The sequence below is a fragment of the Nesoenas mayeri genome (assembly GCF_963082525.1).
Source record: "Nesoenas mayeri genome assembly, chromosome: 3".
NCBI classification, from domain to species: domain Eukaryota; kingdom Metazoa; phylum Chordata; class Aves; order Columbiformes; family Columbidae; genus Nesoenas; species Nesoenas mayeri.
The window spans coordinates 46760913-46832641 of record NC_137544.1 but is presented as its reverse complement, the minus strand read 5'-3'; the positions used below and the strand labels follow the sequence as shown (position 1 = coordinate 46832641).

The following is a 71729-nucleotide window of genomic DNA, read 5'->3' as shown; positions in this document are numbered from 1 at the left end:
ACTTTTTTTATTCTTTGTAGTCTTCAAAGTACTTTTACATGTACAGTGTCTTATGAAAAACAAAGAGCTAAAGCTTTTCAGTCTCTCAAAGCAGTTCAAAGGGAAGAATATTTCCAGTTCCGAAAGTCATCTTTCTGACGGTCTTTGCATTAAATTATCTTTTTTTCTTTCAGAAACCAATCCCTAAGATGTATTAATTATTTACATAATTTGCATTCATGTGTTTCTTCTCTTTAAGGATAAACCTGTTTTTCTAAAGCTAAGAGAACGTAGCCATGGAGCTAAAATTCTGTCAGCAAGTTGGCAAATGCCTTTAAAACCACCAGAAAGATAAAGCACAATGCTTGCTGTAAGTTGTGGAGGGGAGAAGAAAATGACAAACAAACTCACAATCATAGAATCATAATCAATACACCAAAGCTTCATACAGTCACCTTTGTCCACATCTTCAGGCATTCACACTTGTGGGTGACTCTGCTTGCAGCTCCCGGCATTGCTGCCAGATCCAGAGCCACCGCCGCCAGCAAGGAATGCTCTGGCTCCCTCCTGTGTAGCAAATCCCTTCTCTGCAACACTTGGAGCTGACTTGTATTGCTTCCTATTTCCAAAATGCTTTTGTCAGGTTACCTCTCTCAAGGACAGGAAGCCTTTTTCTCCAAAACAGAAACAGCAACTAGACAACTTATTTACTAAATTGGAAAGCAGTATGCTACAGTGTTCTACCAACTTTACATGATGAACTTGAAAGTCTATCTGCAGTAGAAAGGAGGGATCATATCATATGAGAATGTTAATTTTTGCTAATGGTGACAAACAGGCATCCCAGTGATAGGTAAACCAGCGTTTCTAAGATTTATCTGGGGTTTACAAAATTTATTTATAAAACTCAATTTGAGGGCTATTTTATTATGATTGTGTAGGACAATTGCAACTTCACAGCAAGATTATAAAAAATCCGGCTTTAAAATGTTCTTATTCACTCTATTCCACTTTGTCTTCCTCCTTTCACCCCTTCCCCCGAATATCAAGGTCTGAAATTACTCTGCTTTATTATTAGAACAGTGGTCAGCATTTGTAGTTTTCAAACTGTACGCAAAAGTATTTTACTTGCACCAAAAACTGTATCTTAAAACTAGACCTTTTTTATACCTTTAACATTTACAGCAGATGACTTTCATCAACTGCAACATTCAAAGTTTAGTGGTTAATAAACATCAAATTATAAAAATGAAATGTGATGTAGAAGTAATTAGAAAAATTTGAAACAAGTACTGATAGTTTACTTTTTTCCTCCAGAAAAGCATAAACACTAATTTTAAAAAGCTTTGCTCTCTGCAGATGAGTGTGATGCTCTCTGTATGTGAGCAGCTTCTCTGAAACAGAGCACGATTAGGAAATGGAGCATTTTCCCCTCTTGGCTAGCTTTGATGAGAGCTCTCCAACTTGCACATTGTGTCTGAACATTTCTTCATTCATAGCATGTGCCCATCGAAAACAGTTTTCTGTTTCCAGCATTTCAGCTGTACTATTTATAAGCTAGTTGAACAATGCTAACTAGAGGCAGTAAAAGGTGTGTATTTCATATGCAAATCACTACCAATAATTTTCGACAATTACACTTAGTTGCTTGCATCATTATTTTCAGCACTAACATAAAAAACAGGCTTGGCAGGAGAACATTACAGAAAAACGTCTGCATTTGTAAGACATTTTTATTCAAACAATTCTGTTGCTTTTGTCAACCTATGGAAGTTAATACGTTAATATTTTATATCAATGTACAAAAACTATGGCTATCCCCATCTCTGCTCAGATGCTGTATGCCCACAAGCTATAGATGGCTATTATAATAGATGTACCTGTGCTATGATAAGATATCTTTGCAGGAAAATAGGATTTAAACATCAAGTATTTATTAAAGACTGCTGCTGCTAAAAAGGGTCACATTACTAATAACTGGAAGTATTTCTGATATAAACTTGTATGAAAATCACATTATATGGTAGTAAGAACCACTAAGCAGGTGGGAGTTTTCTTTTCTCATAAACCCACGTCTCCACATCTAACTTTTTTATTAAAAAAATCAGTCCAGATTAAATTTTCCAATTTCACAGGCAAATTTCTGTTAGATAAAATGCATTCACTTTTTAAATACCTCATTGTTCTCAAAGTCATTACTGTAGTTTGGGTTAAAGCACCTAGAAGCCATGAACCAGAGATCCATGTTAATGCAAATCTAGAAGGAAAGGCTCCTATCCACCCAAAGAAGGTGGTTCAGGAGGACCTTTCCAGTAGTAGTGAGGGTGGACACCCAAAAGGGAAGATAACTAGCTGCTTCTGAGACAGCGACTTGTTTGTGAAAGGGATTCCATGACGTGATGGCCCTGATAGAAGCAGCTAGGACTCAAAAAACCTAGAAAGGCTGTTTCAGTTTCAGGTTCTGAAACAAAGAGGATTCCTTCCATAAGGATTCCTACACTCTAAATACTGCTACTTCCATAAAGAGAGAGAATTGTTTACATAGAAAAGCAAAAAAAATAGCAAATCAACCAGCTGAGTTCTCAAAGAAATCTAGCTTTCTACATTGCTTACCAAAATATTTTTTATATTGTTGCAAATATTTGGACTTACATATCTTAATGAGGTATGAGACTATGCAAAAGGAACAAAATATTATTTCGCTATAAAATGAGCAGGATATGGAACTGAGTGTTGCATGCACAAAGAGGAGCATGCTGTTTGCACTTTATTGGGAGATATGGATGTCTTTGAGAGAAAGGACTTTTCAGGCTGTATCTACCTCTTTTGGACGTAACACAGAATTTTGACAAGCAGACCTTTATGGGATAAATGTTTGATCATTCAGAGTTAGTTATGGTATAGATAATACAATGACTGTACATTAAGTGAGCATTACTTCTTTTTAAATGCAAATCTGTGAGATGGCATACAATGGCGTAGTTCTTGGCTGAACTAACATAGAGTAAAGAGAACTGCAATTGCATTGCCAATAGATTAAAAGAAGCTTATGTTTCCAAGAATGAAATTGCTCAGATTTGTCAGTTTTTAAAGAGTTATGGATGCAAGTGATGTATAAGTAAACTGCTGCAGCACAGAAGGAGATTTTAGGTTGCTCACTGGGTTAGTTACTCTGTTCTTGAAGCTCCTTTAGATTTCGGTTCCACTCCATCTTCCACTGCAGCTTTGATCTGATTTTTATTTTAAGCTTTTATATCAAATTCCCCTTCCTTTGGTGCTCAACTGTTACATATCTGCTGTCTTGCCAGTACGCCCTGGTGCTACTTCAGGCTAGAAAAGGGAGGGGTTTTTTTATAACGAATGTTCATTTCATCAAAACTTTTTTCTGTGAGCTAAACTGTAAGATTTCCAACTCATGTGCACTTGTTTTTCAAATCCAGAGATGCCATGTGGATTCTCTATTTTGATGTCCTTGATTCAGCAAGCAATACAGTTACAATTATTTCTTGCCCATCTTCATGAAGTCTAGCTAAATAGCAATTTTGAGAAGTTTCCAAGAGCAGCTGGCATTGTACCTAAGAACAAGGTGCAGTGTTGTTATAATTTTTTTTTTTTTTTAAAGTATCAACAGTTTTGTTTCTGAGGAAAAAAACCAAACAATTATATTAACTGGCATTCTAAACTAGTGTTTCCCAACCAGTATAATACGTTGCTGGCAGAACCCTCCAACACTGCTTGCAGCCATAGGAAGTTTAAAAATATAAACGAAGTTCAGGTGTCTGCCACTGTTCTCTTCTGCCTGGGTTACAGCAATGTATGGATATTGCCTGCAGCATCTTACTTGTTCAGTATTGTTGCCTGTGGGCCAACAGAGTTCTAAATATTACTGTGCAATGTGTCCATACATGTCCTTTCAGTCTGCCTGGCAGTGAAAAGCATTAAGGTATGCGAAGCTGGTTATCATGTTACTTTATTTACCATTAAATATTTCAGTTTTTATAAATTTTGAATTGCAGATCACATGAGTTATTTGGACTGATTTTTTTTAATGATGCCTTTCAGATTCTCCAAAAGTCCTTACAATCACTTTGGTTTTTAACTTTAATCCAAGGCAAAAGATTTCAAAACCTGTGTGCTTTCTTGTTTTGGCAAACCAATTCAGTCTCTTTGAAGTTTATTTATATCAAGTGCGTGCCTAAATAATTTAAGGTGAATTCCAGGCTGCCTAATTTAAGTACCTGCCCAATTCTGGTGAGTCAGTGCCTAACTCCCAACATGGCACACACAGCAGTGTAAGAAGTTCAGCCGGACACCTGCCACAGGGGCAGGGGTCCAGCCTACCTCCGCAGGGCAACCCAACCCCTTTGATCCCATTCATTTGAACCCCAGCCAGTGCGGAGGAGGAACCCACAGTAAATGTAGCCTCCACCCTCTAGGCAATCCCAAAGGTGAAGCACCCTTCCAGTGGCAGCTTTCAAACTATGCTCAGGTGAGGAAATGGTGTCCAACCCCCCTGCCATGGGCAGGGACACCTTCCACTGGACCAGGTTGCTCAAAGCCCCATCCAACCCAGCCTTGAACACTTCCAGGGATCGGGCATCCACAGCTTCTCTGGGCAGCCTGTTCCAGTGCCTCACCACCCTCATGGGGAAGAATTCCATATATCTAATCTGAATCTACCCTCTTTCAGTTTAAAGCCATTACCTGTTGTCCTGTCACTCCATGCCCTTGTAAAAAGTCCCTCTCCAGTTCTTGTAGGCCCCCTTTAGGTCCTGCGAGGCTGCTATTATATAAAGTCTTCCCAGAACCTTCTCTTCTCCAGGCTGAGCAACACCAATTCTCTCAGCCTGTCCTCATAGGAGAGGTGCTCCAGCCCTCTGATCATCTTCATGGCCTTCCTCTGGATTTGCTCCAATAGGACCATGTCCCTCTTATGTTGGGAGCTCCAGAGCTAGACACAGGACTCCAGGTGAGGTCTCATCAGCACAGAGCAGAGGGGCAGAATCACCTCCCTCAGCCTGCTGGTCACACTTCTTATGATGCAGCCCAGGATACAGTTGGCCTTCTGGGCTACAAGTGCACATTGCCAGCTCAAGTTGAGATCCTCATCAACCCCCTTGTGCAAGGGGCTTGTTTTCCCACTGGGGTTTTAATGTAAAACACATATAAGTTGAAAAATACTGGCTCCACACAGCAGAGTGCTCCCACCACTCTTTATCATCTGACTTCCTTCGGACTCCTTGACTCTTGTGTCTGGCTGCAAGGTGGCCTAGTTTAAAGATGTGTGGCGGAGAAAAGTGATAGACTATGTACTAGTACCACAGCAATAGTTTTTACAGAATCAAACTGAGAAAATTAATTGGTGCCAAAAGTGTTTCCGCCATATCATGCCACAACTCTGCCTACTGAGTGCTGTAGGCTATTGCAAGGATCTACAAGAAAGAAGCCTTGCTGAAAGTTTCAGGTTGGGTTCTTGCTTATGCCAAATACATGTGGCACAGGAAGCAAAAAGGCCTCTAAATTTAGAATCGTTCTTCTGCTCCCTGTTGTTGTACCAGCCTTCAGCATACTGAACTGTTCTGATTCCCAGCTCAGGGGCTGCTGCAGCACGAAGCACTGCCAGCTCAGCTGCCTCCCTGCCAGCCACCATGGTTCCTCAAGGCCATCCGGGGAGATCTTTAGCTGGCCAGATCCTTTGCACTATACAGAGAGGACATTCTTCAGGGGGAGGGTCTGGCACCTCACAGTTTCTAACACTAAATGTCTAAGGAACCTCCACAGTCCACCCTTACAGAACACCATACAACTGCAAATAGCTCTTGGAGCTTTCAGGGAGTTCTGAACACATTTTTTGTTGGTGGCAATGGCTGGAGTCTAGTTGCAGTTTGATCGAGAGAGAAATGGCCTGTTGTACTCAAGAGCAATGGTGATTATTTTGGAAGAGCTCTCTTGCTGGAGCACTACAACTCCCCTCTCTGGTGACCCGGAACTTTCCAGAGATTGCCGCAGAGTCACAGAGTGGTTTTTGAGCCAAAGGCATGAAGAGGAAAAAAAATGAACATTTGAATAAATGACTTGCGTAGCAGAAGTTCAAATGGTGAAAAAAAATGGGACTTGTCTGGCTGGGAAGCCAATCTAAGCTTGCTACCTGCATTGCCTGGAGACAACTTGGCTCACTCCCCTTTTCAGTGCGTGCTGTTATTGCAACAATATGCTCCTACTTTTTTATGCTTAGCTGAGGCCCTTCAGGTCTCCTCCTGGGCTTGGGTCCCTAGTAGCTACAATGCCTCGGGCCAGCACTATAAAGCAGCAATGAGGTGGAGTTCAAACTGGCAAGTATTTTCTCAAGGGCTCTGAAATTGAGTTTGAGATTCCACTAGCTTGCTCCTGCCTTATGGTTGCCCTTCCTTAATCCCACTAAGTAAAGCATCCCAGTAAAATCCAGCAGATCTAGCACTACTTAGCAGCTGGGCCAGGTGTTAAAACATGGTACCCTTTGAGTAAACCTTCAATTAGTCTTACAATAACAGGAGAGGGCAAACCATACTATAAACTTCAGTCTTCACAGTGCTAACAGACTCAGAAAAGTTATTGGGAAGTGCTCTTTATCTCTAAAGAGCAAATGAACTACTAACAGCAGAACACTTGTCTTGTTAAAAAATGTATCCTTCATTCAAGTGCTTCATCAGAGGAGTTACAATGCTGGGAGTTCCTGCTTTTAAGGGCTCCTTTTCACAGCTGTCTATTAATAACAATAATAAAAAGAGAAGTCAAATTTAAAAGCAACAAACTATTATCTGTTAGGATTATGCATGGAATATTACACTAGAAACATGCCAAAAGGACTAAATTTGAAATTTAGAACAGCGACATAAGTGAGAGAATGAAATTTTAGAGAACTGCTTCTAAAGGAAGCACCAAAAACCTGAAGCGGTGACGATTTTTTATTTTAAGAGCCACTCTTCGTATTTTTTCAGTTCTAAGGAAATAGGAAGTATCTAGGAAAGTGATGAGTTATTTATGGGGCAGAAGATTTATCTGAGATTTTTTTTCCAGACAGTTATTTCTTATTTGACTTGCATGTTGCTATATTCACTTTCCAAATAAATAAATAAATAAAATCAAAATAGATATCTGTTAAATTCACAGCAGTGCTCAGAGTTAATGTGTTCTACTCGCACATTTACTTGTCACTTGCCTGGTGTGTACTTGCCTTGCTACTTCTAGTTGATAATGTCCATGCTGGAATCCATCACCTTTCATGGCAGAATCCATCCTAATCTGTTTATTTTATAGTAAACACCTTTTATGAACACCTTTAGACTTAACTCTTCTCACTCTGGAAAATGTGAAACAATTACAATATAATTAGAGCACTTGGCTGTATGCTTTTATTAAAAGGCAAAATTAATCCATTCAACAGGAATGGCAGCATCAGCTGAATTGTGTAAGAAAAATATTTCAGGAAAAGCCGTCAAGTTTGATATGTTGCTAATTTCAGAGTCGTTATACACAGCCAAAAAATATTACTGCCATAACTGGTCATAGGTTACAAAACTGGACTTCCCTCTCCCACATTTACTTTTTTTTTTTTCATCTTTGGGAAACAGTTTGTTCTCCTGCAAGCTGTTAGTAGAAAGGGCACGTATGATTTGCCAGACTAATGTAATGTCTTATGTGCTCGTGTCAAATTCAAGAAAGATAAAATCTACAAGGATACTAAATTAAAAAAGAATGCGATCTCTGTTTTATAAATCATTGCTGCCATCCGCCCCCCGAACGTGAAGGACGGAAGCTGTCTTGTTAAAACGGTGCCGAAAAAAGAGCATAAAGTCTCGAAGCTTGGATGTGAATTAAACTAACTCAATGATTTATCTTCTTATTTTTTTTTTTTTTTACACTATAGGCTTAAGCCTAAAAATGGCACCAAACACCAGCCCTTCCTACTTGGTGAGAAAATCCACGCTAACCTTGCAGAAAGGCAGGCGCCACTTGCACGGGTGCCGCTAGCCCGCCGCGGCGCCGCTGGCAGTGCCACAGCTCCGAGGGCAGCCTCTCGGCCCGCGCTGGCGGCCGCGCAGGGGCCGCTCGGCGTTCTCACAACCCATCGGTGTGCGGCTGCCCTCGCTTTCCCTCACGGGCATTACGCCGCGGGGATTTACTTACAGGCTCCACAGCCAGCGCCGGCCGCGGGCGTGGGAGCTGCCGAGCAGCCCCTCCGCCCGCCGTTTGCTTGGGATGACTCGGCTCACCCCCACCCCGCCACGGGGCGGTGGGGCGGCCCGAGGGGCGGCGAAACGCGAGTGGGTCTGTGGGCGGCAGCCGTTTCCCTCAGGCCGCGGGGGCGGGAGCGTAACGGCCAGCGCGCGCGGCCACATGCCCAGCCGCCACCCGCCGTGGCCACGCGCGGGCACCGACCCCCCCCCCCCCCCCGCGCCCCCTGCCCGGCTCCCAGGGCAGGCAGCGCACGCGCACATGCGCCCCCACCGGCTCCCCGCGTGCACGTGCGCGGCCCGCTGCGGACTCCTCTCGGCGCGGCGCCTGGGTGCGGGTGCCGCGGCCACGCGAGACCGCGTCACGCGGAGCCACCCAGCCCCGCAAGGCCAGGGGCGCGCTTCCACGCGGCGGTCGCCCCCGCCGCGCGCGCCCCATCGCGGTGCCCGTCCCGGTCCCCGTCCCGCCCGGTCGTGTCCCCGAGCTGTGGCCCACGTGCGCCGTGCCCGCCGCGCCGCCCGCGGGCGCTGGGGGACGGGGAGGGCGCCCGGCGCGGGTGACGGCGTGTCGGCCGGCCCCCGGTGGCGGGGCTGCCCGCGCGGCGCCGAGTGGGCGGCGGGGCGCGCGCGGCGGGGGCGGGGGATCGCGGGGTCTCCAGTGGGAACCGCGCGTTCCCTGTGGCAGCGCCGGGGAGGGCGGGGGGTGGGGAGGAGGGGGAGGGGGGAGAGCGGCCTGCTCCTCCCCCCTCCCCTCCTGCCTCTGCCCCTGGCCCGGGGCGGCGGGTGGCGCTGGCCGCGGCGGCTCGGGGCTCAGTGTCCTTGTGCGGAAATGACACACGGTCCCGTCACGTCACGCGAGAGCGCAGCGCGCGGACCCTCGCACACAAAGAGCCGGGGGGAAACGCGGGCACCAGCGGCGGCCGCTGCAGCCGCCCGCGCCGTCCCGGGGCTCTCGTGCCCCACGCGTGGAGCTGAGGTAAGTCCCGCTGCCGCCGCTCGCCGGCCGGGCGACAGGAGGGGCGCCGCTCCGCGCAGCCCTCGGCGGGGAGCGCCGCCCCGGCGGGTAGGGGAGGAACGGGGAGGGGGCCGCGCCGAGGAGCGAGCGAGCGGGGGAGCGGGAGGCGCGGGGCCGGCCCCTCCCCCCAGCGGCGGCGCGGGGCCCCGCCGCCGCGCTCTCCCTCCGCGGCGCGCGAGCTGCCGGGGGCGGGGGGCTCTTTGTTCGTTGCTCGGAACGTTGCTATAGCGCTGCGGCGCGGAGTGCGCCAGGGCGCGCGCGCCCGGCCCGGGTTGCCTCCATCTGCGGGGCGGGGGGAGGAGGAGGCGAGGGGAGAGTGGAACGGTCACGCCGCCGTCACCTCCAGCCTCCCCGCGTCCCCTCCCCCTTCCCTCCTCCCCGCGCGCCGGCCACATAGATCCGCCCGGGCAGGGTTCGGACCGGAAGCACCAACCGCCGCCGCCGCCGCCTCGGGCTCGTGGGTCCGACCGCGGAAGCGGCCCCAGCCGCCGCGTGCGGGGCGCGCGGGGCGTCCTCACCGCAGCCCCCGCCTCCAGGCGGGGCCTCGCCGCTCCCACGTGGCGGCCGCCACCGCCTCTCGGCGGGGAGCCCCGGCGGTGCCGGGGGGCTGGCGGGAGAGCCCGGCGGTGCCGGGGGGCGAGCGGCGTGCCCGGCAGCTGCTCCCTCCCGCTATCGGCCGCTCGCCCGTGCCCTCCGGGGCGCGGCGCGCCGGCCGCGCGGGAGCCCGCGGAGCAGCGCGGGGCCGCGCACCCCGTGAGGGCGAGCGCTGGGGTCAGGGCCCCGCTCGGCGAAACTGGGGGCGGGGGCATCGGGCGGGTGGCTCCGCGGTGATTCACGTCGGTTCTCGGCGGGTCACGAGCCGAGGGCACCGGAGAAGGCCATGGCGGGGGAACCGTGCCCCGGCCGCCCGCTGCCTCTACCCTACTTTCCCCTGCGGTATGTCCACACAGGCTTTTGTAAATAGAAGGGAACAAACTCTGAACCAGCAGAATGCGAGCCGGCGGCAGGCCAGCGGCCATGTGACGGCTTCCACATAGCGTTGACGCAGTCCCGGAGCTTTTTGGATTGAGGTGCGGGTAGAGTTTGTTGCTGGCACCTTTAAAAAACAGCGTATGCCCGACCCCTGGGGCAGAGGCGTTTAAACAGGGAAGGAAAAAAAAACCTTTCCCTGCTTCTGGCTGATGCCTAATCATCAGTTTATGAATTTATGTGAATTATTATAGCTAATAAAACAAATAGTTGCCGATGTGTGTTCCTACATTTTGCTTTCATCTTCTGTTAAACTCAACACTGGATCAATGGCACTTTTTATCTTTGCTAAATATTTTCCTAGCTTAGCTAAGTCCACTGGATAAAAAAGAAGAGTTGATTGCAGTTTGGAGGAGATTTTAAATCGTACGAAGTTCAGGTGGAACAGTATTTTTAAATAAAAGCAAAGAGTGAGGGGAGAACTAAGCACTGAGGAAAACAAAATGTTTCTAGTAGATGCCTAATTGAAGCAAAACCAAATTGATGTGTTAATGCTGGAAATAAACTAGATTAGTATTTTGCTGACCAGTGCAAGATTGAATTGGTGTTTGATAAAGTATGGGGGACAGATGGAGGAAACTTGTGAGTAAACAGAAAACGGTGATTTTTGGATTTTGTTTTAGTTTAAGCTGCAAATGTAAGTGAAATGAAATAAAAACCCAAATTGAGAAATGCCCTGTATGTCCTATTGGCAAAATGCCCTCATTGCAGACTGGCTTCAGTGGAGACTTGAGGCTTCCTGTCCTCCTCCACAGGGCAGCAGAGGAGGTTTTCAAACTATGTTAAGTATAGGGATTTTATTGTCCATAAGGGTAGTGCTTCCAACAACATCTACTGGTTCTTGTAAAAATATTTTTTCTTAGTTCTAGAACTTGTTACATATGTATTTATAGTCAGAGCGTGATTGTAATATTAGAATGCTGTTTTCTGAGGTATTGAATATTTCAGGTGTCAGTACGGGATATCAAGAATAAATTTTAGTCAAAAACTCCACTCCTGGGTCACTAGCAGCACCCTACTATCTCAAAATTATTAGAATATAAAGCATCTATTTTAGTATTCTTTATGTTGTCTGTTTGCATTGTGCTCGTTGTTCAGTTAACTGAGGCAACATTCTCATTTCACAGTTTCTTTAATATGGGTAGTCAATTTGAAATCAGTTATCTGGGTTTTTTTGTTTTTTGGGTGATTTTTTTAAGTTAAGGTGGTTTCAAGTGCCAGACTTCTTCAACCTACTACCTTCTCTAAGAAACATCTCAAGCCTTTTCAAAAGTTTTGCTCAGAAAAGTCACAAGTTATAAGGAAACCTGACTAAATATATACACAGCACAGTCAGGTGTATAAACCAAACAATACAGGTTTCCCTCTGCCTCCCCAATTTCTATATGTTGTGTCTTGGGTGTCATCCATAACATTAGTACTGACAGTGACCCTTTCTAGTTACTTGCTTTTTCTGAACATCATACCAATGAGTGTGCTGATGAGATTTTCAGCAATAGAATAAATAAGAAATAGAAATAGAAAATTAATAGAAGAATTAATGAAAATGCAGAAAGTCCAGAAAAATGCATTATTTGTGGTTTTTTTTTTTGAGAAGGCCTCGTCAAAAATCTGTAATATTTACAGTCAATCACTGACCTCCAGAACTGAACAGAAGGCAAACGTTGCCTCTAAGAGATAGATTTTACAGCTCAGTTTTGGCAATTTGGTTGAACTGAATTTGAGTTGCATTGTTTTTTACAAGTCAGTGGAATCAAATGTACCCTGAGGATAATTGCAATATTGAAATTATTGAACCCAGTGCTACAGCCAGGAAGTAAAAGATGCAGGTTACTTGGGTCCCGAAGCAGAGCCCAGAACTCCAGTTGTGTGGGTTTGCTTCTGCACCCAGCAGGACGAAGGACAGCCTGGAAGGCCACACGCACCCCAAGCTGCTCTGGGCAGCCTGGGCAGAGGCACATGCCTTTGGTCCTGTCTCCTCCTGGGGTTGCAGGGCTGCGTGTTGAGAACAGGTGCTTGCTCACATTATGACTTTATGCAGGAATTGTTCTTCTAAAACATAACAAGGGACAGTATTTCATGCTGTCAGAGCGGCTCCTCTGCTCACCTGTTGCACGGGACGGGGTTGCTTCCACCTGCCCACAGGAGCTTCCCAGACTGTGGGCTTCCCTGGGGAACCGTCGGTCACGTTCTGTGTTTTATCTGGTGTCTGTTTCGTATGAAATACAGGCAGAGACCCAGAGACAAGGAACAGGACCTCAGACGCTTGGCTGCCCGGTGAGCGTCTGACTACTATATTGATTAATCACTGTCCCTTGCTGAGGATGAATATATTTACAATAGTTTTGGTTGGCTCTGGGTAAACCACACTCTAATTACATAGCGTAATACCGTTGCAGTTTTGTGATAAAGTCCTGTTACAGGAAGGCATGTGTAAGAGCAGATGCTACTTTCGGCTGGTAAACAGCCGTTCAGTGTATAGATCTTGTAAAATTTAGCCAATGTTACCTCCTTAGAATATCAGCTTTTTTGGTATTCCCATCATTAATTTAACTTTACTAAGTTCCTTGTGCCTTAAGAAGAGTGTTATGTCTTTCACTGCATGCTGAAAGCAAGGAAATTGAGCAGCTTATTCCACATAGGCTACTAAACACATACTCAATGTCACTAGCAGACATGTGTATCTAAACTTTTGACCAAAATGTAAAGAACAATCCACCTCTTCAGAAAAAAATTACACTTAAGTAGAATAATTTTCTTTGAAGCTTCTGAGTTTTATATATGAAGCAATATACCACCATGAGGCTTTAAAATGACTAAGCATCTGATAGTACACAATGTCTAAACCCCTGTATTTTTAATAACGTTCTTATAGTCAATAATGGGGAATTAGAGACATTCCTTCCAACCTACATGAAGATGCTAAAATATTTAGTGGGATGGTGTGCATTCAAGAAGCAGCATCTACACATTTACCGTGCATAAATGAACTGAACAGGACAGTGTTATGCAAGCATTTAAATTATAAATAGCAAATTTTATGAAACCAGCAACAGGCATTCTTATTATATCAGAGTATATTAGTTAAGGTAATGGTTAATTTACATGTGTAGTTATAATTAACATGTATTGTAAAGGCAGAGAACTACCTTGATCTTACATTATCAGCAAGATCTTTTCTCTTTGTGCTGTGTTTTTACAATGGTCACAATCATAAAAAAGGGAAGGTATCCTCCAAGGCCAACACATGAGTAATTGTTATGTGGTAAATATACTAGATGATAAGAGACTGAAATATGTTTAGAGTATGATTTGCAGTTTGCTCCCTTACTCATAAAATCTTCTGTACGTAAGTGCTTTAAGTCCTTAAGGCCTTGGTGAGTGTTTCAGGTAGGCACATTTTTGATAAGCGTATAACATTTTTTGTTCTATTTGCAAAAGCAACATCAGAGTGGCAGTTAGCACCAAATGCACAGAGAAACATTTTGAAGCCTGATTTTTCAGGTATTCTTCCATGCTTTGGAACTCGCGGTGTTGCACTGTGCACTGAACTTCCCTGTTAGCCACTGGTCACACCATTTCCATGTTGACTGTTGTTACCAAAGCAGTGCAATTCAGTATCATATCCTGGTAAGTCTTTTGAATAGAAGCATGTGTCTTAAGTGATAGCAGGAGAAGTGTAGGGAGTGTTAAGTCCTTTCATTGAGCTGTCTTCCTGTCTAATCCGATGAGAAGAGAGAGAAGGATCTGTGGGAAGCGGATTTGGCCAATAGTGACAGCCAAGGTGTACTGGGACCCAACCCCGCCTCTTCTTTCCCTGCCCCCTTGCGCCCTGGCCCACCACTCCTGTGCCATAACTCTTCTAGGACTTGGGGACCTGGGTTCTTGTCTATGCTGCAAAATCAAGAACGGGAAAGTAAAACAAAACCAAAACAAAACAAAAACAACCCACCAGGTTTACTGGCTTCTAAATACCTTTTTAAGCATTGTGCCACCGGTAAGTGAAATACCCTACACTTACTTATGACTGTCCTCTATGAGAGTCCCACAGTACTAAGCATGTTCTGAAAATGGATGTTGAACCTTAGCCAGTAGGTCAGATTCAGAGGAGTTCCTAGTATAGTACTCCCAGCAGGGCTCAAAAGGTTTTGTGTGTGTGGTCCACCAGAAACTTGGTATCTAGAATCTGTAACCACCTACAAATTTTACTGGTGGCTGAGTGGGATTTCTGGGTCTTGCTGCAAATCACAAGGTCACTAACAAAACACACTTAGTTTGGTGAGTAGAGTTAGACTATAATGCATATTTGGTTAATTAGAAGTAGCTTAAGTTGAAACAGGAGGATGCAATGGATCCATTCTCTGCAAAGAGGCTCATCATACATTAGTTTCAAAAGAGTAGTATTGTTGTTCGCATGATTGCAAATCTAGGTATTTTCATTTACTTATCTTGGAAGAAAAAAGCTTTCATCACTTGAAGAAAACCGCACTTTTTGACTTTAATTTTTTAACTGTTTCAAGTGTTAGGATGTCTGAAGGACTGAGCCAAAAAGAATGTTTGTGTCTTCCCAGGTGAGTGCTGGCATCCCCAGGGTCCGCTGCGTGGCACCCAGCAGTGGCTGAGCACAGGTACCTGTACAGTACCAGCACTAGTAGCTATCAAGGCAGTTTAGATGGGAAGGTGAGTATATACTGATACACCAGCAAGGTGTTTATTTTGAGACATGGATTACATAGAAATTATAAACTACGTGCTATTTTGAGGAAGACCATTCTCAATAGATGAAATGTAGGCACTAAAACCTAATGATTTATTGTTTGCTTTGTGAGGATGGGGTCTACTTACCTCTTATTCCTTGATAGTGGAATTTGTACAAGTGCTGCACATCTTCCTGACTATCCTACGTTAGACAGGTTTAGCTAATAACTATACTAGCAGCACGCTGCCATTAATCAAAAGCACTCTCTTATGTAGAAAAAGTGAGAGTATTAGCTTAATTTCTTATGTTCAGGGGTGTAGAATCTATAATCAGGGTTATAAGAGTTATGTGTTCTGACTTTTTTACCCCTGCTTTAGCATAAGCATAGAGAAACAATGTTACTTTGCCTGTTGTATGCCTGTTAGATGTTTCTGCAATGTTCACACATATAAGATAGAAACCAAAGAAAGAGAAAATGCTTCTAAAATAACTTGGTTTACAAATTAAAATATTTACAGGAAAAGTCCTAAAACATGAAGTTTAAGGTTGATGTTCGTATTTTGTAGAGCAAGATTTTTTTTTGCCAGTTCAGATGGAAATACAAGATGTTTCAGATAAAATTTAGAGATATGGGTGTTTAGACTACAGTGTGAATCAATCTCATTAGGATCAGGATCTGTCTGTTGGTGTAGCTGCTGTTATAGGTGTTTGGTATGTTTTGGAATCCTCCTTCTGGATCCTCTTTTCACCAGAAAGTAAGATGTGATGTAGCATCTGTATGTATCTCAGCAAGGTAAAGCTGCCAAGGCTGGTTCCTCTCCCAGTCATGGCTACGTACCTGGTCTTCCAGCTTCAGCACAGGGTGTTCACCTCTTCCTACCTCTTCTGCTGTCCTGTAGATAGCAATGCGTCAGTATTAGTCAGTATTCTCTTTAAAAAAAAGACATATAAGGTAAGAAAGAAATATGTTTGTATACTCGACAAGGAACAACTGTCAGGTGTTTGCTTCACTGGATTGCTTTTTGCACTGTTTTGTCCCAAGTTTTTTGGGGTCTTTTTTTTTTTTTTCTGCAGCTTTGTCTATTCTCACAGTCTGGGGCAGAATGCTACCTCAAAACAGGTTTTGACATTGCTGCCTCTTCTACAGGCAATAATTATTAAGTACTGATTCACTGAAAGCAGTACTTTAGATAATCTGAAATGTTTTATCTTTAACAGACTTTAAACAATCAACAAAATTGTTGTTAACCTTACACATACAGGCGTGCATGCATGGACATGCACATGCTTGTATGCTGGCCTCCCCCCTTCCCATAGGACCTCAGTTTTTATGGATGCGATGATACAATTGCTCTGTTGATATCTCTGTGTCCGTTCACTACTCACTTGTGAGTCCATTGCAACACAAATTTGAAGCAAGATGGTGGTATAAATAGATAAGTGAAGTTTTGTGAAATGGCTGAATCAAGCCAGTGGCTTGCTGGTATAAGAAACATTTTAATTCCTCCTTTCCGTCCCAAATCTTGTGCATGCTCTGGAGCTGGGCCTGATTACTTGCCTTACCATTTACCTCTGTGAGTTAGAAGAAAAGTAACCCAGCAAAGGAACAAGTGAACTGTTTTCTGTCAGTTCATTAAGCTGGACCAACTCACTGAAGGTTAAGATAGACACCCATGCTTGGCTGAGGGAACAGCTGGGACTATGGGGCTTGAAATCCTCCCTTCTAACTGTTGACAATCTTTTAGTGTTTTGCTCTAATAGAGCAGTCTGGGATTATCTGGAAAACCATTTTGATTTCCACTGAAGAATATTCTGTAGTGCTATTGGCTAATTTGCTTACTGTCACCTCAGGCCCTCACAAAAAGACTCTGCCACACTTCTTGAGCACTGACACATGTTGGTCTTGTCGTGCATCCCTCAGAGCTAAGCCTGGTGCAGTATGGAAAAGTATAAGAAAGATCTAGAAATGGAATGTCAATGTATCTGGGATATAAGGGTAAAATACAAACCTTCAGTCCTATTTTCTTTTCTTGAGGTCCAACGTAGCTTTTTATGGTGCTGTACGAAGCACACTGTCTTAGGATTTTTCATAAAGAGCTATAGTGGCTGTGTCTAAATTAATGTATAATGTTGGGTTAGAAGACTGGGTATTAACCCTCACCAGTGCCTATCAGGTGGTTTAGAAGCTGATGTGGGCCACTGACGTTTCATGCTATTATGCCTCTACAGAGTTTGCAGAAGTTGAAGTTCAGTGGCTATAGGCTGGCATCATTTATACGTGAATATGGGGGATTGGACTAGATGATCTTTTGAGGTCCCTTCCAATCCCAAACATACTGTGATACTGTGATCAGTTAATAAATACAAGTCCTGAAATTGAGGCTTATGGTGGGTAGAAGGAGTACATATCTAAGGGGTTTGTAGTCACTCTGCATCCAATTGAGAGAGACTTTTTCTGATAACGTGATGATGAAGACAATCTCATGTAATCATCTTAAGGATGTCCTTTATAAGGCTGTATATAGGGGTCATGTTGAAGATCAGCACATCAGAGGATATTTTGGCTTCTAGAGTGACCCAGTATGAGCTGATATAAATTATAACCCCATGTATCTTTGGTGTGGGTGTGTGTGCTGCCTGTTGCAGTGCAGTCATACTAAATCTTGCCCTTGATGGGACCTCATACTTACCGTTAACCACTGTCACTTACTGACAAAGAAAAATTTGTAACTACACAGTATTTGAGTATTTGCAGAGATTTTTAACAATATTTTGGGATTAAAGAAAAAAAAATATTGAACAGTATTCGAAAGTAAAGTGGAGACATTTTTTTTCACTCCAAACCAGATTTATCTCTCTCTTTCTCTCCTTGTCTCTCTTTTAAATTTCATTATAATTCCCACTCCTGGGCTGTGTGTACACTTTTGGTTGACTGGTAGCTTTATTGAGTTGCTCCAGCCAGAGAGAAGCCTGCCTTGTTTTCAGACCTTGGCTAAAGGGTAGGCAGGAACAGTTTAAAAAAAAAAACCTATTTGGAAGGAGAATGTAACTGTGAAAAATGTGAAGTAATAATATTCTGGAGCCAAGGAAACATGGTGCTGTGTGTGGATGAACACGAGTGGTATGTGACAGTTTACCGATCACTAGTTGAGAGTGTCGATTTGCAGCTGTGTGCCCTGTAATGGTCAGTGAGATCTGATTATGTTGCTTGCTTTCTAGATCTCCAAAAGATTTGGAATGTCTTTTAGGAACATGTCCACAGATTGATGTTTGCCCCCAAGCAACATGCAAAAGTTGTTTTCAAGGAAACAGAAACACAATTGAGTCTTTCACGCGAGAAGTAATGCTAAAATCATGCTGGAATAATACATGTATTTGTTTTTCCTTACAAAAAACATTCTTACAGTATTTAGAGGCTGACAGAAAAAAAATAGTTACTGTAGATCTACAGATTGCTCTGCTTGAATTGATGTGATCCATATCAAAAGATCAAAGATTTTTAGATGAAAACTTATTCCAGCATGTATATTCCAGTTTATAATGAGTTTTCCTTCTGTGATGACTTTGGATCACCCACAATGACAATATAAAAACACTTGACTGCAGTAAGAAATAGTGACTTGCTACAGGATGGAGAGCTTAATGCAGTTAGCTTCCACTTATATATTGCCAAGATGCCTTTTAGACAAGGTTAAAATTACTTCTACTTTTCTCCATCTCAGAAAAAGACACACAGTTTTAAATACATTCCTAGCTGTCGTATGTTGTCTGCAGTATAGTTTCCATGTTGACAGGTCTATAGATGGCCATGAAATTTATTGGAAATAGCTAGGTTCTACAAATGTACAGATTGGAAATTATCCATAGGCTGTTAATGCCCAATGGCTCTAGATTGAAAGTAATTAGGAAAACAGATGTAGGTATTTCCTGATTCCAGAAGATGCTGATACTTATTTTTGTATTTTTATTTTGTTCTCTAGTGAAATAGAAGATGAATTCAGCTGAAATCACTGATGATGATGAAGGTAAAATATTATACTTTGTGTAATTCATGATCAGGCAAAAATACTTGTTGAATGAAAGCCTTTGTAATCTGATAAAGAATGTACTTGGATCAAGACAAATTACATTAATGTTTTTTAAAAAGCTATCTAAAACACACCATTATCTTTGTTACTCATATTTTCTGCTCTACATCCTTCTTCCCCTTTGAAAAAATCTTCCTACTGCAACTTTATTTGTTTATACTTCAGACTTCTTTGGGGAAGAAACTGTCATTTAGTGAATGACTGAATGGTTCCTAGCATAACAGAAGCTTGACTTTGGGGTGGCCTCAGCATACACATATCCTATAAGTCATAAGTAATTACATTCTTCAAGACACGTTCTTCAAGTTTCTTTATTCATAAAAAGAAACAAACAACAAAAGATTATATTAAGGGTGTCATGGTTTTCTGGAGAGAGTGCTTTATCTTTCTAAACCTTCTCTTTTTCCAGTAAAAATTCCTAAAAAAAATGTTGTGAAAGTAGAAACAGAAAATGAAGATGAAGCTCTAGACTGCTCGGTAACATCCAGATCTGCTGAGAAACACTCACTGGATGGCGCAGTTACTTGCCTACAGGATTCCAACAAGCGGAAACAGACCTCACTTGGTTGTGATGGTTCAGGGAGCCAGCAAGATGTCTTACCCGGTGTGAAGAAAAGACGCTTTACACAAGAGGTGACTTCTCTATACGTGACTGTGTGGTTTTTCTGTTTCTTTTTCATAGACTAAATTCATTGCTACTATAGACAAAATGCAAGTCATTTAACTAGACTTGCATTAGTAATGAGTTCAAGGCAAGTATGGCTAATCTTAACCCAGTTTGCACACATTGCTTGTCCGGGTATTTCTTCAGATAATGTGGGAACAATCATATCTATGAAGTACAGTTATAGGTTAATTCATTCACGTGAAGTATATTTTTGGTTTTTTGTCAGGGAATGTAGGAGCAGGTAGTGATTTGGATTAACTGAGCATGACTCTGATTACAGTCCCTCTTGTGTCACACCATCCTTCAGCTGGATTCTCAGTGGTAGAATCAGGGCTGTTATTCTTCCTTCTGTGACACAGATTTTTATGTCAGTGAACAAGTATGAATTTGTTTATTACTTGAAAGATAAAAATGCAGGGATGCAGAAGACTTCAGCATATCAAGAGCAGAATGTATTACGAGTTCTGAACTGGTGCAGCATTCCACTTGTGACAATCCAGGTGTTTGCCCAGCCCGTGAAGGAGATGCCCAGTCTTTTCCATTATCCTGTTTGAGTGTTTCAGCGCTCTAGCAATCAGAGATTTTCAGTAATCTTTGCTGAAACTGAGCAAGTTTCTTTTTGTCCTTGTTCCTTTCAGTATGGAGAGCAGTGATCATCTGTTCCTAGACAAGTCTTCTGCACATGGGGAAATTGTTGTGATGTTGTCCACCTTCAGCCCTTTCCAAGACTAAAATTCTGTTTTTTCAGCTCTTCTTCAGGAGTCACCTTATATTTTTGTTGTTCTCTTTGAGATTCCCGAAAGAGGAATGTCCTGTGTTGGGCAGTCACATCTCTTCTAACAGCCTCTAGAGCAGTGTAATGGCCTTCTCTTTTTCACACTCAGCACTTTATTAAAATAACCTAGATTCAAATTCATCCTCTTTTGAGTAACTTCAAGCCCTGGGTTATATTTAGTTTATGACCTACTCTGATGCACATATCCTTTTCTGCTGTTCTGCTACCTAGCCAGTTATTCCATGTTGTATTTGTGCATTTCATTTCTCCTTTCTAACCGTAGCTCTTCATATTTCTTTTTCTTGACTGTCATCTCTCTGACTTCTCGGGGCTGGTTTTTTTTTCCCTGAATGCCTGCGGTAGGTAGGTTTTAATCTTTTTACATGGTTTCTTTCTTTACCTTTATCTTTTTCTTTTTACAGTTGTTTTACTTATGTTCAGATTCTTGAAAGAGTTTCATAATAGTCTCTGAACTGTGCTTGCATTGAATTTTACTGTTTGCCTTTAATACATTTTAAAATCTATTTGAAGTGAATTATAACTTTGGACTTACAATATCAGAAAGTGACCCAGTAACAATGATGAAAATTCACTCTTGACTGACCCCAATGAATCAGCATGTTTAGTTAAATAACCAACCAGAAATAGTCCTCAATCCTAACAAGATTTTAAAAGTTAATTACTTTTCTAGTACAAATATTTTGGTTTAGTTGATTATTTTGTTAACTATTAATGTTTAAACAGGAGACAAACGTTAATTATATTTGAGAATATTGTGCTTGTAGTATATTTTTACTACACATCACATAGGCATCCATGTATGATATAAGCAGAACTGTACTATTTATGTTATAGAACTGTACTATCGGGCTGGTGATTATATTACTAAATGACTTTCTATCAGAAGACATTTCACTTTTTTAAAACGTTGGTTGTCATTTCATAACCAGAAATTAATTTTCCCTAATTTTCTTTCATTTTCTTTAAAAAAAGTGCAGAAAATTTTAAGATTAAAAAATTTACATGCAAGACATTTCCAAGTTCTCATGTGTTTGATAGAATAGTTTTATATATTTCTTGCTCATATATTTGTTCTTCTTTGTTGATATGGAAGCATATTCTGTTCTGTATTCTTACATATATTTAGACTTTGTTTACTGAACATAATAAAGATAATAAATTAGCTAGACTATGACACTGAACAGAGCAAAAACTAAACAACTTTGAACACTTAGCTTGGGACTCCAAGATGATGTGACTGTTTCACAATTACTTGTATTGGTCGATGTTTACCAAAATACTGCATTTTGCAAATGTTCAAAGGATATATATAATATAAAAACTTGCTGTGCAAATCTAATATAAAAAGCAGCACTATCTTATGTACATTGAGTCTCACGGAATGTTATCTTTGCTTATTTTTTGACCGTACATTAAAACTGATCACCTTAAATGAGTGTAGTATTACCTGAAATATATTGATTTTTAAGGATCAGTGTTACAGAAAGCTAATTAAAAATACTAAATACAACTTTAATTGGAGAATTTACAAAAAGCCATGTATTTATGCTGTGGATAGTGATGCTCCCAGATGGAAACTGTATAAAGACAAGATAACTAAAAACAAAAGGAAAGACAACAAGAATACATCAGAAACGGAAAATCCTTAACTATAGGCCCAAATGTGTTGTCCTCTCTTAGTCAAACATTATGTGTTTCTGAAATGGAGATAACGAAATCTGACCCGCAGCCAGATCCAGACACTGAGCTGCGTTAGTGAAAGGGCAGAAGTTGTGCTGCCATTGCGGCCAGGATCTGCTGCAGCTCTGAGCTCTGAGCCTGAGCGCTTCTCCGGAGCACCGCGGCCACAGCTGGGTGTGCAAACTGGCACAGTGCTCAGACTGCAGTAAGATATTTCAGACAATGCGTTTGTGCTGTTTAATACACATTCTAATACTGCTTTGCCCTGGCTCTGTGTGTGTGGTGTACGCTAAGAGAAGTTACCCCCACATTGCTAAGTTTTATTATGTAATTAATTAGGGAAAAGGTACAGCAGGAGTTCTGATGAGAATTGACAGGCAACTGGTGGCCTGTGGCAAGCTATTCAGTAGAGAAGGAACTGAATTCATACTCTGTATTGTGAAGCAACATTTGGAATATTGTCTGAAAACAGAAGTGCTAATGGAAGAGCTGGCTGCTTAGGTAGCAGGTCTCATTGTACATGTAAGAAATTTATTCTCCAGAATTGCAGTTTTGTTTTGCTCTTTTGATTTAAAACAGTAAAATAAACTTGTAATTCAGTCTGAGTGTCTGACCGGAGAGCAGAACTATATTTATTGTTAGAGGAGATTTTCCTGACCTGCTTTCACGTGGTGTCCATTTGCGAGAGCTCTATTACCATCTGGAAATACCGCTGCATCTCCACTGACAAGTCTTGGTGGGGTGTGATGACTTCAGTCCCAGTATAGGAGCCTGCAGTTAGTTGGGAACAATGTGCATCACAGCCTGCTCACAAGTCAGTCTCTTGTGTTCTGGTAGTTTACAAGTCACGAAGAGGTGAGTTACGTAGGGTATATTGTCCCACTTGCTGGGGTAGGTCACCCTGTAGTGGCTGGTGGCGTTAACAGGACTCTGGTTCCTCATTGTCCTCATAGTAAGTGTGCTTTAATGTGCAGGGGACTGGAGGAACAGTCTTCTAAATGGGACCTGGCAGTCAGGTGTCCTAAGCACCACCATGGCTATGATTCTGCACACTGTGAAATACATTGTCTTTGCATTATGCATTTGTTTTATCATCTGTCCATCCACACAGCTTGGGTTGTGAAAACACAAGGTCTCATATGTAGGGTTGTATGATGTGAATGAGAGCAGAACTTGGAAACACAACTTCAATTTAGTCTGCTGGTTTCTAAACTTGGAATAGAAACCAGCTTGTTCTCTCCGAGCCTCTTTTGAGTATACATTGCATTAGAAATTAAAAAGCAATTAGATTAAATTTGTCACTGCAGTAAGCAGATGCCAAGTGTGAGTAAACATAGGGATCAGATTAATTTCATGAGCGTTACAATTCTGGTTTTTCAAAAAGGAATCTTAATTCAGGTCTCTCTGTAGGACGTAGTGGGGTCTCCACTAGAATTTCAAGTTGCTTGTGGCTTTCAGCTCAGACCTCAGGTCTGTGTTCGATCTGTTTAAGTACTTGAATGCAAATTCTCTGTTTTTTATCTAATTAATGTTCTGTGGAAGAAGCCAAGCAAAATGTTTTAGTACAGTTTTCTCTAAAATCTGTGTTTTCCCATGTTTGAGTTTTGTATATTGGATTTTGATTCTGTTGCATCTACTCAACTTCCTAAGAATTATTTGCAGTATCTCTGTGTTTGCAAAAAAACCCAATCCACCCAAGCCCTGCAGATTTGCTAAGAGCTGATGAAAATGCTGACTTCCAATTTTGAGTGATGAGGAAGAGTTAGTTATTGGGAACATTAATTCCTTAAGAGTTCATGACTTTTTTTTTGTATAAATAATTTAGGAAATTAGAAACCCATGAGTCTAAACTTCCCTGTCTTTTAGAAATGAAGAAATGTTACACTTCCTTTTTTAAAAAGACAATACCAAAGTACTTTTCACTTTGTTTTTAAGTTTTTGTTATTTAAAAAGGATACTTCTTAAAAATTACAGTTATTCTTAGAACTTGTTTAGGAGTTGTACACCGTTATAAAGATTAAAATATGTATATACATAAATCTTTCACATCAGGAAGAAAAGAAGCAGTATGATTTTGGCGTCTTACAGCCTTTGTGGTATTTTCAAAAGCTAACCTAAAGAGAGTGCTGGAAGGTTAAATGTAGTTGTTGGAGGCAGTGGCAAGGTCACAGGACTAGGAGTCAGAAAATCTAGATTCTATTCTTGGCTCTGTTGCTGACTTGTTGCCACCCAAATTCTCCACAGACCAAGATCTCATATGCAAGGTGAAGCATATTGATACTTAATTTGGGAGAGTATTTAGAGCTCCATGGGTAAAGAGTACTGAGGGTTTCTCCATGGAACAGAAATGCAATAATAAGTCAGGAGCAAAACCAAAACAATCTAAATAATACTTTACTGTATTTTTATTTTTTCTAGTGAATTAATTAAATTTGATGTATTTAACACAACTAAGTTTTCTGGAGAAAATTTGACTTTTCATATTTATGTAACAATGCCTGCTTAAGGGGCACATATTTACAGCTAATATTTTTAAGGCAGTCTTACTAATGCCGTATTTATTTATTCAAAGGGCCCCCTTTCAAACATGAAGAACAGAGATGCTGGCTCACCTACTCAGGTAAATGCAGAGCAGCCAAACAAGAACAAGAATCCTAATGTAACGTGGCTCTGTGAAGAAGAATCCTTCAGTGACATAACCACTCTGTCTTATAAAAAACCTCTCTATGGCATCTCACACAAAATCACAGAGAAGAAGAACCCACCAGGAGCAGAGCAGTTCACTTCCTACGAGTTGTTTGAAAAAATCAACCCCAGCAGCCCCTCGCATCTTCGGACTTTGAACGATCAACGCAAAAGGGACTCAGCTGCAGCCATTGCCATAACAGGGGCCACCGCCGATTCTGACCCAAATATATATTCTTTGATACAGAAAATGTTTTACACGCTTAACACCCTCAATACCAACATGACTCAGCTTCACAGCAAAGTTGACCTGTTGTCTCTGGAGGTTAGCAGAATAAAAAAGCAAGTCAGTCCAACAGAGTCGGTCGCAGACTTCAAACCTCCCCCGGAGTACCAGCTGACTTCTGCCGAGCTCAAACAAATCATGGATCAAAGCACGTCAGGCGGAGACTTGGCTTGCCGGCTGCTGGTGCAGCTCTTCCCAGAGCTCTTCAGCGACGATGAGTTCAGCAGAAGCTGCAGCGCGTGCGGCTTTCTCAACAAGAGGAAGCTGGAATCTCTTCATCTGCAGCTTATCCGTAACTATGTGGAAGTTTGTTACCCTTCTGTGAAGAATACGGCTGTGTGGCAGGTGGAGTGTTTGCCTCAAGTCAATGATTTTTTCAATAGATTTTGGGCTCAAAGGGAAATGGAAAACAGTCAGCAGAATGTGCAATCGTCCAGTTTTTATGAGGCGGAGCAGGTTGAATCCTCTCATTTTATGGAGGATAAAGAGCAGGAGGAAGCTTTGTCCTTGGACAGGAGTAATGCCATTGCCTCAGATTACATGCTGGATGCTCAGGATCTCAATGAATTTTTAGATGAAGCTTCTTCGCCAGGAGAATTTTCTGTCTTTTTGTTACATAGATTGTTTCCGGAACTCTTCGACCACAGAAAATTAGCTGAAAGGTATAGCTGCTATGGAGACTCTGGGAAACAACTGCTGGATCCTCATCGGCTTCAAATAATCCGTAGGTACACTGAAATTTATTTTCCAGATGTGCAAGAAGAAGAAGCCTGGTTGCAGCAATGTGTTCAGCGCATAAATGACGAGCTTGAAAATACATATATGGATGGGAGTGAATGTGATCAGATGAGAGATGACTGTTACGATTCTTCTAGTCTACCAGATGATGTATCAATCATAAAAGTGGAAGATAGTTTTGAATATGAAAAACCTGGCAGACGCTCAAAAAAAATTTGGCTTGTACCCATAGACTTTGACAAACTTGACTTTCCCCCTCCCGATTTTGATGTCCCTGTCCCAGATTACCTGTTGAACAAAGAACAGATTAAAAGCATATATGAAAGCAGTCTTTCCATAGGTAACTTTGCCTCTCGATTGCTTGTTCTCTTATTTCCTGAACTGTTTACCCATGAGAACTTACGGAAGCAATACAACTGTAGCGGCTCTTTAGGCAAGAAACAGCTCGACCCCACTAGAATTAAATTAATTCGACATTATGTGCAGATACTGTACCCCAGAGCAAAGAATGACAGAGTGTGGACATTGGAGTTTGTTGGGAAGCTTGACGAGAGGTGTCGGCGAAGGGACACGGAGCAAAGGCGCACATACCAACAGCAGCGGAAAATCCACGTGCCAGGGCCCGACAGGAGGGAGTTTCTCAGCTATGCAATAAACCCCGAGAGGTTTCGAGAAGAATTCGAAGGGCCACCGCTGCCACCGGAAAGAAGCAGCAAGGATTTTTGCAAGATACCACTCGATGAACTTGTTGTTCCTAATCCAGACTTCCCTGTGCCTTCTCTGTATTTGCTGTCTGATAAGGAGGTAAGAGAGATAGTTCAGCAGAGCCTGTCGGTCGGCAACTTTGCTGCCAGGCTTCTCGTAAGACTCTTCCCTGAACTCTTTACTCCAGAAAATCTCAGACTGCAATACAACCATTCAGGTGCTTGTAACAAAAAACAGCTCGATCCTATCAGACTGAGACTGATCCGTCATTACGTGGAGGCGGTTTACCCCGTGGAGAAAATGGAAGAAGTGTGGCATTATGAATGTATACCCAGCATTGACGAAAGATGCCGGCGTCCTAACAGAAAAAAGTGTGATATACTGAAAAAAGCAACGAAAGCAAAAAAAGTGACAGACTCTTTAAATTCCTAAGACTTTGACCACTAAATTATTGTCAGGATTATGCTTTGGTTTGGACTGAGGGGCCTGGTGGGAGCTGAGGGTGCTCAGCATCTAGGACAGTCAGGCACTGAGGTTGTTGCCTTTTAATGCGAGTGTTGTATCTCGTGGGCACCGCAGCAGTGGGAAGTGGCTTTACTACATCTGTACGTGGGCAAAGACCATCAGTCACCCGTGATAGAGCAACCAGTGGCTTGCTAAGAGCATGATTTTCACCGGTGCAAATACATGTGGTTAAACTGTAGTACTCCACTCCCCATTTCTGCATCTTCTTTTTTGATCACTTTCTAATAGTAAAGAATTTTTTTTTTAAGTCATTCTGCTCTTCAGGGGCAATTTTTCATTATACCCTTAGAAACAGCCTTGTTAGTTAATTTGGAGTTTGAAATTTAAAGTTAATTTAAATTCGAAAGTGCCATGTTCATTGGAAATCATTGGAACATTAGACTTTGCTTCTACAGTAACTGCAGCTTCACATTTGTTTTGTTCTTGATGATATTGAGATACTGAAAATAATAATACTGTGTCAAAGAATGGGTCAGAATGGTGTAATTTGCCTTTTTTGACTGTTACCCAGGTTTTATTTCTAAAACCAAGAATTAATTGTTGAATAATTGAGATGTGAGCATAGACACAATGTGATTTTTGTTGGTTTTTTTATTTTATTTTTTTTTTAATATTGACACCACAAGCTTGATCCTGCCCCTGTGAGTTCTGTTTGTGTTTTGTCCAGTGTCACTGCTGGCATGACTGAGGATGGCTCGTCTGAATTAAGCCAGCAGAACAGATCCAAGCCTATAGCCGTGGAATGTCTTGCCATTGCTTGCTTGCCACTCTGTTTGTAAAATAGCAAAGACAACAACAAAAAGACCTGATACAAGAACTTGGAAAAATTCTAGACCTTACTCTCTATCAAAATCATGACTCCAAAGGTTTCCAGTATTCATATTGAATTGCATATATAAAAAGTATGTGCAAAGACTGGGTTTGTGATGGAATTAAGTGTTTTGAGGTTCCCATGTATGAGCTGTGGTAACGTAACTTATTATTTGTGTGAATGCAGCACCATCTGGGTATTTTGAGTGTGAGGATATTGAACTCTCTCAGTTTGCCAAATTGATTTAGTCTAATTAGTACCTATTTGTGAGTCATAACTGTATATGTATAACTTAGGTTCATAAGGTCAAGTTTGCATCATTAATATGTTCAAGTGTAACAAAGACCACCCAGAACCCAATGTGAATTTGCTGTATGATTTGTCACTGGAGAGTGCTGCTTTAAAACTAGTTCTCTTGTTCTTTTTTTTTAATACTGATAGTGTGAGTGAGAGTCAGACATGAATTTTTAAGTCAGTAAAGCCAAGAATTGCTTCCTGACTGTCGCTGGAACACCTTGGAGCAATTGTTCATGTTCTCTGTGGTCCTTTTTTGTTGTTTACTTAGATGGGTCATAGTATCAAATTTTAAGTCAGTTCCAGTGTAATTTTCTATTTTAGCATTTGTAAGAAGTACAAAATACTTGATATTTTTACTTCAGATTTTTAGAATTTATTGTTCTTAGAGTCATATTGATCCCTTTCTTTTAAAAGCAAAATAATATGTTTTCTCCTAATGTCAAGAACTAGTAAAAGTATTATGGTAGGCTGGGAGTAAGTCATAATAGATCGTAGCATTTGTTCATTTTCCCCATATGCTAGCAACATTCTCAGAGAATGTTTGAAGAAAGTGATGAATGTACTAAATAATACACTGATACTGTTTATATCCATTTAAATGTTTCCTGTTGGTTTAAATAGTAGCAGACTGTGCACAAAATGGATATCAGAGCAAATATGGCTATAATAAAATGAAAACATTTTACCAAAGATAAAGAACTGATACCACAATGTCTGCATCCTATCTTTCATTTCAGTGCATAAATTTGGCAGATTGAATGTATCAGAAACCAAGACTTTCTCCTGTAATTGTATGCTACCTAGCACCTCTGTGAAATTTTTTACATGCACTTTTATGGGAGATGTAAAATGACAGAAATTATTAATAGCTACTTAATTTGTTGTTCTGAAAGGCTGGCCAGAAGGTAAGAAATACATTTTCTTATCTCAATGTCATTCGCGTTTCACCACTTAGTGATTTTGAAGCTCCCAGAAGAATTCGATATGTATTAAACTTTTGTACAATTGACAGGTGTTACTAGCTAGCATGCAAATTGGAGACATACTGTCTTTTACTGTAGATGTTAACATTAAGTCAAAAACTCAGTCCGTTTATATTATCTATGAAACAGTGAAAAAACAGTTTTCACCTTTAAAATTACATTTTTGAAAATGGGCATAGAAAGATTTTCATTGTGGGTTTTTTTTTTGTCTAATTGCTGTGTACATTCCTTTTTTCTCACTCTTTGCAACCCTTTCATGATTCATTTGATTGTATGTTTTATAATTGATCTCAAGAAAAATACAGACATATGGACAGTGACATAGGTCACTAATGAAAGCTCTTGCAGTTGCATCTGACGTACAGCCACTTCATCCAGTTGATCAGTCTTGTAAATAAATTAAAAGTATATTATTTTCATACAAGAGGATTGTTGTCTGGTGATTGTTTGAGTAGGAGCAGGAATATTTTTCCTATTAAGTCTCTTGCTAACCTTAAGATAACCTAAGATAACCTTAGCTAGTCAGACGATACATAAATGAAAATACTCTGGCTTTCTGTGGCTATTTAGAGAGATTTTTCTGTCTTTCAAACTTTTTGTTTGAAAGAATAAACTTGTTGTTTTGAGACTATGCTAGGAAGATTGCTAGATATTGAAACACATTGGCCGTGCACACGCTGACTTCCCATGGATGAATGTTACTGTCTACCTGCCAGGTGAGCAAACCCCATGAAGGTGAATATCAGGGTTCTCTACTTCTTGTAGTTTAAATATATCAGCTTTGGACAGGCATTGAATAGCCCACTTCTAACAGCTTTCTGAAAGAAACAGTGCAGTATATCATAGCTATATATTTTTGTGTCTTTACCCATTTTCTACAAATGAAACCGTTACATAGCAGCTCTGTAAAAGATGTAAAACAGCACATCAAAAGGGAGATCAAGTATGTGTTGGATTATTGCCTGTTAACTGTATTCAGCTGACAGAATCGGCAACAAGTTTGCAAACAAGAAAAACCTTTGCTTGAAGTCAGCCACTTTGTTGTGCTAATGCGTTACAGCCACCAAAGTGTTTCATGTTCCAGGAAATGTTTGTGAGCGGTTTATCTTCAAAATGCATATCATTTATGTCTAGGAAAAAATCTGTCATGTCGCTTTTCAGTTTTTTGTTATTTTACATTTACGTTCAGCAGTGACAGAAAATTGAGCGCTTGATGCTCTGCCAAGGCACATCAGGTCTAATTTAATGCTGGCAGGGGCCAAGATGAATTCTATAGCCTCAAGAAGCACATAAAACAATATGCAGGTTTTAGTCATCATTTATTTTTATTCAGATTTTGTTTCACTGATGGATGTGAAACATCTGGAAAATTCAATGTCTTAAGCTTGCCTGTACCAAGGATGGGGCATAAACTGACAAGTGTGTTGTTACCATGCACATTTTAGTTGATTGCACTTAAAATCTGTGTGAGAACAAGTGTGGCAGGTTCCAGCCTGTGATTTTTCTGAGTAAATCAACAGAGTTATGGGTTTTTCCTCAGGAGCATTCTGAAAACTTCTTTCTAAATGTGCTGGAAGTTGTTAAAAATGAATAGCTGAAGTGATGGTTTAGATCCCTCTCTTAATTCTCTCTTACAATTGCTACAAAAGACAGAAAACAAAAGAAAGTCACAGCCGTTTGTCTTCATTCTTTCCTACCTACTGTTTTATCCTAGAAAATATTTAGATAAATTTCTAGTAATAACAGTGCTTTCGAAAATCCTCATTTTACCCCCTCCATTACAAAAGTCATTCATCTGAACTTCTCAGTGGTACTGATGGTAGTCTTTAAGTTCCTAGAGAAATTTCACACAGAATACATAATACTCATCTTTGTCACAGCTCATATAAATCGTGTTTTGAGAGGTTGTCCTTCCTGCAGCACAGCCCTGGCTGAAGGAGCTGCCGAGGCTTGGCCAGTCCCCGTGCTAGAAGCAGGTAAATCCTAACAAAATCAAAACTCCATCATATTTACAGCATTTTCCTTATATCTCATCTGACTGGCAACAGGTTAGCCCTTACACCATTTCTTCTTATCCGGCATATTCCTTTGCATTTTTGCCATTTTCTCTATGCCATCTTTTCTAGTTAGTAGCTAGAAAAGCCCGGGACATGAGCAGACCGCCTGCTTGCTCCGTTTCCTGATCTGTTCCATAATGGGGCTGTGGTCCCCATGGAGCATTTTTCTTTCATTAACAATTTGGAAAGAATAACTGATTCTCACAGGAAGGGAAGAGCTGCAATAAAAGGGAAGTAAAGCTGTTCTGGAGAATATGACCTGTTCTTTTCCTACTTTTTTCCCTTTCTCCCTGCCAAAGGCAAACATGAATAGAACAAACATTCTGTTTTGTTGGGTTTTGTTTGTTTGTTTGTTCCTAGGTTTTCCTTATTTTGTTTTTAAAAATTTAGTGTGACTTCTCAGTCAAAAAAATGGGCAAAAATCACCATGTATCAAATCACACTCAAATTTGTGTTAATAAACGGCAACAAAATAAGTAGTGATTGCTGAAGACTGGAGGAAGAACAGCTAATTGATATCTCCACGCACACAGAAATGTCAAGCAATCATTTCCAATTTCCTTCACAAATTTCATTATGGCAAAACTGTTTGTCATTGTTTCCAGAGACATTTTGTGGTGGTGTGTGTTAGTATAGGCTTCCCTGGGAGGCAAAATTCTCCTTTAATCATTACACTTTCAGGAACGTGTGACTCTGGTTACTGCATAAAGTAGTGTGTTAGCAAGCTCTACAAATGTTTTATGTGAAAAGAAAATCCTGAGGTAGCTCTTAGCAGTAGGAGTGAGTCGCTCGACAGGATCGCATCCTACATTTGAGATTTGATCCCTTGTGTTAAACCTAGGAGTTTAGTTTTATGCCAAGTAATGCTGTCCTTTGCCTTTCTTGTGCCCTGTCTTTCCAAGACTTAAAAAAAAACAAAAAACCACCACTTCTTCTTGAAACATTTGTCTGTATGTGCATTGAAATAAGTTCTGGAAACTGAAGAATTTTTAGGTTCAGCAGTACCAACCTGTGCCCACACACCCCTTTTGCGTTCCTGAACACTTCCAGGGATGGAGGGAGCATCAACAGCTTCTCTGGGCAGCCCATTCCAGTGCCTCACTACCCTCATTGTAAAAAATCTCTGCCTTCTATCTAACCATGTCTCACCTCTTTCAGGTTAAAACCATTACTCCTTGTCCTGTCACAGGCCTTGGTAAAAAGTCTCTCTCTGACATCACTAGGAGAGAGATTGGTCTTTATCACAAACTCTTGTTTACTTCCCAATAGGCTTTTCTGGAAGTTCAGATCTAAGGTTTTAGCCTAATGTTGCATTCATATTCTGCCTAAATAAATTACATTGCCTGTGCTCGCTCTTATGTCAGCAGCCCACCTCAGATGTCAGGAAGGTTGTTGGCTTTTTTTGACGCTCTTGGTTTTATAGAATAGACTCTTTCAGAAAGTTCATTTCTTCGTGTCTGTACCTTGGCTCCCCCTGAGCCCCAAAGCATCCCTGAGGTTTACGAGTGGGGTCCTACTCTGGCCCTGTGAGCTGCTACTGCTGGAGGTCACGGACAGTACCTACTGAAAAGGACTTCACAGTAACAAATGGTTGCTGCCCAACAACTGGAGCTCACTGACATTTACTCGTTAAAACATCTACTCGTTTCTCTCAGTATCTCTGGAGACTGTGGGAGCCACTTAGAATAGCAATGGGAAGTGGAACTGGGGAACAGAGGATGCATCTCATCTCTCTATCTTCATAGCATTTGGTGCCAGCTCCAACTAATCCTTCATAAATACTCTCTTAAATGCCGCACTGAAATGACTATGTGACAAACTGAGATTTCATTTTCCTATGAAGTTACTCACACAGTAAAAATCAGCAGTGCTACACCCGTCTCTTTGCTGATCTGCGTTCTCTGTGCGAGCAGAGTATCTCTGCCACAACTCAGGCTTTGTCACGGTGAAGTTTCCTGCTTAGAGATACACAGCTGCCATCAGTATCCTTCTGTACTCTCAGTATAGCAGCATGCACACAAGCACAGAGTTGCTATTGTTAACCAGGATCAAACCAACAATGAAAATGGAAGCAATTTTACATAATTGGGTTTTTTATCCCTATTTTACGAATCTAGATATAAGACTAAGAAAGCAGTTCAGCTTGTTTTGATGGCAGCTTTAATGAACCTTTCCGATTAACGAAACCAGACAGCAATTAAACAGTGATCAAATTAGTCTTTATTGGTTCTTTATATATAACATCTGTAAGGAAACTGCCTGGAAATGTGAGAGTTGGATCTTTTATCTCACAATATCATGAAACAAAACTAACAGCAAGAAGTGACAGGCTTATTGCATTAATATTGATGTACACAGCAGAGGGAGATCACATTCCAACACAAACCCTTAAAAAAGGGTACTGTAATTTTGTTTAACCAAAATTCGGATTTAACAACAAATACATTCTTTGCAAAAATCTTATGCTGCCACATGCAACCCCCTGTTACTTAAATACATCCTGTTTGGGCACTTTTAAGTTTTTCCAACGCCTCAAAATTACTTTGTATTTTTCACTTTCAGTTTTGTCAGATACTTTTTTTAAGACTACCCGCATAACTACAGCGGTTCCTGTGTCTTTATCTTCACCTACAATGAGATCCAGTGTGTCACCAATTTTCACCTGGAAACACAAAGAGGAGATGAGTGATTATAAACATACCCTCGGGAAAACAAATCCCCACAGTCCACGTCCAATTTTAATTTTGCTCCTTTCCATTTAATACTCTTATCTCACAGGGGAAGAGGAAGGAAGGCAATACTAGACCCATTATAGATCCTCCAGCTATGAACTTCTAGGAGAGCCCTGGCAATAAGCAATTAAATGTCTCCTGACCTTCTCTGTCAAGGGCTTTACCCTTCCTGTTCTACAACCAACACTTAACTTGGAGAAAAAGGTGTAATGTATGTTTTTTTCCTGAAGGATGTTTCCTGCCCATCTTTTTGTATCAACACAGACACAAAAGAGCAAAATGCAAAGTTCTCCTTCCTTTAAAAGAGTTTAAAGTGGTTTTAATAAACAGAGTGCGGGTCAACTGCTTGTGTTCCTTTCAAAAGTCACAAAAGCAGTTTGCCTCTCAAAAACCAGCCTTAACTTTAGGGGATCAGGGATTAAAAACTCTCTTCTTGTTGCCCTTCGATGACAGTAACTACCACCTAGGATCACCTCAACATAAAGGCTGGGTAAAAATATGCCTGTCACCATTCTGGGAAGCTCTGTTGTGAACAAGCATGGCCTGCAACCCTTCTGGCCCTTCCCACTAACTGTGTTCCTGTGTGCTCCATTACAAACACAGTCACCTTCCCAGAGCTACCCCAGCTTAAATCCCCTTCTGTCATCAACTTTTCTCTTTTTCTTTAATCATACGCCTGCTCCACCAATATCTCGGATTTAATCGTTCCTGCTCCATCAACCTCACATCTGTCATCCCTTCAGCAACATGGAAAGCCCTGTCCTTGCTACCGTCTGCCTTCTCCTGACTTCCAGCCTTAGATTTTCTTCTCTAATATCAGAAGACTCCTGTCTGCCCTAGGGAATAACGTCTTGCCCAGGCAATCAGAGTCACACACAAAGCTGGAAGTGGTGTTAGCAAGTGCTGTTCATTCGCTTCTTACAGCAATTCAGTGGTTAGCTCTTCTGACCCAAGTAAAAAGAGGGAGAAGAGGTCATGCCTTAGTTATTTTCTTGTACTGTATTAAAAAATTTAAATTTTAAAAAGTCTTACAGTTCTACTTTTCTTCCATAGTTTTTCTCCATTCAGCCTGAGTTCATTATTGTAGAATGCATCTTCTACTTTACTGAAGAAAAACAAGGTTTTATTGCATTTACAGTGTGCAGCAGACCAAATACAATTGTTTCTTTGCAGATAACGTAACACCACTCATGTGCAAGGTGCATTTCCACAACTCTAAACTGCACATAAAGGATACCTTTATTCCATAGATGTTAAATTAAATAATAGAGTATACTTGCTCTGTGTAACAGGTGCAAGCAATAAAAACCTGTTTCTAAAGACCTGTCTCCTGAATATCCAACGAATAACGTCCCCTTTCCTGCACCAGCCAATTTAATAATTTTTAAGTGATCAAGTTAAACTAATACACTGTTCTAACAACACTGTGATATCAGGCTTCTGTAAGTTGCATTAGATCAAACATTTTCGTATATTCATAGATCGTACATTTACCTGGTTGACCTAGGACGTTAGGTTTACCCTTACCATCACCTGTTTCTACAGCCATTAAGTAGCGTATTATTGTACTCCCTCAATCTCAGATCTCTTTGTATTGCTTAATATCAGTATTTTGTGTTTTCTTAATTTTAAATAAATAGTAACAGATAGAAAATGCCTCCTCAGCAATCTTAGAAATATTGTAGACAGGGAAATGCAGAAAATGGGCTGTTTCAAGGGAGGTAGGGTGGAACAGAAAAGAACACCCATACATACACAATATATGTTTAGACAGTCAAAACAGCTACACCAAAAAACCCCAACAAAATACTGAATTATCCCAGCAACAAAAGGGTATCAAAATTCAAATTTTCATCTTTCTGATCAGCAGGTTGTTTCCTCCATACTTACTTTCTTGCAATGTCTAGACCAGCTTTCATGATCACATCATATCGAAGAGACTGCACTACTTTTTCAAGATCCTTGTAATCTTTCACTACATCAGGATCATTTTCAAATTCATCTTCCAAATCGCTTTCCTCTTCATCTTCATCCTCTTCTTCCTCTTCTTGTACAGTTCGTCTGCTCCTTTTAGAGCTTTTGTTACTTTTGTTCCGCAGAGACAATATTGAGATATGCTCTGGAGAAAGTCTTAGTGCACAGAGCTTTGCTGGGGAAAAGCTGAAACATCTTCTGTAGTTTACTGTGCTTGCTTGACAGCTACAGAATAGGCTTCTCCTCCATGAAAGACACAGTTTATTAGAGGGGAATTTCTCCCACAGTCCAAACCAGACATTTAGTTTTCTAAAAGCAGTGATGGGGAGTCTGAAGCCAGTCATAGCATACCCTAAAATAAAACAAACATTTTTGTGTAAAAATGAGCAACTGCTTTGACTATTGGAAGGATTTATCCAGATACAGCATAATAGTTACTAAAAATATATATTATTATCTAGTTCCTTATAGAGCAAACACCATCTAAAAGCACAAGGCTATACTGGCTTTATGATCTGCCTTTCTCATACACTGTCCACCATTACAAAGAGCAAAAACATCAGATGAAAAACAAACACTAAAAACCCCAGTGGAATACTTTGTTCGTAATTCCTTCTCTGGTGTTTCATATTAACTGTCTAAAGATACTTGTGGCATTTTCCTCCATACATTCACAAAAGACACAGAAACTAAGTTAACTACGTCACAAAAAGCATAAGAAGACCTTCATTTATCATGAGTTATTACCAATAAAAGCCACTTGCTCAATACCACAGCCAGGAGAGTCAAAACCTGTGTAACTTCAGTGTCTGGTCACACCACAACGCTGCTGTGGGGCAGAGCGCCGCACAATGTTCCCCTCGTGTTTCTCCGAATGGCAAACAGCTTCGTGGTGGAGGTCAGGAGAAATAACATCGCTCCATGTGCTGCAACAGGACTGACAGCAGCAGCAACAGTCTCACGGGTGAGCTCCACAGTCCTGCTCCTTTCTAGAGCCACTTCTAACCTTGCACAAGTAGATGGAAACACCCCCCAAAAAGCCCAGATGTCTGTCAGCCCTCCCAGAAATCGATGTACATTCCTTCCTAGCTAGGTGGAGCAACAGCTCTTATTATGGCCTTACACATGTGAAACACGTGTTTACTTGGTGAGACTCGACTTTGTTTGCCCTGCACGCAAGTGAACTCTGCATGAATCGGAATGAGGTTATTTTTCCTGTGGTTGGGGAAAAGCCCTGATTAATGAAGGTAACTACCGGCCAAAGAAAAATAAAACAACTCCCTTGGCTTTTTTTTTTTTTTTTAAATATGTGGATTTAATTTAATATTCAGGACGGTGCAAACCTCAGAGAAGACTCACACCTCTGCTCAGTTTGGGGACAAATTCCTGGAAGAGTTACTTGAACAACTACTGCTGCTTATTTTTAGCGCTCGGTGTCACTCCGCGCCCCGTTGCCAGGACGGCCGAGAGCCCGCCCCGAGCACCACGGGCGGCGCCTTTCCCCCGTGAAACCTCAGCGCGGACAGAGATCCACGCACCGCCCGCCCACTCGGGCGGCTGGCAGCCCGTTCCGAGGCCGGCAGCCACGGCAACAGCAGCCCCCGCGCCGGGGGCGGCCCCTGACCCACCGCTGGGCCCTCAGTGGCGGGCCCGCCGCAGCCGGAGAACCCGGGGAGACCCGACTCCTCCGGCCGCTGCCCCAGCGGAGGCCGCGGGCCTGGCCGGCGCCCACAGCCGCTGCCGGGGGGGCCACGCCGGCCCCGGCAGCTCCCCCGGCCCCGCGACCTTGAAGCCGCGGCGGGGCCCCCCGCGCCCCGGTCGTGCCGGAGGGGACGCCCGCCGGGGCTCAGGGCGCCGCGGCCGAACCTCGGTTACCTGCGTCCTCCCAGCGCCTCGGGCCCGGGCCTGCCGCTGCCGTCCCCGCGCCGCCGCTCGCAGGCCGGAGGCGGAGCCGCCTCAGCCCGCGCTCAGCGCCCTCTGCCGGGGCTCCCCGGGAGGAGCAACCAGCGCCTCGGCGCCGGCCTCTGCTCCTCCTCCGCCCGCACAGCTGCCGCTCCGCAGCCGCACCGAGACGCGTCCGAGCTGCTTCCCGTTATGCTGCTCCCCACCCTCCCCACCGCTGTTTCGCTTTTTCTTTCTTTTTTTATTTTTTTTCAATGTGCTCTTTTTCACTGTACGCTGGTTGGGGGCCGGGGGGTAGCGGCACAGCACGGGTTTGTCTGCGGGGTGTTTCGGCAGCAGGTTCCCCCGAGCCTGGGCTGGACTTTCTCCTTCCCCTCTACTCTGCCCTGGTGAGACCACATCTGGAATATTGTGTCCAGTTCTGGGCCCCTCAGTTCCAGAAGGACAGGGAACTGCTGGAGAGGGTCCAGCGCAGGGCAACAAAGATGATGAAGGGAGTGGAGCATCTCCCTTATGAGGGAAGGCTGAGGGAGCTGGGGCTCTTTAGCTTGGAGAAGAGGAGACTGAGGGGTGACCTTATTCATGTTTACAAATATATAATGGATGAATGTCACGAGGATGGAGCCAGGCTCTTCTCAGTGACAACCAATGGTAGGACAAGGGGCAATGGGTACAAACTGGAACACAAGTGGCTCCATTTAAATATGAGAAGAAACTTCTTCACAGTGAGGGTGACAGAGCACTGGAACAGGCTGCCCAGGGGGGTTGTGGAGTCTCCTTCTCTGGAGACATTCAAAACCCGCCTGTGTAACCTCATCTGGGTGTTCCTGCTCCGGCAGGGGGATTGGACTAGATGATCTTTTAAGGTCCCTTCCAATCCTCAACATTCTGTGATTCTGTGATTCCCTCCCTCACTGCCCACCTCTCAGCCAAAGCACTCGGAAGTAATTATGTCCATAGTTTTTGTATCGCTTTGATTTTACACACCTCTGATTTTCCCTTGTTGAACCATTTGCCTCTACAAGACTAAGCTTCCAGGACCTCAGTGCCAAGGTGACATGTGTTTTCAGCTCCCCAGGCTCTACCCACATGCCCAAAACAGAAAACAGCGGAAATCTCTCACCTGGGAAACACCTCCAGCAGATGCTGAAATTTCCTGACCACAGATTAATTTCAAAGGCTTGGCCACCATGATGATCTAATCCCAATCACTTTGTGGCCTGGGTTTCCCCTGTCTTTACCTTCCTTCACATTGCATCTCCCTCTTCCACACCACATTACCACTGTTGCTGTAATCCATAATCCCACCCCTTTGGAGCTCAGAAACTAGGAGAGATCCATCCCTCCTCCTGCCTTCTCCCAGCTTTCTCTCTGTCATAGACCAACCATACGTCCCTCAGTGTTTTTGAATGCTCTGCACAGCATTTGGGAAATTCTCTATCCATATGAAATGGGTACGAAACAGAACTCCATCAGATTGGCAGTATCTTGCCCTGATGTAAATGGTTGCATAAGGTTCAGGGTAATTTTTGCAGATGGAAGAGCTTTTCAGATTTGAAATTCTCCTTTAAAATGCTTGTTAGCTCACCCAACAGACCAATCCATCCTCCTTTAGAAAACTACCAGCAAATGTGGCAAGTGACATAACTGTGGAGCTACTACTGCACAGCAGCTGTGCAATTAGCATAGGAATTATAAGTGATTGCTTAAATTTACACCTGTATAAACTTCGTCATAAAAATGTTTGAATGAGAGATTTTAATGTCAGAGATATTTTGTAATGGAGCAATTCATTTGCAAAGCTATTTCCCCTCCTTAGAAACCTTACTGGGAAGGAAGCTGCAAACATCTTTACGTCTGTATGTATTTTGAATGTTTCAGTGCCCAGTTCTGTGAAATTCTGACCAATTTGAATTGGGAATATAGCTGTTAGCTTTTTAGCACTTTTCTTCCATGTGTCTTAAAGTAAATATACATCCTTATTGAGGAAAGAAGTTGGTAAGAGTAACTTTCTTGTATTCATAGTGGCACATAGTGAGTCAGAACAGAAATGTATGTCTGAACAGTGGGGATTCCCTTCACAGAAATGTGCTGCCTCCTCTATGGGGGAAAAACCCACACCCAACCCCCAACCCTGCCCTCCCAACCAACCGACCAACCAACCAAAAAATGCACAAAACAAACAAACAACAAAAAACCACAACAAAGCAACCCCCCAAACAACCAAACAACAACCCCCCCCACAAACCTAGCTTTCTATGCACCCCATTCTTTTCAGAGCTCTTAGAATTTGATTAGTCACACATAAAGTCATGCTCTAACCTTGCTAAGGGTGAAGATAACTTACTCTCAGTAAACGAAGATGTATAGGCTAGTCGACATTATCTTTATTGCATCTCTATATTGAAAGGCAAGATAAAGAACATGTCTGAAGTCACTCTGTCTTTCATATTCTTCAAATATGACAATATAGTGGCATCTTACAAAACCAGAAAGTAATCAATTCACCATTTGGTATCCTTTCCTGCAGGCCTTATGGTTTGCAGAAGGTTAATAGTGTGGCACTCAAAGAGGTCACAGATGAAATGTAACTTGGATGTCCGGAACTGGTATAATGCATCTGATCTATCTCATCATTGCACAACCCAAACAGAGGCATCTCAGCCATACTTGCTTCATTTCCTAGTCCAGCTACATGGACTACTGTTCTAGTTGTACATCGTGTTACTATTTAATCTTGGTCATGAAAGCAGATGCTTACCGAGGTTTTTGTCAGGATTCATTCAGCCCCGGACTGCAGAGGAACTTCAGTGCCACACGAGTGTCCTTGTCATCAGATTCCCTCTGTGCCACAGAGTAAGAAGGGCCATGAAAGCGCTTGTCTTTAAGATTTGTACTCCAGTTGTTTGAGGTCTTGGCAACTCCCAGCCTGGGTCATTAAGCACAGTTTTTAATGACCAAAAAAGTATAAAAAAGAAGTTAATAGTCATTACTCCTGCTTTAATTGTATCAAACTGTAATTATAACTAAACCATTCCGACTGGGGGAAGAACCAGTCTGACTTTTCTCCCCGTTTACCGTTAGGTGGCAGTGAACAGCTCTCTCACAACGCTGCCACAAGCTCAGGCTGTGCTCTCAAACACAGGCTTGTCACACATGTCTGAGGAGGAGGTGATTCGAAGCTTTGTTGTTGTTGTCGTTGTTTTAAAGCAAATGACACTTCAGCAACATAGAGTTAAAACTTCCAGCTTTGCTAAGAAACAGTGGTCATTCATCTCTGCATCTCTGGCAGTTTAGTGGTGGTCTATGTACCCTTTTGAAAGTTTGAGTGAGAAATTTGTCTAACCAAGATGTGTTCTTCCTCCCAGGGCTATTCTCATAGAATTACTCCTTTTTTAAATTACTTTTTTTTTTTTTTTTTTTTTTTTTTTTCCCCCAGTGTAGTCGTCTTCTGTTTAGGAAGCGTAGTTCCTCTCTGGTTTATGCTTTTCATTTCTTTATCTCAGTATACTACATATGACATTCACTCACAAGGAGAATAGTCTTTTTGTTTTGATAGCGCAGAGAGAAAATTCTTCATAGCTTTTGACGTGTATGTTGCAATCTGTAATCAGGAATTCCCTCCCCACTGACTAGGGTTTTTTGTTACCTTTATGTTTGTGCAAGGTTGGTCAAGCGACAGCAGATCTGCTGACACTTGTCGCATCTCAGAGTAAAGCCAAGAGTACCATGTTGCCACTCAAGCCCTGTGAGTAGTTCTGACTAATGTTCTGCAATGCACATTTCACCAGATTACTTGTCACTGCAGATCGAACCTCAGCATTACCTCATTGGAACCACACACCTTTTAAATTATACTTCAAGGTGCACTGAGGAGGTGACCAGATAGTGTTCTGTGCATATTTATGCAACCTGGCAATACAGAGTGTCCCCGTGTGAGCACCACCTTTAAGTTTATCCATATTCATTTGAATAATGAGCTAAATCTCCCTGACTGCTAATTCACCTCTTCCAGTGTTACACTCCCGTTGTCACTGCTTAGATGTTCTCTTAGTCCACAGTCTGGAGGCAAATCCTCTAGCATGTTGCTTGCACCCAGTCCATTACTAAATAATGTTACCATCATGTTCTCTAAAGCCCATCTCTGAAAACTAATCTTCTGTGCAGCAGAAGCTCTTTTTCTAGCCCTTCCTGTGCTGCCTTTTCTGTTGGCACACTGCCCTAAACTGGTTTCCCTTTCTCACACATTTACCCATATAATCTACTGTACCATTTTTACTATAGAACACTGGGTTTATTCTGCTTAGGATACCTGTAATGTCTCTAACCCCCATGTACACTGAAACTTCTCTCTCTCTCTACTTACCAACTCCTCATCTTGCTGTTTCATCTTTCACAATAACAAGAGCATTATCAACTCCTGTCCACTTTTTTCCTGCAGTCACATTGGCGACCTGCACAGAGAATCCCTTTCCAGAGGTGAGTGAGGTCTCACACAGCACCTTTGCTTGCAGCCTACTTATTCCTTGAAAACTCGAACATAATAGACGGATAGTTAGATGAGCAAGGTAAGGTGGATGAGTTTCAGGTATTGTTTGATATTTCTTCAAGTGAGGGAGAGAGGCACTTGCTAAAGTAACATTCTTTTTTCCCCCATTCTTTTCATTACTTGACTAATTTGATTTTATCTGCCTATCCTCTTTTACAGTAGAAGGCCACACTGAGCCACAATGAGAAAGAAAACAGAAGTGGGCAGTGCAGACTGCTCTGACCAGTGCTAAAGAAGCTGACGGAGGCCACCCTAATAAGTCAGAGCATGACAACTCACCTAAACCAGAAATACAGAGCTGCCTTGCTAGTGAAAATTGGTGTTGCATCAGTGGCTAAGCAAATGGGAGGGAAACAGTAACTTCCTTCAGTCAGCCTGATACTCAATCCAGATACTCAAAGATTAAAGGCTCCACAGTTCCACTGCTAATTCTTCAACTCTCCAGTTTGGTGAGAGGTTTGCAATGAGATTTGTTTGCTTTTCCCTCACTTTTTTCTTTGCCAATTATCTAAAACATTATGACTTTTTTTTTTTTTTTTTTTTGGTAGGAAAAGTTAATGTACTGTTTTCTAAGCCAGGCTTTCAGACTTTCATTCCTTCTGTGGTGGACACACTCAGGTCCTATTGGTTTTGGTTGCTGCTCTAGGGTTTATCTAGCTACGGCTAACAGTGGGTGGCAAATGCAATAAAAAGGAAAAACAATCAATTAAGCATTTGTTATTTGAACCTTGCTTATTAGCCATAAAACTACACATTTCATGAGAAAATGTTAATTAGTTTGAATTATTTGTTTACTTCTGTGTTTTCTCTGTATTCTCCTCAGATTAATGGCTTTACTATTTAGAACATAATGTTCTCTTCTCTAATTGATAGTAACTAATGAGTGCAAGTCTAACATAATTAATTTCCAATGAGGGAATTTAGATTGTTCCTCCATCTGTGTACAATTAAAGTTTTCTCTCTTATTTATTTTTTTTTTCCCCAGTTACAATTTGTATGTCAGGTTTGCTTTTAAAAGCAGAAAAAAAAGGTTGTCCAAAGTACTTCAATGTCCATTGTGCCCAAGGGATGAAGTTTCCTTGATTAGCATTTATAAACATTACTACATTGGGAAAGAAAAATGTATCTGTAGGTTCCAATACACCTTTGTTATATTTAAATACATATACATACATATAAACAAAGGTGCAATAGGGATGGATAGAACATCAGAGTAGTTGTATTGCTTGGTGTCTAGGTTGTCTCCTCCTTTCAGAGTGTCCAGCTCCAGAGGCATGAAAGATGTGTAAATCACATAGTGGTGAGATCTGTGATGATGTGTCTCCCAGGGAAATGTGTCCTTGCAACACTTGCTATTTAAGCTCTGGGTGTTCTCATCACTACCTGACCACTCCTTTTCTGCACCTTGCCTAATGATACCCTGTGGCAGAGAGTTCACCATCTGAAAGATACATGAAGTCTTAACATCTTGGTGACACTTGATACATGTTTCCTTTCAGCAGTCTGTCTTTTCAAAGCCTGTGCTGGTCTCTTTTCCTACTATGAAGTGGGAAGAACAGCTGATCTACCTTCTAGATCTTGTCCATTTATATGCTTTTTAAACATTTTTGTTCTTATTTTGTCTTCTAAAATAAACAGCTCCTACTTTCTCTGTTCCTGTTTATCAGATTTCTCCTTGCTTCATTCTCATTATGTTGTCCCGTACACAAACTAGAAATTACTCAGAAAAGGGTACAAAAGAATAAGCCTTTCAGGATGCCACACAGCCACTGTGACTAGGAATGAATTCTGAAGTTGAACACTTTGTAAGGCAGCTCTGTTTCTACATAAACTATCTTTTTGGTAACTATGGGTAAAAATTTGCCCTAATAGCAAAGAGAAGGCAGTAAGTAAACACAAAAAATAAGCAAACAATAACAAATAAATAGGGGAAATGGAAGAACACTGGATTCAAATTGCAAGGCACCGATTTTCAGTGCTTCTCAAGAGAAGATAAAGGCTTAGTAGGCACAGATAAAAACATAGATTTTGAAATGTGTCAGGGACAGAAGAAATCCCACCAGTCATAAACTAATGATGATGGTTAAAATGCCTAATAAGGACACAGATTTTCATTGAACATTTTTTCATTTGTTCGGGAAGAAGCAGAATGAAGCAGTAGTGTAATATCAAGATAACTAATTTTTCATCCACTGGTAAAAGAGGTAATGCAGAGTATCGTGGTCAACAGGAGAAATCACAGACTTACAGAGCTAGCGCTCAAGATATAGTGAGATGAATTTGCTTGCACCAATTGCAATCAGTAAATTCAAAGAAAATTCAAGGAGATGGTAAAAGTGCTAAGACTGCACTATTGTTCAAGAAATGTAGTGAGATAATCTCAAAATTGCATCAGATCACAAACATTATGAAGCTGCTGAAAAAAAAAAAAAAAGAAGACAAATTTCATTCTAAGCTACATCAACAGAGTTGTTGAATGCTGAATTCTCAGTTTGAGTAGTTTTTCCTGCTTTGGATGATATGATCTAGTGTAGACAGATTTGAGAGAGTGAAAATGAAAGAAACCAAAATGCATAGAAAGCCTATGAAGAAATGCTGAAGAAACTGAACCTGTTCCTCAAAATAATGGAAAATGTAGTGGCAAATGTCTGAGCTAATAATCTACACTGTTTCAATAGCCAGTGAAAAGATATGGGCAACTCCAGGATGTGATTTATCTTTTTCAGATGTCTATGTTGAAATGAGATGAATTACATAATAGAAGCACTTGTTTCACTCCATCATCTGTCAAGGGTTTCCGGAGAGACTCACTTAGATATAGATGGCTGCTGTCATGAGACCCTTCCTTCCTCCTCTCAATGCAAAGTGCTTGATATGTTTTCAACTGGTAAAGATTTTCTTAAAAATCTGGCCATCATTATTGTCTGTGTGTTTTACTATGGCGATGTAAGTAGTCATTACTTTAAATTTGCAGTGAAAAAGACTTTGTATTAAGAGAAATATTCTGCAAAGATAGTTTGGCAAAGAAACAGGAGATCTGTGGGTTGTGGAATACCCTTCACGGTTTTGTTTGTTTGTTTTGTGGGGTTTGTGTTTGTTGTTTGTTTGTTTGTTTTCCTGAGAATTATTTTTAAACTCGCCTCAAATCAGAAGATGGAAAAAAAGACCTTTTATTATTTTTACTTCTTCATGTCTACAGACCTGTTATCTGGCATTATGCCTTATGAGTTAAAGGAAATCCCTGTCTTGGTTTCGTCTTATACCTAGTAGCATGATTGCAAACAATTCCTGAGCATGACTCAGGGGTTGGCCCAGGTCAGATGCAACTTCCTACTGATAGGCACCTCAGATTTGGCCTCCATTTTCTGGAGGCCAGGAGAGTTTACTGGTATGGACGTGGCTAGACATGCCAGTTGGCCTCAAGGCCAAAGAACAGGCTCTGCTACCACTTAATTTGTTTGTATTGATGTCACCTAGGCATTTGTTTGACTTGGGGAGAAAGGTGTGCTTTCAAGCAGATCTGAAGCCACTCCTAATTGTGTAAGCTGACACCACCCCTTGAGGTCTACCCAGAAGTCAAAAGATCCATGGGTATCAGGGCGGCAACCTTTCTTCTTCTTGAGACTATTTTTTACTTCTGCGCAGATTTCCAAGCTTATCATTCCAGGGCCGGAAATCATGGCTTTGTTTACTTCTATAACTATATGCCTCTAATTAAGTAGCCTGATGCTTTTTGCTTCAGATTGACACGGAAGGAAACAGTGGCCCTGGTTGAATCCTGGTATAATGAGGGTCTGGATCATGACAGCAAGGCCCATGTCTGAAGACATATATAGTTTAATCCAATCAACATTTATTACTAAGTAGAGATTTACAGTACCACCAATCATGCCATTAAAAGCTCTACTAACATAAATTTAATATCAACCCTCCACTGGAAGAAAGAATGTAATCAATATATATTCCAAGTTCTTACCCAAGACACATTCCAGACAGCTTTGTTCAGTTGTCTAAATTCACTTTCAACCAGCCATCTCCTATCAGTACTTAAGTCTTGCTCTGAAATGATGCTGAATGTGCAACCGTAAGGGAGGGTGCTTCAAAAAAGCTGACGAGTTTTGATTATGTGGCTGGAGCTCTGATGCTGCTGCAAGATAGGTCAAGAGAAGGGCCAGCCTAGCTTATGAAAATATAGTGTTCCTATATATTGAAGTCAGAGTTTCTCAAGGTAAAATCCATACAGCAAAAAAAGATTAAAGGAAACTTACCACCAGATGATGTCAGCATAGATCAGCATATATGGGCTAGCCAGTACACACTGGAAAGCTGGATTTTACTCTTCAAAGTTTTCCTTTGAAAAAAGATCAAGTTCTGAAAAATAAATGCATAATATGGTCACGGATGGGGGCTAACCAAAACAACTTGTAATGTAGGTATGACCCAGGTGGGTACTGAGAGCTGCAGTGCACTCTAGAGTGAGGTTTAAAATGGGTGAAATCCCTGGGATGGGCCACAGGGTGTAACAAGTTCCAGTCTATGTACAGCCAAGGAGAGTGAAGAACTGGTTGGGAGCACAGGATCCAGTGATTCTCATTGGCAATTGATGCTCCTAAAATATTTAAGCTTAGATGGATCAAGATTGGCAGCTAAAAGGTGAGACTAAATGAATGGTTAAGTGAGAATTAGTTCTTATTAATACCACTCAATGCCCTGGCTACACTTATTCGGCTAAAGCTTGTCCAAATTTAAATACATTACACATCTCAGAGAATACTTCTCTGTTTCCTTTTATAGATGACTAAGTTTTGTTTGTTTGTTTGTTTTTGGGTTTTGTTGTTTTTGGTTTTCCTGCCAGTCCTTTTAGCTGATGTTGTTTGCTAATGCATTATTGTTTTGCTTCTGATCACTGGACTGAAAGTTATGACTATTACAAAGTTCAATCAACTTACAAATCACTGGTGGAATATACAGATGAACTTACATTTAACCCAAAAGGTCAAAGGAGTTTTCCCTCTTCTATTTGTTTTCTCATCAAATATTACGTATTTACTTGGGAGAGGTGCAGAGTACCATTCTGGCTTAGAAAACATAAAGGAAGCAGAACAATGAGGATTTAACAGTAATATTTAACAATATATCTCTGTATCATGGAAATTCTTAAAGCACACTGCTAGCAAAGGATGTTTAATGGAGAGAGTATATTGTCTTCTCTGACTGAAAAAAATCAGAAATGCCTTTTGGCCACCAGATAGCAGTGCTTCACTTTGTACAGTTCTCAACTCAATTACAGTGCTTCTCATCTTGTAGAAAAATCCATATATTTGGTCCTGGTCTCTTGCTCAGATACATCTTCTGCAGACTTCATTATAGGCTTCAGCTGAAAAAAAGTAAAGGTTTTGGAATTAGGTGTGCAGATAATTTATATGTTTGGGAGGAATCAATAATATTGCGGCTTTCCTGAATGGGGAGAGTTGGTTGTAGAAATATAACAGAACATAAGCACTATAATTATAATTTCCAATTACAAAAGTTTCAAAGAAAATCTTGGGCTTAAACTATCTTTAGCACTTTTCCCTTGCTGCCAGTACATTTCCTTATTTGCATTAGTGTTTCAGGAATATTTCAGACAGGCATGTTTTTTAGCCTCAGAACATAAATTTAACGTAGTTGTATTATTTCGGTAATTTATAACTTCTGCCAAATGTTTTAAAACATTTGCATTTTTCATTAGTTAAATGGCTATTCAAGGAACAAACTTTAACATATTTTTAGAAAAGAAGAAAGATATCCCCCTTTTCACTGAAACTTGTTAAAATGCCAAAAGTACAATACACTATATAATGATAATTAGCAGCTGTATAATGTTGTTTTGGTTCATGTCACCTTACAAGAAGTGTGCATCATCCTCATTTTTTTTACACAGTTCCGGGAAAGAGCATCTGATAGTTATTCCCTCATCCTCATCTGTTGCAGCTTTGACATTAATGTGTCTCAGCTGCTGCTCTAACCTGCAACAGCCAGTCATGATCCCTATGGGACCAAGCAACAGCTGTATCACTTCCTTTTCTCCCAAGCAAGGTGGGAGAGATTAGAATGGAAACCATCTGTGTTGGATCTATGCTAGGATGTTCTTTGCTTTGGCCACCATAGAGCCCTGACCTTCCTTTTGCGTCTCCTCCAGGGAGTCTGGTTTGGAATGGTCTGAGCCCTCGCTTTGTCACTGTGATTCATGTGGCTTCTCTCACAGGGAACTTCACCTTTCTGTAGAGTTAGATGTGTCTCCTGAGTGAAAAGGTGACCTTCCTTCTCATTTGTGATTTCATTTTAATTGTGAACCGGACTCTGACTATGATCAGGGATTTATAAAAAATAGGGAAATGTTACTTCAGGAGTGCTTCAGGCTCCATACATCTCTCAGAAGACCTTTCATTTAGGTATAGAATAAGGACCGATATTTTGGGTGGTACAGCTTGCAAAATGCCTTTATTTCTGGAAATAAATAAATAACTTTGTCAGGCATTCTGAAGTAATTAGTGTGGGACTTGGCTTAGAATGATACATTTTGCCTAACACAAATCCCAGCATCTGGTTCTGTGGCTCATGCACGTACTTCCTATGCTTTGGGACCAAGTTCTAGCAATGGCCCTTAGAAACTCCTGCAAAGTAGTCCTGCTCCTGGAAATGGCAAATAGGTTAGGTAGTGCTGAACGTGGATGTCTCTTCGCACTTTGTTCTAAGATAAACATGAACACAGCCAATTTTAAAATCTATTGAATAGTCTGAGCTAACAGGACATTTCCCTCTTCTTTTAAATTGAAATAACTACTTTGTCACAATAAAATCAGCACATTGGTGTCTCTTCTTGTAGTTTATAAAGCAGACACAGACTATTTTTGTTAATTTGCCTGTGCACTGAGACACCTGACTGCTTTGGTGAGGCACTAGCACAATCTGTCTTCAGTCTATTAAGGGAGGAGATACAATACAACTACAGTATTTGCTGTGCCAGAAGAAGGAACCCTTCATACACAGAGGCTACAGCTGGAAGAACCTGCTGTTCCACTTGTTACACAGGTCTCCTGCTCTTTAAGAAATAATGGCAATAATAAAATATTTAGACCCAAAGAGTGCTTGAAATCGCAACCTGCGGTCTGAAGCCTGAGCACTAGTGGTTAAGGCAGCTCTGAACAGGGTGGGATCTTAACTCCTCAGCCTTTCACCCACTGTTCCCATCATGTGGAGATACTCGCAGTCTTCTTTACCTTTCCTTCTCTCGCCCATGAGTTGATTTTTAAATTTTTTTTTTGTTTTTAAATAAAAAGCCGGATGCTTTCATAAGCAATAAGCGTTTCTCTAGAGTGACTGCCACTCAAGCTCTGCCGCCCTATGCCAGTCCCTCAGCACCGCAACACGACGCCGGCAGCAGACAAAGACACCGCGGGCTTCGAGACCCTAACGAGAGACAACAAAGCTCCGGGGTCTGTGGAAGCGATGCCGGCCTGACCCGACCGCGCCGCGGGCACCACGGCCCGGCCCGGCTCGGGGAGGGGGAGCGGGGGCAGGGGCCGAGGGGGAGGCCACGACTTGCCGGGGCGGCGGCCACGGAGGGCGGGAGCAGAGGTGTGGGGAGGAGGAGGGGAAGGCGGCGGCGGGGCGTCACGGGAGCCCGCGCTGCCATAAAAAGGCTGGGCGCGGCAGAGCGGCGCATCTCTCTCGCCCTCAGTTACAGCAACCGGAGCAGCATCGCCAGCGCAACCCGCGGTGGGACAGCAGCGGACGGGCTATGGGGACGGCGCTGGCGGTTCGGCTCGGTCTGGGGCTCCTGCTCCTGGCCCTCCTCCTACCCACGCAGGTGAGCATCGGAACGGCTCGGCGCTTCCCCACCGCCGGCCCGAGTGTGAGGGACGGGAAAGCAGCCGCACCGAGACCCTCCCCGGCCGCCCCGTGGGGCCGTTCGATGTGCCGCCGGGACGCCCCGTTGGGTGACGGGCGGCTTCCTCACCTTCGCCCTGGGGCCAGAACAACGAACCCGGGCAGCCCCGGCTGGGGAGGGGCCGCACCGCCGGCGGGTGGGCTCGGCTTGCAGCTCCGCGGGGGACGGGGCAGGGCAGGGAGGGACTCGGCCCCGCCGCCGTGGGCTGGCGGTGGCGTGGGTTACCCCGGTCGAATTGTAACAGTGAAGCTGGAAGTTCGCCGCCTTTCTTCCCGTGGGATCCTCGAGGGAAAGGCGTTGAGCCGTGGCGGAGGCGCGTTAGTTCTCCCGCCGAAAAGAAGCAGAGCAATCCCCCCCCAACCCAATTTAGCTCCCAGTTTTACAGCCGGAGGACAGTGAGACCCTGGTCCGAGTGTCCCCCGAAGCCTATAGGGCTTTGTGTCCCGTCCTAGGGCTCGCGGGGAGCGGAAGGTTTACGTTCTTAAAGCCAAGACCTCGGTGTCTTGCTGCCGTGCTGGCCCAGCCTCGCCCTTGGTGCAAAGGCGATTTGCCGTACTGTGAGCAGCTCCCACCTCAGTGTATTGTTCCTAGAGACCACCTTTTGAAAACGGTCAGTCACACAATATCATAAAAATAAACAACAAAGAAATTGCTGGAGACCGTTTTAATTTCTCCCAGCACCTTCTTTGTTTGTAAGGAAGGGCACTATCCTTTCTCCATTGTGCTCAGTGCGGTCTTACCACTTGGCAGCGATGAGAGCAGGATCAGATCCTTTGGGTTACTGGTATTTGTCACATCTTCACTAAGATGATATGTCTGGGGTCCCATCTACTCTGACGTTGGGGAAACTTGGCTCTAAGCCCTTCCTCTTCCACAAAACAAACAAAGAACCACAAAAAACCAAAAAAAAACCCTCCAGAAAGTAGGCTTTCTGTTTAAAACAAAGAAAACCTTAAAAATATATAATTGAGTGTAAAACAGCAGAGGAGACTCAGACATTGTAGGAAGACCAAAGAAATTCCAGGGCTGGTTGGGACTTGCCTTGTATCCAACTTGAGGGTTATTAACTCCACAATCCATTATTGATAACTTTTGGACTGGTTTCAACAGAAACTTCCACACAGCGGTTTTTATCCTGCAGTCCTAAATAGCTTCCAGCATGTTGCTGGTTGCCAAAAACCCTGACTACGAGAAGCTCTATAATATCCTGATATTTTTCTATTGTGTGTATATATATTTTTTTTTAGTAGTAAATACTTAAAATACTCATGCAACTTCCTAATAAATTTAGCATTGACTTCATGGCTTCAGCATTGAGGGACTTTAATTATCTTTTCTGCTAAAGAAAATTAATTTTCTCAGCAGCATTAGAAATATGAGGTAATAAGGACACCTTTTATGGAGAATATTTTTTAAACTAACTGCTCTTCAAAAAAAAAAAGTCTGACAGGGCTTACCAGAAGGTATAATACAAGTTTGTTGCCACAGAGCTGAAGCCAAGCTTCCTAAACTACATGTGTTTTTGGGGAGCAGATATGCAATTCTTGCCCTTGTTTTTCATCCTTGTGTATCACATCTTTTTTTCACTGGAAGAACATTAGTTAGCTTAGCTTTGAAAGTTTTCCTGTGTGTGTAGGAAATAGCTTGATATTGAAGTTACATGGGGTGCAAATTTTTATGTGCAATCCCTATAATGCAGAGTTATGAGAGAAATTTTTTTCTTAAATTCCTGCTTTTTGTCAGCTTTATTAAAATATGCTAATATTACATGGTCTTTCCACTGCATATTTGTTGGTTCTAGTGTGCCGATAGGTTATGATTTAACCGGTTGAGCTATTGTGCTTTGTGCTAAGTTGTGCAGTTCAGTACTACCACAGCAAGGTAAGAGACAAGGAAGCCTGAAATATTAAGTCCACTCATATAAGCCCCACCATTGCTTGAAAGGAATCTCCAAACCAGCCGCAGAAACAGCATCAATGGGTTCTTCAATGTTGTTTATTCATATTTTTGTTTGTGGCTTAGTCTGCAAAGACTAAGATTTGTCTTTGCATAGCTTTATATTTGCATTTTATTTTTCTTTCAGTGTGAGGTCTTTTGAAACCTACTGCTCTATTTTATCTTTTGTTTCAGTTCAGACTGTTGATAAAGTGGTAGTTATATAGCAACAGAAAAATATTTAGAAAAATGTTAGATTTATTTCTTTAACAAATTCCATGCACGTACTTCAAAATGTCTTTGTCCTTAACAGCACAATGAAAGAGGCATGAGCAATTGTGTGTATTGTATCTCAAGAGTGACTGAGTAGTGCTACACATTGTTCTTTACTACTAATCTGTCTTCTCATTAAAAAAAAAAAAAAAAATCAACCAAACTCACAAAATCTCCTTTTTGTTATTTTTTTTTTTTTCTTCTCCCCTGCATTCTAGATCTACTGCAATACCAATGGAACAAGTCCAACACCTTCAAACAATTCTTCAAGTTCCATTTCTCTGTCAACTATCACAAATTCAGTGAACAATACCACTGCTCAGGGACATGGAAATTCCCTTCACTCAACCACAAGTCTTTTCATTCTTTCAGTTTCTCTTCTGTATTTTTGCTGTTAAGAGACTCTGGCATGGAAATGGCTACCACTCCCCACCCAGTTTCCTGAAGCCATCTGAGATGGCAAGATCTCCAGCCCAGCATGAAAATCAGTCCAAACTCTACATCAAACCAGCTTGGTTCCACTCCATACTCAAATTAGCACCAGTCTGACCTAGAGAAGCACTCAGTATTCTGACTTTCCAAAGCAGACCGACTTCAGCAAGGAGGTAAAATGACGAGCTCTTTCCCCAGATGTGCTGGAATTTGAGAAACAAGATGGAAACAAAAAGAGACAGTATTGACAACCCCTGATTTAAAGCTGAGAAGAAATGCAGTGTCATAAGGATGGATAACACTCTAAGAAAAAAGGATAGAGGGTTTATCTACCATTTAGAATAAGGATTTTTTTTTCCCATTTAAATTAATTGAAGCCAGCTGGCTCACAGAACCAGTAGAAAAAGCTCGAGTGGTTCTGTTTCTTGCATAGCCTATACAGTTACAACCAATGGATACTAGGATGTACACAAAAGAAACAAAATATCACTGAAAATGGATTTCTTCTAGATTTAATTTGTATTAAACTGTTACAAGGCTAAAATAGATAACCAAATTTTTGTAAGAATTCTCTTATTTAACTTCTGAGTTCTAACCAAATGGCTAGCCAGGCAGGGCTAGTTTTGAAATGGCTAAAACTCACCAGTTTTTGTAAGAGTTGAATTATTTATGGTGGGAATTTGAATTTGATGTTTTATTTAAATTGATTGTATATTAAACCATATGTGCCAGCAGGTGTGGAAACATTTGGAAAGTATCAGGAGCTTTTTGTAAATGAAGTTCAGAAAAAGAAGTCAAGGGACAACAATCTCCTCTTTCCCCTACTTCTCCTCTCAGGTTCTACAAGTTGTATAAGTTCTTTTTGCTCCTGGAACTTTCCTTAACTATGAAGGATTTATGGAATCTTTTGAGTAATGTTTTAGTGCTGCTTTTTTTTTTTTTTTTTTTGGCACAAGGTGAATAACTTACTGTTTGTTTTTTCTGAAGAGTTTTAATTGTGATAGTTTACTTTAAACATGGGCTAATATTTGCGGTGGGGAGAAGGAATGGGGAGAGGAGAGCAAAACGCCAAAAATAAGAAATTAAATGATCAGGTGTTGGAATACGAAGACTGGAGTCTTAATCATTGAATTTAAAAGTTACCTTTGTAAATACTACTTTTTTAAAATTTTCTGAGTCAAAATTGCTACACTTGCACAGATTGTTTCTGTATCATCCAACACTTTAGGTAATAGTATCTGGTATTTGATCAAAGCAAGCTTTGTTGAGGAGGTTTGACTATCTTGATAATACCTTGTCAGAAAAAAGATAATGTTGATATGATCACATGTGACTATGCAGGGTCATATCACTGTATAGATATTTATCTCAGTATAAGATCATGTCAAACATGAGTGGCTCTCTAATTTTTTTAATATACATCTTTCAGTCACATTACCACCAATCCACAGTACATATATTAATAGCAAACTAACACAAATTCATGCCAGTGAGTGTATGTGGACATTTCCTTATGCTTATCATTTGTATCCAGTAAAATGTTAATGATTGTATTTTTGTGTTTGTGTAATTATGCTTTGATTTATTAGCTACTGATTTTCATTGAGAAAAAAAACCAACTGTAAACAGTGGACAGGCATTCTAGATGCACTTCCAGACTCTTCTACAGAAACTTGTAATTTGCCTGCATAAAGTGAATGAACTGTTAAGCAAGACAGTATATGTGATTAAAAACCTCAAGTTGTAGAAAAGCTGAAGTGTAATTAGTTTTATTTCTCTATAAGGTTTAGTGACACTGGGAGTCTGAATTCTACTCTGGTATCAGTGGGTGAGACTTGATTAACATCTCTAGTAACTGTAGTAAGGTTTCCATACTTTTTACAGCCTCTTCCCTTTCAAAATATTATGCTTTCATTTTAGACAAACAGTGCTTATACAGTTTTTCTTTTTCTTGTTATGGCAATGAGTTATTTTCCTTATGGCGGCTAAAGCTGTTTTGCAACTTCTGGTTATCAAGTATGTGAATTAACTGCCTGAGGTCTCCGACTCCCACAGACTATTAATATAGCAAGAATATCCTAATAATTCAAGTTTCACCATACTTGATGAAGGACAGGGGCTGGAAGAAGTAGGAATTTGTGCAATATTTTGCTGAAAAGCAAAAAAAATCCTAACTGGATGTGAATTCAAAACCAAATAGTTATGTTTAATGACATTCCAAAGTTGCTCCTTTCTAATAACCCTTGAAGGCCCAAGGATATTCCGAGTGATTACCTTTACTCCCTAGATGTGGAGAAATGTGTTTAAAAACGCCTGGCTACCGAGGCGTGCTGTCTTCTACATTTTTCAGTGGGAAGGAGTCCCCTGGTGAGGCCTCCCGAGGCTGGGGAGGGAAGGCAGCACTGCAGCCCTTTGATCGAGTTCCTTTTGCTTTTCCAGTAGGCCGAATAAACCCGGGGAGCGGGATGAGTTTATCAAAGCTCAACCGTTTGAATGGGCCTTGGAGTCTGCAGGGAGTATCGGAGCACATTGTTTCCTTGTTTTAGCTTCTCTCTGAGTGCTCCGGCAGAAAGCATGAAGAGAAAATATTACACCAATCTGTTGCCTGACTGTGTATCTTTTGTTAACAAAACATAAAACTGAAAATACTCTCTACAAAGAGAGAGATGGAGAACAAGAAAGGCTGCAACAATGGTTCTTAATTCTATGATGTACCAATAAATAAATGAAGTATAGGTATGTGTTTGAAGTTTCGCTAAATATTCAGATGAATTTGAATAAGAAGCTTAATTGGTAGCTTTTTTTTTTTTTTTTAAGAAATAGGGCCAGATTGCTTTTTAACAGCCTCTGAGCATATTCATATTTTCTTGAATTTTTGAGGTTTTTACCATACCAGATGAGTGGTTTTAGACAAATAATCTGGTAACCTTTGTTCTGTTCCATTCCGTCACAGAACAATGGAATTGGTGAGAAAGATATCCACCCAGGGAAAGAGAATGGAATGGATTTATTTAACAAAATGGGAAGGTGGGAGGAAAAGGAAGAGAATGGAGCCTATGCACTTCAGGACTGTTTAATTTTTTAAAATAAGTGGAACCAGCTTTTTTTTTTTTTTTTTACATATGCCTCTCATGAGTCTGCCCAGCTGGACTATGTCTGGATAACGTATACTGCAATGACTCTGAAACAATTCCGCTTCTGTTTGATGCATGGTACTGCTTTCGTTGTAAACATATGCTAGCCACATATGTCCTGAATAAAGTATAGTGTTATTTGAATGAAATAGCCTAAAACGAGCACTTAAAGTGTGTGTGCAGCCTACTGTTCCTTCCTTCACACCATCATATTCTGAATAGCCCTTAAGTTTTTTCACACTGCAGTTTTCAGCTGGTTTAGAAATCCACAGGGACTTTGGATGAACAACTTCTATTCAACAAAAATCTCCACAAGGTGAAGGGTTTTGGGCCAGATCCAATGCAGTTATTCCCCTAAGGTTTTGCTAGTGGCTTCCTTGTTTTCAGCAGGATGAAATCACCTACCCTGAGCCTTTCTCCCTGTGTGAAGGGCAGAGTGTGCGGTGCTGCTCTATCACGTAAAGGATGGCCCCACTTTGTCTGCTGGGAGACAGGATGTTATTAATATCTCAATAAATGTCTTTTCAAATGAACTCAGGACTATTTGGACAAGCCATTCCCAGCTTTTAGCCTGATCCCTCAAACACTTAGGATTTGCCTGTACAATACAACTACTCTCAAGCTAGCTTGAGACAGCAGTGTGCTCCCTAATGTCATTAGTACAGTATTTCATATGGAGTCATTTCTCCTGAGAGTAGTAGTTCTTACACAGCCTGTTGGCCTGTGGAAGGGCTCAGGAGAATGAGCTCTAGCAGGGCCTGGCTCTTTGTCACCCGTCTTTCTAAGTCAGCGCTTCCCAGCACTCGGGTTACATCAGGTTCCACAGCACAGCTCACAGTGACATCTTGCATGTGAAAGCGAGGATGTATATAAACATGCATATATTAGAGGCAGTTTGGAGTGATTTGTACTTTGTGTGCATTCAGGCTTCATAGGGATTTGATTTCCCATACGTGGCTGAAATGATTTAGATAGCAGGCTTTGTCATCCAGCAATTTCATTGTAACGGATACAATTGGGAACGTTTCTTGTTTTTGCATTAAAGATAACTTTGAAATAGGATCTGTCAGCTCTGCCTCTTAGTAGCACAAAGCTCTTCATTATAGAGTGCACATTACATCTTATGCACTGTACAGGTCTACCGTGCCCCAACAGATAAAGAGGCTGGTTATTTTAAATCCATTGTTTTACCTGCAGCAGTTTAGAGAGCAGCACTAGGCTTTCTGCAATACGTGCTTGAAGATGTGGTGTTTTGATCATTATGCAGTAGCCTTGGGATAGATACTTGATCCTTTCTTTGGTTATCAGCCTTAGGTTTTCCAAGTGAAGCCCTCAGCATCCTGCTCATGAATGCATAATTGCTCTGGTTTAGTCTTCATCAAAATGGTTGGAATGAATGACCTGCAGCTGAAGAAAAAACATGATTAATTTTACACAACCCAACTAAAATCCTAAACTGACAAAATCTCACCTATGAAGGGTCATTCAATTCTCTCTTGAATGCAGCAATACTCCCTGCAATATATGTGCCAGCAATACATGAATAAAACATTTTCAGGCTTTTCAGAAGAGACTCCGGACTCTTTCTTTTATGCTTTCAGCTTAGCAGGAGCTATGTTTCAGCAACTGATGGGTGTACAATATAAAAATTGAACACACAGCAGAATTAAATCGTGGTAGCTTGGTTTTGCTGCATAAACTGAATGATCACATTCCTCCAAAATCTCTCTTGAATGACCTAGTGTGAAAAGTATTCTTTATGTGGCACAAATTATTAAAGGAACCAATGCCTCTGTAAAGCACTTGTTCTGCTTCCCTCTTTTCAACAACTCTCACTGAAAACACAGCGTGGACTTTTTTTCAGATCGCTTAGTGTGCATAATTTGGACTTAAGGTTTGTGTTCATTATGCTGAAATATGTAAACTCCACATGACAAACCTGTATATTTTTTCTACTGAGTTATATAAAACACAAATGTTTTTGAGGGGTAAGACTGGACTTTGAGAATGGAGGGATATATATACGAGACTACAATAACAAATGCTTATTGTCTGATTGATTAGACAGGCAGAATTCAAAGCTGATTGAGTATATACAGCTAATTATAGCCTTCAGAGCCATAATAGCAAGGATTAAAAACCAATTTAAAATGCATATAAACCATGTTTTAAAGACCCTCATTGTTTTAGGAGTGAGGGAGAATTTCCTCTGCAAGCAGATTACCTGGTGGCTGTTTAGTGTATTTTCCCTTAAACCAGTCTGTGACATGTTAGCAACATGAAAATGGACTTGCTGGAGTCTTTGCTTGAGCGTGGCAGTTTTGGTGTTTTAATGCTTAAGTACAAAGACGTTTTAAAATAATGAGCAAGAAGAGTCCTTTGGCAGGACTGTGAGAGTAATACAGAGACATGATGGCATTATTATTATGTATCTACTGATGATGACATTTTCTGTCATGTTCCTACTATATCTACTATCTTCATTTTTTTAATACGTTCTCTAAAACTTTTTGGCATTTAGTATATTTTTATAAGTTTTCGGCAGTATCATCATTTTTTTTTTTTTTCTCCTCTGATTTTTTCATCTTTTCTGTTTCAGGAAACTAATGCAAAATGACATGCAATGTAGCAGATTTTTTCAACTTGGAATTAGTCATTCTCTCCATTCCAAAATTCTCAGGCTTCCGTAAGGTGTGCCCTCTTGCAAAGTACTACCAGTAAATGAGGCAATGCGAAGCATTACCAGGATGAGACTTGTGTTTTTTTTCCCTGCCAGTCTGTTTTTACTGGAATTAAAATATTAAAACAACACTCAGTCATTTTCAGGACACAATGCATAACCACACTAATTTATCTCTGTTAATCTGGCACTGATCTAAACCCTCTGCCACAGTTTCACAGTAAGAAAAATCACATTGCTACCGTGATGGAGGAACTGGATGACAGGTAAGGCATCTACATGAACTCCTGTGACCTGTTTAAGATGTCAGCTTTGATCCCAAAATGTGAGATCTAATATGCTATGATTTGTGGATCTCGCTAGGTATTTGATAGGGGTCTGTGACTTTAATTAGTATTTCAATCTGTTTACATTTTACAGGTCTGTTCTTACTTAGCAATGCAGGCAGACACTGTTCAGCTTCTGCTTTTCTCCTTTTTTTTTGCCTCCAACCTTCTATCATGTGCTCCTCAGAGCAGAAGCAGTGATTGCTGAGTGTCTGCAAAACTCCTACTGGGCATTAGCTATTCATCAGCAGGTTTTATGCTGCTTTCTGTAACAGCAGTAATAAAAGCCCAGGTTTTCAAAGGTAATTTGGTGCCTGACTTCTAATTCCTATTGAAATCAGTGTCCTTGTGGGCCGCAGTCTGACTGCTTTCTGTGTGAAATTAATATATAACACTGAAAGCTTTTACATACCTCGTGGGATCTCTGCCTGCTTTTCAGGGAAACAAAAACTAAGCCACTCTCTTTTTTGTTTTGATTGTATGCTTGCTTGTTTTCTATATTATAGAACCTATGATTGCTATTGCAGAAGGAGTGTTTGGAAATATCTTTCCATCAATGAAATATCTTTCCATCAAGGTGATGACATCCATCCTCACTAGAGCAGAGCGGAAGGTTTTCTGGATTTCGGTGCTGCTTGGTCTCCGCAGCCTGCCTGCACCCTTTGCATGGCTCTCACGTGTTCCAGAGCAAACCTCACTGCCTGGGTGACTTCAACACAAGTCTTACAATCCCCAAAGAAGTCCTGTGTCCAGTTTTAGACACAGTAGTTAGCAGATAAGAATCGGTAAAATTCAGAGTAGAACAATGAAAATCATGAGAAGTGTAGATGGAAAAAAGCAGAAAGAGTGGAGCATACTCAGTTGCTAAAAGAGAAGCGGGAAGCATAAGGAAACCTGCACAGAAAGGGCAATTATTAAGACAAAGGGAATAGCTTGTTCCTCCTGTGTGCTCTGAAGAGAGCAAATCACACTGAAGCATTCAGCTGAATTGCTGGGGGAGCAGTGGATGTTTCTGAAAGCAGGCTAGATAAACATCATTCCGGAATAGTTTAGATCTAGTCGATTATACCTTTGGGCAAGGGGAGGGCTGGATGGCCTCTCACAGCCCTTTTCCCCCCTCTGATTATAGGATAATAGTGTTGGTGGAGTCCTAGAGCATGAAGAACACACGTTAAGAATCCTTCCTTATTCAGTGTAAAATATCCCTTTAAAACAAATAATCAGAACAGATAATGCTGAGTCACTCCAGTTTCCCATTTTTGTGCATGCTGCATCCTTGAATCAGTTGCTTGGGTGCTGAAAGTTCACATGGATCCTCCTAGGTTTAATAAAGGTCTTGTCAGGTAGATAACACAAACCAGCTTAAATGTGGTGCCTGCGTGAGACTTCATCATTTGGTGGGCCCAATGTAGAGATAGGCTCTTTGTTTCCACTGTGTTAACATAATAAATATAGCCACAGATTTCTGCTAACTTCTGGTTTTATTACGTCATTTTGTCTTCTTCAGTGTCAGTTGTCAGCAGTCAAGGGAGGTTTGGAAGTGTCTTTCCTCAGCTGGTGATAACAAGAAAAGACTCCAGCTCCAACCCTTGCCCCCAATTAGGAAGTCTCGATGACTAAATTGTTCATTCAAGTGCTTGCAGTAATGCTTTACTGGGTGTGTTTGAAAAAGGGCTAACATGGCTCCATCACAGCCCTAACCATGGGAAGTAAGAGGTGTGAGGCCACCTGTCTCTTACACAAGCAGATGTTGGTCTTTCAAGGCAGGAGGATAAACTCCACCTCATACAGCACTCCTTTGAACTGGAGATCTGTGAAGCATGTCTGGAAGAGGCTGGTCTCTCTGTAGCCAGTGATAACAGATGCTGTCTTTACCTTCGGTCTACAGAGAAACTTGTGTAGAAGGAGACAAAAGGGCAAAGCAGCTGAGGATTTGGGGGTATGGAGGAGCAATATGGCATGATTATGTAGGACCGATAGAGTCGTTATAAGGACAAGGGGAAATAAAGAAAGATAGATAGCTTGCGTGGGTAAAAGTCAGATAATTTTAATGATGCTGCAGGATGGAGATAAAGAATTGTTATCAAATTATTATTTCACTGCTTTCGAAGTTGACTTGATTGCCCTCTAATGAATAAGCACATGAACACTGAAGCTAAGAGAATTCTGGTGTCTAACAGACATCTTCCACGTGAGCTGAGCCTTGAGAAAGGCTCACTGTCTCTCACATGACACAACTGTATATTTTTCCCCAGTTCCTTCATTGGGGTTTTTAGAGGATGTTTCTCTTTTCCCCAGCTCTCCGCTTTTGTGGGGTGAGTAGGAGCTTAATTCTGCTTATGACTTTGAAGATGCTGTTAAAGGCTGTTGAGAAGGGCCAGTGTAAGCTAAAAGTCAGTTAGCCAGGCTGGAAAAAATGGGAGTTCTAGATAATAAAAGGACCGATCATCCATTTGATGGCATAGGAGAGAGGGTAAGGAAGAGAAAAACAAGTTCAAAGGAGTTGTTTCTCAATGCATCTCTCCTTGAAATATGCTTCTGTATGCAGCAACACTTAAATAAAATGGTAATAAGGCTTTTGTCAAACAGCCCAAATTTACTGTGCTTGAAATTGGAAGAGGAGTTACTGAAATTTTAGTAAATGCACAGGAGACCTGGAGCTCATAATATACTATGAAAGGTTTGTTTGTTTTGTCTAATTTACATCTTTCAGCCTTTCATTTTCTGTAAAAGGAGATAGAGTATGAATTACTATTTTAAGGCAAGCAAAGATTCTCTAAAGGTTACTATAGTCTCTGTAGTCCATTCAGTATATTCAGAATGCGAATTAGTTCCACATCAGAGTCTTTTGGTGAGGCTTTTCATTACAGGGGGACAAGTAAAGCACTCAAATTTCTACTTCAACTTTAGATAAGGGTGGATCAAAAAGTGGATAGATCTCTTTCTTTGTATTTTTAAGAGTCTTTTTAATACTTTTTCCTATCAAAGATGAAAAGGAAAATAGTTCTGTTTCTAGGTATTTGGGGACCCCTTTGAAGCAGTGAGCAAAGGAATACTTAATACTTTGAAACTATCTATTATTGAAACTATCAATTATTTTCACATTTTTTCAAAGGCAAAACAGGATCCTTACCAGACCAGCTTTGTGCCTTGTTTTTCTTGTTCTGGCAGAATGTCTATCTGTAGTGTAATGAGAAGATGGTCAGACTAGCTTAATATTTAGCACATGATACTTTCCATCTTCAAAATGCTTCGTGAACATCAAGCAAGCATATCAGCTTATGTTTCTCCAGTGAATACTTGTGTTGAATACAAGCAACGGATCATGACTTCTTGTAAAATCTTGTGGGAGTCATTATATACTGGTGTTAATTTTAAAACTGTTTAAATATTAAGTAGGGCAAAATCAGACTTTTTTTGCAAACTAAAGTAAAATCCATTGGATGTCTAGTGATTAGTAACATTGTCTGCTGAAGGTTTAGTATTACTGAGGTCTGGTTTGGTAATTTTAAGTTTTTGTTGAAGGCAGACTACAGCACTGAATTCTGAAGGAAACAATTGTTTATTTGCAATGTGCAAGTATTGATTAAAGCTTTTGTGACTCTTCTCGTTTTCCTTGTTCTTGCTTACATTTTACTACCACTTTCAGCATGCAGTGGTGAAAAATCTACCTAGAATATAGGATCCTGACAAGAAAGGCAGGGGATATACCATTAAAACCTTATATCTTAGAGGTTTGTTTTGAGAAAACTGTGTTGGGGGTTGCTTGTTCTCTAAAGAGCTCTGATTTATCAGGGAATAAGTAAAGGTGATGGTGCCAGGAAAAGTGATGGAGAAGAATTGTTCAGTTCTTGATATCAGATGCTGCTGGATGCTTATTTAGTAAGACTTGACTCATGATCTGTGCAGTGGTTAGAAAAATGAAAACCATTTCATCTCAAAGGGAGAAATAACTTGGAAAAGTCAAGGAAACTGCACCTGTGAGATTTCCAAGGAGGAATGATACCCTTGCATGTGTTCATATTGTTGAATGTTCAACATTTGTATGTAAGAAAAATGCAATGAGGTACAGAGGAATATAAAATGAGGTATAAAGTTCTCTGATTATACGTTATTTGGTTTATGTGACATTCCTTATTTTCCATTAGAAGTCCATTTTGCTGTTGTATCCACTTTCTTCTGTTTTGTTTTTAATGTATTGGGGGTTTCGTTCGTTTGTTGGTGGGTTTGTTTGTTTCTTGTGATATTCAGTGCATTAATCTGTGTCTGGTTTTGACTCTTTTGGAGCTAGATATACTGCTCACCCCACCTCCAATCTTAAACTGTGCAAATTTCTGTGTGGGTTTTTTATGACCTAGAAATTGATATTACACCTTAAAGGTTTGTTCCCATTCATTTTTTCCCAACTCCTGGGATATTTTTTTTTTTGCCCTTGAATAAATTATTACTTTTTTGATAATCATGTAGAACTGATCCCTTTTACAGATCTCTGTAAAACTTCTGTTCTCTTCTTCTGTTTTAAAATCATAAATAGATAATACAGACGTTGAAATATTCTAAAGTTTTTGAATCATTACAAAAGGTCTGTAATTACATTCATTATTAATGGTTTTCATTACTAAATTCTTTGAGTTTACATTCGTCCTTTTGTCCAAAAGGCTTAGGATACTATATAATGAAACATCCATTACATCTTAAAACATTCCTGGAAGGCAGACAAGCCCTCAGACTTGTCTAGAGGTGTGGGAGAAGAACTGAGGCAAAGACAGCTTACAAGACAGGAGTGGCAGAATTAAGACTAATTCTCATGAGCCCTGAATTCTCCCCTTACATTTCAACCCTCTGAATTTTTTTTGTGCAATTTTGAAAGAGCTGTATCTACATCTCACAACATCACAAGCGTTGTCGCAGAGGGAGCAGCCTCCTTCTGCTCAGGAGAGAACGAGACAGCTGGAGAACAAGAAAACTGGAGATCTCTCTGGTCAGATGCTGAAAAAGGGGGGGTGGGGTCACAGAGGCTTGTGCTTGCCCTGGTGTGGCAATTGTGCATCTCCTTCTGCTCAGCTCCTGGTAGACCAGACTTCCAGAAGCTGGAGGCAGTGTTAGGTGAAAACATACCTGAATTTCATTCTGGGTTTAAGCCCACGACACAGCTCTGCTTTGGCAGTACTCTCTGACCCCTCTGAGTGGAAATCAAACACCCCTAACCTGTGACTAGGAAACAGAGACAGAAATGAAGTCACCAGAGCGAATTGTAACAGCTTTCCTGGATGTGCATTTTTTTCTTTTAATAAGAGAGAGAAAAGACGTTCACAAGACCTTGTTTAGTGCTTTCAACCCACCTTGGCAGTGGAACTCTGAATAGCTTCCAGTTAATCACTAATTTGCTGGAGCTAGAGCAAAAATCAACATCTACTGTTCTGGGAAAGTCAAATGCCTGACCTGTTTGTCATGAATGCCTTCCGCTAATGGCACGATCTTTAATCTCACCAATAACTAGAAGTATGCATTGATCCATGCGAGTAGGAGGGAAGGACAAGTTACATACTAGATACTATACCTCACTGATGGACAGATTAAACTTCTGTCCATAGAACTTCCTTGCAATGCAGAGGGGTTTTTTTAAATTTTCTTTTGTGACTTATATCCCGAATAACAGCAAGAAGTCAGGTGCTGGCACCTGAACTGAGGATATAAATGACTTCCTTTGGTGCATAGTTGCTTTTTGCACCTTCTACACTGGAAGCATCTTGTTTTATTTTTTCAGTTCATCATGTTAGAGCAGCTTGCCTCTGATGTTGGGGCTTAAGCAAAGGAAATAACACAGCCTTTGAGCTGCTTTCCTCCCAGAAATCTCACCTTGCATCTGCTCATGAAGGAGGAGAAATTTCACCGCTGCTAATAGAGTCACTCGCATCAGGTGGGAGTGGAATAATTCACCTGCTATTTCCTCCTGAAAGCAAGGTCCTTTGATCAGGTGGAATAACAGCAGCATTTCTCAAGGGCTCAGAAGTAGTGTTCTACAGGAACTGGATCATCTTCTAATGAACTTAAAAATTCCTTTCACTTTCCAGGCTTGCCAATGTTAAACCGCAGCCATGCTACTGATCCAGTTCTGTTAGTAGTTTAGGTGGCACTAGGAGCACTAGACATGGATTATAACCCTCCTACCTGTTGCATAAGCATCAAACAAAATGCCTCGGCTGTAAAGACCTGACACTTGAAGAAGCTACTGTTTATTTTTGCACTTTTGGGGAAGACACCTGGCTTTTTGTACCTCACTGTTCATTTTCATTTTTTAATTTTAACCTCAGTCTTTCATATCTGACAGATTTTTCTGTCAGAATTATCAAACGAGTATTCTTGATTTTTTTTTCCCCTTTAGGCTGACTGTATCCTACCAAAAAGGTGGCATTGTGAATAGGAATTATCCCTTTGTTTTGAAAACTATGACATGTTCAGGTATCCAGCTCAGCTCTGGGCAACACGAAAAACCTCAAAAACTTACAGCAACTTTTCAGTTGCTGCCTTCTCATATTTCACTGCTGAAAGTGATTCCTTCAATCAGTGACATCTATCCATTTCTTTGTTTTAATGCAAATTATTTGAGAATACTAAAGTTGATGAAACCTTTATATGACAGCTCTTCTCAGACACTTGCCATTCACAGTAATCTCAGCATCATTCACAGTAATCTCTTTTGGTTGTGCACACATAATTTAGATACGCAGTGCTATCGGAACTGAAGGAGGATGTAGAAATCATTTCAGAATGCTTCTTCTGCAGCGCTCCCAGCTGGGGCAACTCCAGGCGTGGGGCTGGAGCACCTACAGGAGTGAGACCCATTGCTGCGGCTGGATCTGAGTGTGCTCAGCAGGCTCAGAGGTCTCTCTGGCCTGATACATGACTCCTTTCTACAGGGGAAGGAAGGGGCTATCGAATTGTGCCCATTAGTTTAAGTCTGACCTTCTTTTTTCCCTTCCTTTCTTTTTTTTTTTTTCCATCAAATAAAATTATTTGCCTTTCATGGTTTTGATAGAGTCATTTCTGATGAATTCCTTCCACTCAATTTGTTTTCTTGTCCTCAATCCAAAATACAACTAATTAACTACTTCAGGTGAAATTTTTTTTTTACAATAAATCAACAACAGATGAGACACAATCTATTTTAGCATCATTTCTGGCTTGAAGCTATAAAGAAATTTTAATTGGAATCCAGCTGCACCCTTTTGGGCTGAAATAATCCAACATGTAATTAATTAGTATTAGAGGGTCACTTGGATACAAGTAAGCACAAAGCCATTGATGACTCAGCAGATGCATAAGTTCAGGAGACTTGAAATGAAACACTTGCATTATATTGACAGTAATTTCATACGACTGTATGAACTCGCTGCAGTGTAGTGAGGAAATGAGACAGTAACACAATGGCCCACCTGGCAGAAGAATAACACCAGATCTGTTTAAAAGGAAAAAATCGTGGCATCGACCTACACCCTGTCCTGATCTCAAGTGCAAATTACATTCGAAAAATGTGGAAAGCCGAAAGGTAGATAGAAAATGGAAATTCTTTCTTTGCTCCTGAGAGTGCACATCATGCAAAGGCAACATATTCTGAATCTTATTTACACATTTGACTCTGATCATGTCAGTTTCCAAGGTAAATGATTTATTTTTCAGAATAGTCTATAGTTCTTGTGATTGATTGATTGATTGATTAAACAGATTGAAGTGGTGGAAATCATCATGCAACAGAGGGACCATGAGGTATTCTTAAGTCTGAGAAGTTCTCAGCCAATAGGAAACTAAATTGTTTGAGCTAAATTAACCGTAAGGAAAACTGAGTCCTGACAGTAAATGTCAGGAAAGATATATTAGTGTACAGCAATGGAGTTAGAAGATAGCCTTTTTTTTTTTTTTGTATTTCTTTCTTCTACTGCAACTCCAATAATTACTTGCACAAAATGTCTACTAAATGTCTTTTAAAAAGGCATAAACCAGGCTAGACTATTCCTTATATAAAAGCTTGAAGTAAACTATTTAAAGACTAATTGGACATGTGCAAGCAGAGCAATTGATACAAGAGGGTCCTGGACACTTTGTAATCATGAAATACGTTTTAATACAGTGATTATTATTTTTTTTGTTTTAGATTTTTAGGATAATTAGGCAAAATGTTCAGTGAATTCTTACCTATTTTATTGTGATTTTGGGGATGAAAATGAGGAGAACACGCATCACGCTTCCAGTTGCTCTTTCTTGAATGGCCACTGTGTTTGACATGAATGCACATACCTGAGCCCCTCTCATGCAAAGTGTTAGAGCAGAACTGGATGAAGAACACCCATTCCATCCCATGCAAAAATTCTTGAGGTTTTTTAATTCTCTCTGTATCTTTGTGGGAATGAAATACAAAGAAGCCCCTTTCAAATGCCTTTGTGAAAGTTAGCTGTGTTGAAATACCCAGTTTGAGATCAGAGACCTCAGGTATCCATTTTGGGGGTTTGTATTTTGGTCTCAAGTGAAACTCTGTTGAAGTGTTCCTGTTCTTCTGAGATGCTTCATCTTTGATGTAGTGGGATATTTGACTAAATACCACTCTGGAAATATTCTGGTCAATGTTTTTTGTGCCATTGTGTTAGGAGGAGAGGAACTTAAGCGAGGAGAGCTGATAGACAAGGAGCTATGAAAGGCTTGGAAGAGGAACATGAACACTTAATAGTTAGCTCTGTGCAGGATCCAGCCTGCTTAAATTGAGACTTAGGTGCCTAAAGCCTAAGGCTTAGAAAATAATCCAGTCTGTCTCCTTTGTGCACTGCAAGGTGTCTCTATACTGCACTTGAAAATTTCCTGGATGCCTATTGAAGGCATGCTATTCATGCCTAAAAGCACCTGTTAGATAAGAGACAGGTAACTCTTGCTCTCCAAAGCTGTCATGTTCAGACAGGCAGGCACCTGGATGGCGTGACTGCTCTGTGGTGGCCCGAAGGCCTGGATGTGGCTGGGTCCCTCTCTCTGAAGGGTTAGTGTGGTGGACAGACAGGACAATCTGTTTCTGAGGAAGAGTCAGACTTGGCTGTGGTGCCCAGGTCCTCATGCTACGTGCCCGTGTGCAGCAACCCACAGAGGGAGGGGTGAAGGCTTTCTCCCACATCCTCTAAGGCCGGGAGGTCAGAGAGCTGTCCTCAGTGTAGAAAATCTAAATTCAGTCCTTATTGGGCTAAGAAGAGTTTAGAAATCAAGTTTTCTGCCTTATTAAATATTCTCATCATAAGGGGATGGAGACACCTAGCACTTCCCATCAGGTCTCTTCCCTCACAGCAGAAAGGGGCAGCTTTGTGTATAGAAAACCTCCCTGCACATCTCTAGAGACCATGCTGGGAATTTATGGAGTTAAGGCAGGCGGACTGACCAGTGTCCTGCCAAGGGATCTAAAGCACGTGGCATTTTTGCAGGGCAGTGGGTAAAATGAGTGCTAAAGCCAGTACTACAGCTCTCTTTCTATATTCTCCAGCATCAGTGGCGGTAATATCAGGCTTTAAGTATGCTGCTGCCTTGCAAGTATGTTGATGTGTATTAGTAATTGCAGGTGATGTGATATGCAGTGCAAGTGACACATCATCCTGCTGCAGGTGGTGGGTGTGGAAAGTAGTGATTGTTTTAAAAGATATCTGCATTTGTGTAGATTATATTATTTTTCTATTACACAGGTAAGTGGAATAGTGAAGGTACAGTCTTGTGGAAATGGAGGTGAAAATCAAATTAAATGCTGAATGGCAGAATGTTCATGTTCTGATCTAGTACAACTACAGTACTTGCTCAGTATTAGGGGAACAAAAAAAAGTGGCAAAACTGATAATGTTTGGAAAGTCCAGGCTTTGTTCTCCAGGTATAGGAACCTAAATTAAAAAGTATCTGTGAATCACATTTGCAGACACCAATAATAACAGCAAATTGGGAACTCAGAAATAACCTTATTTATGTTGTTACACCATACACTAACAAAAATGAAGCATCTGGATGTTAATGCCACTGTCTATGGTGTGTCCTCCCCTATAGAGGCACGGACAAACAGATATGAGAGTTCCATTACTCTTGTAGATTCACCTGTAGTAAACTGGGAAATAAGAAATTTGTCTTCAGAAAAAATTACACATAGAGATGGAATTTGTGGATCATGGTCATCCTCACAAAATTTTTCAGTTTTGTCCTAGAGTTTGTCTTAGAAAGATGGCTTAGTGCCAAAGCTACTAGCAAGTGTTTGTGGTAACTCAGTTCCAGCTCTGCCCTACACACTCTTTATTAAGTATTTGGCTGAATGATTATTTCTATATCCCGTTCCTCATCTGTAGAAGAGATATCAAATATATTTTTCCTCCTAGCCTGCAAGTTTCTCTGCTCTGGTACTGTCTCTTAAAGATGAGCGTGGAGGAGGCAGCCTTGATTACTGCCTCTGAGCTTCTACAGTATGCAATTATCAATGTTAATGTCTTCAAATTGAGGGAGTGATTTGATCTAGTAGACTGCCTTGTTGTTTGTGTGTTTTGTAACTATCAGCATTCGTTACAAACAGGTATGTCTAATTTTTACAGCTCTCAGCAAGCTGACTACAATGATGGTATCATGGGTTGGGTTAAGCTGACTGGATCTGGTGGGTGAAATGGCTGCTCTTCTGTTATGAGTAAATGTGACATACACAGAGCTAGGAAGATTAATAAAAGAGAGGGGAAAAAAGACTTGTTCACTAGGTGAGCTGTGGATTTGAACTGTTCAAAGAAGAGCTGAAAGCATGGAGCTTTGGTGGGATTTCCCAGGGTTTTTTTAAGTATCTGCAAACACCTCTCTTCAGTAAGCGAACAGCAGATGAGAGAAGGGTGCAGAAAACAGCAAAATTGGAAATATGCTTTAGTGTATGCAAGAGAGAAAACATTTAAGCAGTGTGGCTAGAAACTGAGAGCAAGCAGCAAAGAAACACCTGCTGTGCCCAGAGACACTGTGTTTTGGCCAGCCTGTATGAATATATAGGGTTGCATCAAAGTCTGTCCTCAGCTAAAGTGCTCTAGCAGTTGTATTTCATCAGGAAAAGTGTTGTTTGTGCTTGAGCATGCTGCTGTCTGTCTTCTCTGTGGTGCAAACAGGAGGCTGAAGGTGCACTGATAGGCTGCTTGTCAAAATGTTTGTAAGTAATTTTATAATCAGTGAAAATAATAGAATCATAAAAGGGCTTGGGCTGGAAGGGACCTTCAAAGGTCATCTAGTCCAACCCCCCTGCAATTCTCAGGGACATCTCCAACTAGATCAGGTTGCTCAGAGCCCCGTCCAGCCTGGCCTTGAATGTCTCCAGGGATGGGACATCTACCACCTATTTGGGCAACCTGTGCCTGTGTTTCACCACCTTTATTGCAAAAAATTTCTTCCCCATGTTTAGCATGAATCTCCTTTCAGCTTAAAACCATTACCCCTTGTCCTATTACATCATGCCCTGCTAAAAAGTCTGTCCCCATCTTTCTTATAGGCCCCTTTTAAGTACTGAAAGGCCACAATAAGGTCTGCCTGGAACCTTTTCTTCTCCAGGCTAAACAACCCCAACACTTACAGCCTGTGATACCAAATAAGGAAACAGATTTTTAAAAAAATCAAAGCCTCTCATTTCTAGGCATATCTAGAGGTGCTAATACTTAGAAGAGCAATATCATTATTCAAGACACCCAGCCATTGCTTCTCCTTTTGCTGCATTTTCCCTGCTTTGCTTTGGCGCAGGTGTTACAGCTTTGCCAAAGAAATGTGGTGTTCTAACAAGCCTAAAAATCATTGTGTGTGTTTTCAGGCGTGCAGGCAAATCACCTGGATCCAGAGCAGCCTGTACCACCCTGGGCAGCTGCCAGTTTACAACAGGTCGCAGTTGCAGCACGGTGGGAGGCCCTGGGGATGCGGGGAGGGAAATCAACCGTGTATGTCTCGGGTGCCGGGGTGTTGGGAGCTGGGAGGGACTGGGTGCCTTCCCCCAGGGAACAAGGGCTTCAAAACAAGCCCTGCTGCTCGTTGGGGCACAATTGTGCCTTTATTCACTATGGTGGGAAGGAGGGGAGCTGTGTGTGGAGGATGCCATGGGGAGGGCTGCCAGGTGCAGGCAGGGCTGCTATGATCCCTTGCCTGGTGCAGAACTGTGGCCATTGCTGAGCATAGGAAAGAGAGAAAAAAAAATCAGAATTAAAACACTCATTTGAAATAAAATCTCCAATAAAGTGTGCAAAAGCGGGCACTGGCACCGTTTTGAAATCCAGGGTAATGTTTCACTTGATCTTGATAGTAAGAGGAGAAAGCAGAAAGTGTTAATTCTTCATTCATGCGCTGGGGGTGGTTTGGCTGGGGGGAGGTAGAGTTGAGCTCTGTGCAAGTTTATATAGGTTACTGTGCCAAGAGAAATTATGAAGTGTCGCAGAAGGGCAGTTAGGAGAAATGTAATACTCTTGTTAATAAGGGCAGATGTTACTCATGTGCCACTACAGATAATTCTTATATGGCCTTAATTTTGCAGCTCAAAGTGAAATAAAGTTCACCTAGCTAAAGTGTTATCTGGGAATATACAGAAAAGTAATCTTTGGT

General features: G+C 41.3%; 3 protein-coding genes across 5 annotated transcripts; 2 read left to right on the top strand and 1 right to left on the bottom strand.

Annotated features, from left to right (window-relative positions):
- Window positions 1-18926: 18926 nt before the first annotated feature.
- Window positions 18927-27012, top strand: BEND3 (BEN domain containing 3; the record flags this gene model as incomplete). The annotated part of the gene is made up of 3 exons (XM_080341407.1): window positions 18927-18960; window positions 19433-19656; window positions 24739-27012. 3 exons carry the CDS (start codon window positions 18927-18929, stop codon window positions 27010-27012), a joined length of 2532 nt encoding a protein of 843 aa, XP_080197533.1.
- A 6450-nt stretch (window positions 27013-33462) lies between these two features.
- On the bottom strand, window positions 33463-38290 carry MTRES1 (mitochondrial transcription rescue factor 1). 3 transcript variants are annotated; one of them, XM_080341911.1, is made up of 5 exons: window positions 37835-37895; window positions 36707-36896; window positions 35876-36311; window positions 35018-35090; window positions 33463-33915 (listed from the first exon to the last, which is right to left on the bottom strand). In XM_080341911.1, the coding sequence occupies exons 3-5, from the start codon at window positions 36301-36303 to the stop codon at window positions 33739-33741; spliced, it is 678 nt and encodes a 225-aa protein (XP_080198037.1). In that variant the 5' UTR covers window positions 36304-36311; window positions 36707-36896; window positions 37835-37895; the 3' UTR covers window positions 33463-33738. The 3 variants fall into 3 exon arrangements, with proteins under 3 accessions (XP_080198037.1, XP_080198036.1, XP_080198038.1); XM_080341910.1 differs by having other exon boundaries at window positions 36707-38290; XM_080341912.1 differs by lacking the exon at window positions 36707-36896 and having other exon boundaries at window positions 37835-38040.
- An 11903-nt stretch (window positions 38291-50193) lies between these two features.
- CD24 (CD24 molecule) lies at window positions 50194-53016 on the top strand (the record flags this gene model as incomplete). The annotated part of the gene is made up of 2 exons (XM_080342071.1): window positions 50194-50262; window positions 52770-53016. The coding sequence occupies 2 exons, from the start codon at window positions 50194-50196 to the stop codon at window positions 52947-52949; spliced, it is 249 nt and encodes an 82-aa protein (XP_080198197.1). The 3' UTR covers window positions 52950-53016.
- Window positions 53017-71729: the final 18713 nt, after the last annotated feature.

Excerpts from the sequence above, each read along its gene's own strand:
- MTRES1 (XM_080341910.1), bottom strand. The coding sequence starts at position 36,303 with ATGACTGGCTTCAGACTCCCCATCACTGCTTTTAGAAAACTAAATGTC. Across the intron at positions 35,091-35,875 it reads GGTCTAGACATTGCAAGAAA|TAAAGTAGAAGATGCATTCT; the intron begins GTAAGTATGGAG and ends GTTTTTCTTCAG. Across the intron at positions 33,916-35,017 it reads TATGGAAGAAAAGTAGAACT|GTGAAAATTGGTGACACACT; the intron begins GTAAGACTTTTT and ends TTGTGTTTCCAG.